Consider the following 72,089-nt stretch of genomic DNA (forward strand, 5'->3'; position numbering starts at 1 on the left):
AAGATACAGTTGTACAAATACTGGACGACTAAAACAACCGGAGTGGCATGAAAGATGCAGTTTTACAAATACTATACAACCAAAACAACCGGAGTGGCATGAAAGTTACAGTTTTGCAAATACTATACAACTAAAACAACCGGCGTGGGTGAAAGATACAGTTTTACAAATACTGGACGACTAACACAATCGGAGTGACATGAAAGATGCAGTTTTACAAATACTAGACAACTAAAACAACCAGACTGGCATGAAAGATACAGTTTTACAAATACTGGACGACTAAAACAACCGGAGTGGCATGAAAGATGCAGTTTTACAAATACTATACAACCAAAACAACTGGAGTGGCATGAAAGTTACAGTTTTACAAATACTATACAACTAAAACAACCGGCGTGGGTGAAAGATACAGTTTTACAAATACTGGACGACTAACACAATCGGAGTGACATGAAAGATGCAGTTTTACAAATACTAGACAACTAAAACAACCAGACTGGCATGAAAGATACAGTTTTACAAATACTGGACGACTAAAACAACCAGACTGGCATGAAAGATACAGTTTTACATACACTATACAACTAAAAGAACCGGAGTGGCATGGAAGATACAGTTCTACAAATACTATACAACTAAAACAACCGGAGTGGCATGAAAGATACAGTTTTACAAATACTATACAACTGAAACAACTGGAGTTGCATGAAAGATGCATTTTTACAAATAATAGACAACTAAAACAACCAGAGAGGCATGAAAGATGCAGTTTTACAAAATAGACGATTAAAACAACCGAAGTGGCTAAAACAACCAGAGGCATGAAAGATGCAGTTTTAGAAATACTGGACAACTTAAAACAACCGGGTGGCATGAAAGGCGGACAACTAAAATACAGTTTACAAAGACTATACAACTAAAAGAACCGGAGCGGCATGAAAGATACAGTTTTACAAATACTGGACGACTAAAACAACCGGAGTGGCATGAAAGATGCAGTTTTACAAACACTATACAACTAAAACAACCGGAGTTGCATGAAAGATGCAGTTTTACAAATACTATACAACTAAAATAACCAGAGTGGCATGAAAGATGCAGTTTTACAAATACTATACAACCAAAACAACCGGAGTGGCATGAAAGATGCAGTTTTAGAAATACTGGACAACTCAAACAACCGGAGTGGCGTGAAAGATACAGTTTTACAAATACTATACAACTAAAAGAACCGGAGCGGCATGAAAGATACAGTTTTACAAATACTGGACGACTAAAACAACCGGAGTGGCATGAAAGATGCAGTTTTACAAACACTATACAACTAAAACAACCGGAGTTGCATGAAAGATGCAGTTTTACAAATACTATACAACTAAAACAACCGGAGCGCCATGAAAGATACAGTTTTACAAATACTATACAACTAAAACAACCGGCGTGGGTGAAAGATACAGTTTTACAAATACTGGACGACTAACACAACCGGAGTGGCATGAAAGATCCAGTTTTACAAATACTAGACAACTAAAACAACCAGACTGGCATGAAAGATACAGTTTTACAAATACTGGACGACTAAAACAACCGGAGTGGCATGAAAGATGCAGTTTTACAAATACTATACAACTAAAACAACCGGAGCGGCATGAAAGATACAGTTTTACAAATACTATACAACTAAACCAACCGGAGCGGCATGAAAGATACAGTTTTACAAATACTGGACGACTAAAACAACCGGAGTTGTTCTCCCGTGCAGTTACAGCTTGAAAGATATGAGTGTTTGGATCTATTCAGAAAAAAAACTATCTGTGATGTTGACCGTAAGATACAAATATACAGTACACATTATTCCCAGCAATCTGTGAACAAATCAAGAAAGTATGTGAATTTAAAGTTGCGTTAGATAACAGAAGATTTAGATACTTTTGGAGCAAAGTCCCCTGTGATACGGAATAGTAATGTCTTTACCAAATCCGGACTTAAACTATTGGAAGCCATTTTGACAAGAATTTAGAGGACTTAAAGTAGTGCACGACACTCCAGTAGCAAAGTTATACTTGACATTTCACCACCACATTCACTTTAGATATTCGCTAACAAACAAGTCTCAGGTTGACTTGCTAAAGTACACACCTAAACCTTTGGTCACCATACATGAAGCTCGTTCACATTAATAGATATTTGCACGGAAAATAGATCTAACGAACGCAACCATCGGGGTACACTGTCCACACATATATTCATGGGTACGCGTGTTGCACGAGATTGTCAAAAGTCGTGATTTTGCACTCTTGCCCATGCAATCAACATGTAAGAGGGTATAAAAGACAGTGTTCCCAATACAAGACTCACTCCAGCACAACGAGAGAGAGGCACTGGAATGTCACAGATGGGGGCGTCCAACAGCCATATCGCCAGGACCTTCCGGGGCACAAGACCGTAAAAAGGCCTTAGGCCCAAGTACAATACAAAATAAACAAGTGTAATTATACGGTAGTTGACAATAATTTCTTATGTATAAAGAACGCAATGATAATGCTTCCTTTATGCCCACGGAGGCCATAGAAGTTGCTGAGTTTGATATCTGCTATTGTCACTTTTGGGTGTCTATTAATCGAGATTGAACTATTCATCTGTGATAATGAAATGTGTCATTTGGACCCCATGCATGTTTGACTGTACGTGACTGTAACAATACTCACGCTAAAAGTGACAGACAGGTTTTATTTAGTAGTTAAGGCCCAGTGGCCCAAAGTACAATTGAAGATGCACAATTTCAACTATTGGTCACGTGACATGAAATTATAGTTTTACATGCGATTTACGGATGGACATCAAATGTTTTATGAAAAAGGCAACAGATTTGATTATATCAGCATTATTAGAAGTACATTACATACTGAACAGCAAAAGTAACGCAAGTCTGGCTTTTTGTCAAGTTTTTTAATAGAAGACAACCGAAATCATGTCTAATCATTTATTCTATAGAAAACACTGTCAATTTAACAGTTGAAAGTTGCTGTTGATATTGAATTGCAATAAGTTCAAATTGATCACAGTCCGTCAAATGGAGAACGCGAAAAGTGACAGTCTCTTTAGTAGCGCGGATAGCCACCTTGAGCTTGCAGACAGGCCGTGCAACGTGGCCTCATTGAGTTCACTAGAGTCTGAAAGACTGCCTGGGGCAACTGGTTCCGCTCAAACACCAATCTGTATTCAAACTGAGCAAGTGTGAGTGGCTGTCTACCTGCCCCAATCCTTCGTCCAATTTCGTCCCAGAATGTTCAAAGGGAGCCATATCCGGGAAAGAGACGGCCATGGAAAAATGTTAACGTTGTTCTGAGCCAGATGATCCATAAACACCCCTGCTGTGTGAGGGCTGCTGGCGTTGTTGACGTGTCAAAACTGGCCCCACATATGGCCGTCGGCAGTGGATTCCAGCAGCCCGAAGACGACGCCTAATCGTATCGCTCGACACTGCTCCACTTGACCCAACTAAGGCTGCTGTTACTGTTTCTGCTTGAGTTCGGTTCTTTAGATGAGTGACCCGGATGAACCGATCTTGCGTATGAGTTGTCACTCGTTGCCGTCCGGTACGGGGACGATCAGCAGCAACCCCGGTTTGCTGATGACGTTGAGCAAGTCGTGTAATGTGGTAAGATGACAGCCCAATTGCCTAGCTACAGCGGTTGCAGAGCTATCTCCGTGCAACTTTCCAATGGCCACTCCCCTCTGCTCAGTCGTTAGTCTAGGCATCGTTTGTGTTGCGTGTACACCTCCTAGCGTCAATACTGAACTGTTTTATGACACAAACCTTTATAAAGAATACCTCAGAGTGAAATGCATGCTTTCCATCCAGAACCGTCAACGCACGTGCTAAAATTATGGTTTTGCTGCACTGTTGGTGTGTTTGTGCGAACGGTTCGTATGGACGTCAAATTGCATGACATCATCTCATCTGGGATCAGTCCGTCACTTTACCATGAATGTTCCATAAACATGAACGCTTACCTTCATGAAATTTCATTTTTTCGAAACTTGCGTTTCTTTTGCTGTTCAGTATATATCGTTTGTGGGGTATCATTAGAGCATTTTAAATACTTCTTTCGGCAGTCAGAGAAGGCATTACAGACTAATAATAAATGGTGTTCGTCTTCAGTTTTACCAGAAGAACATGATAAATCTTCCAATGAATTATTATCTTTTCTAAAACGTCGAATTTTTAAGGCATGTAGAGAGATTCTAAATTTACAAAAATTAAGGAACTTATCATTAAGAACACTGATATATTTTTCAGGTCCGAGCTTCGATTTACAAAACAACTACACTAGATTTTTCCATATGCAACCCTAATCCCCATGTGTCACCAAATGTTTGAAGAATATTCAGCTGTCTCTGCAAACCATTTACCATAAATGAAAACGTAACAATATCGTCTGCAAACAAAAGTAAAAGTAAATCCTTAATTTGGGGAGTAACAAATATTCCATTATTACATGATTTGTACATATTATCTACAAGTTCATTAATAAAAAAGATGAACAGTATGAGGCTTAGGACACAGCCTTGTCTCACACCAGCGGAAGTATTAAACGTTTCAGTGTTGCCAGAATTAGTTTTAACACAGCCTTGTCTCACACCAGCGGAAGTATTAAACGTTTCAGTGTTGCCAGAATTAGTTCTAACACAGGCTGCAGCAGAGTCATACATGCTTCTTAAAATATTTCACATTTTGCCGTGGCATCCTTTGGTATGTAACATAAATAACAATTTCTTACGCTCAACAAAATCAAAGGCTTTCTTAAAGTCGATGAAAGCGCAAAAGAATCTCCCTTTGGGCCTGCATAGGTATTTTGTACATAATGTTTGTAATATAAATAAGTTATCAGATGTCCTATAATCGGGTCTAAACCCAGCTTGAGCTTCGTCCAGCAGCTCGTTTAGATCAACCCAGGCACGTAAACGCATTTCTAAAATATTAGCAAATAGTTTTCCAGAAATATTTAAGAGAGATATTCCACGATAGTTGGATGGTTCAGATACACTCCCAGACTTGAACAGAGGTACAATCATACCTATATTCCATATAGATGGGAATTTACCATTATCAAGAACTACATTGAATACATCTTTCAGATATGACACTAGAGAAGTAAAAGTAGATTTGTAAAATGAAGGAGGGATGCCGTCATGCCCCGCTGCCTTATTCCATTTCAATTCATTTATAGATTTTATTACCTCTTCTTCAGTAATTGGGGTTGACAATATATTGTGAGAGAATGAGAAATCTTCACAATCGTCACAGTTATGAATTTAGACAAAATCATACACTGATTTATCAAAATCTGAAAGCAGTTTGTTATCTCTGGAGGAAAGGAGGTCTTTGAAGTAATGATACCATTGATACGGAGAAATATTATCATTAAGTGCTGTTTTCTTAAGATGACGTTTTAACGTGTTCCAGAATACCTTACAGTCTGGATTTCTTGCCGCTATTTTAATATCGTCTGCAGTTTTGACTAAATAATTATCCTTTTTTAATTGGCAGCATTTTTAAAAATTGTGTTTTGCATTCAAATAAGAATCAAGGTCAGAATCACATTTATACTTTCTGAAACGATTTAGAAGTCTGTATTTTTCGGACTTACGTTTGCCGCATTCTTGATCGAACCAGGGAGGTTGGCGAGATTGCCGGCGTTATGGTGAAGTGAATCTGACAGCTCATTCTCTAACGCCGGATAATGGAAGTAGGGACGTAAGTTTAGATATCGCAGCGTTAACATCAATATGTAGTAGATCTCTAACATCATCCAGGATACCATTCTCTATGTTATCTACAGGTATGTATGACAACTCTCTCTCTGCTCCCAGTTTATAACCTACGGACTTGAACATGGGTACTACAGTAACACTCCTTTCGCTAGACGCGGACGCCGTTACGTCACGGAGTACACAAACTATCGGGAGGTGATCCGACTCTGTGCGAGCCTTTACCTCAATCTATCAATAGTGTTGAGCATCTCAGATGAAACAACCGCATAATCAACAGTGCTGCAACCGGTACTTGAATGTAGCTTAAATTTCCAGGAATATCGGGCATACTTCTACCATCCACAATATGTATATTCATTGCTTTACACAGCTCGAGTAAGCACTTTCCATACATATTTGTGACGGTATCATATGAATTGCGGGATTTAGCAAAGTTATCCTGTGAATAGTCGTCACCAACAGGGATATAATCAGAACTGTCATTTACTATGAAGTCAGGCTCGTTAGCTGTTCGGGCATTGAAATCACCAAACAAAATACACTTACTGGCTTCTCCATAATCAAACAATATTTGTAAAAGTTTATTTTCTAATATGTCTATGCCGTTGTCTTCTGAGGCTGTATATTCCGGCGATCTCTCTGGGTGGATGTACACGAATCCAACAAATATGTCATGGCGTTCACAGTTATTTGTTAATTTGAAAAATAAACAGTTTTCCCAGTTCGTTTACACTCTCTGAAAAAGAGACGAAATATTCTTCCGGATAGAAACTGATATTCCACCTGAATATCTACCGACATTATGTCGTCTCACGACATTATCAAAATCATTGAATGTATCGTCCAACAGCTGCCGTGCATCAGGACTCATTGTCTCAAGCTGATTAAAACTATCACCTGACATTGTGCCTCAATACACATGTGAAATTATTTTCAAATTTTGTTATTTGTCTGCCATTAAGCGAATTTAGCCTGTGTACTTTCTTGTGAACGGGAGTTTATATTACGCCATTGTTTAATAAGTGGTCCCAGAACAAACAAGATAATCACAGAGGGATTACTCTGTTTCATATGTTAGGGTCAGTGTTTTCCTCGCGATGCCAGTTAATACGACAATACCATTTCGGTCAGAACTACATACACCCACCTGTAGCTGAAGTGTGGGCTGGTTTCCCATACTCCAGCGTTGACAACATAGGTGTATGATATCCATTAGTTTATCAAGGAAATTTTCATTGTATCTTTATATACAAATATACACCGTGTTGACAGGAGCACTTTTGTAGCTACTGAGAGCCATCAGTTACCTTTGTAGCTACTGAGAGTCATCAGTTACTTTTTGAGAGTCATCAGTTACTGAGTCATCAGTTACTTTTGTAGCTACTGCGAGCCATCAGTTACTTTAGTAGCTACTGCAAGCCATCAGTTACCTTTGTAGCTACTGAGAGTCATCAGTTACTTTTGTAGCTACTGAGTCATCAGTTACCTTTGTAGCTACTGAGAGTCATCAGTTACTTTTGTAGCTACTGAGAGTCATCAGTTACCTTTGTAGCTACTGAGAGTCATCAGTTACTTTTGTAGCTACTGAGTCATCAGTTACTTTTGTAGCTACTGAGAGTCATCAGTTACTTTTGTAGCTACTGAGAGTCATCAGTTACTTTTGTAGCTACTGAGTCATCAGTTACCTTTGTAGCTACTGGGAGTCACCAGTTACTTAGCACGGTGACAGTTCGATGTTCTGCAGATGTCATGGCAAAACTGCTTTTCCAGCCACTAGACACCTACATCCGCGCGTGTTACCTGGTGTGACCACCTTGTTCTTCTACCACTTGTCTCCACCTGGCCACAGACTGGATGTATCCACGGATTCTGGTCTATAGCTGCTCTTTCCAGTCTTCCTGCCAGTGTTGGCCAGTTGTGAGACTGTATGTGGCGTACCTACAGGTCTGTCTAGTCCATCCCACAGATGTTTTATAGGTAACCGATCCCTACACATCGAAGACCACGGCAAAACATTGACTCAATTATAAAGTAAACCAACAGTGTGATTATAGGTGCGCTTCTCGTCTGGAATATACCATTTAAAGGGTCATGACATCTGCCTTGTGTATTGTGATGGTTAGACACGTGTAAGATGTAAGCCTATCGTGATGTAATGGCTTTGATTAGGAAGCTGTGTAGATCCACCTTAAGGAACCCATGGGATGCACAAAACATGAACATGCTAGTTCTGCTGATAAATGGCCAACAGTTATAACCAACAGTAGAAAATCCTTCTTGGCTAAACAAACCAAACCAAAAGAAAACCAGAGGGAGAAACACCCCCACCCTACAAAAATACGGAAACAGACTCGGCTGAAAGAACACTTGACCCAGGGAAACGATTCTTAAAATAATACCTCTAAGGAATCAATAACACCTTCATTGACCGGTACCACGTGACACAAGGTGGTCAGTTCAGGGACACTAAGATCCGTGTTAACTGTCCGTATATTGAGGATTACAATATGACTGTTACTTTCTGTTGTTGGTTATGCACCTGTCACACAAAACGCACACATTTCTTCTATTTTATGGGGTTTTTTTCCATATATTTTTTGTTTGAAAACTTTATCATTAAAGCTGTTGATGTTTCATAAGCAAAATCTCAGCACTCCCAGCCGTCGGGTTGTGGCGACACACAGTTAGTCATGTAAGAGAAGCTGGCCATCTGATCCTCCTAGCAATATTCTGCGGCTCTCAAGAGACCAGATGGATTGTGTAGTCAGGTTCGATAACCTGATTAGATGTGGGTGATCGCAACCCGGCGGCTTGGGGCGTTCATCATAATGCCAGTCACTGGTCAGACTAACAACTAGTCTCTGAAATGAACATATTTTACTGAAAAAAGTTCATAGTAAAAAAAATATAAAATATAATGAAAAGGAGCCCTGAGACTTTCTTCATTTTCAGACCCTGAAGCTGAGGAAATCTAGACTTGTCACATTTTCTAGACATGTGTGGGCTTTCTTGGATATATTTGCTTCAGGGTCTGTACGACAGACTAGTCACTGGTGTGCATGGTCTGTGTTCAGTTGCTATATCAAAGATATTGGAATAAATACAAAATGTGTTTCTAATCCGTTCCCTTTGAAATGGGATTCAGGAATCCCAGAGAAAACCCCTAAAGAACAAAACCTTGTACTATGTAAAGTTCACACAGTGCTCCTTGCCAACCTGTTGAGACCGCATTATTACCAGCAAGAAAATAGGCCCCAAATAACCTATGCTTGTTCAGCTACTACATGGGTCTAGTCTAGTGGCTCGACTTGCTCACTGGATCCATGTCAGTCACTGGATTGTCTGGTCCAGTCTCGATATTCACAAACGGTGAGGGTACAAGATACAAATACCATCCGCCAGCATTAGAGTCAGTGTTATAAACATAAAATTAAATAAGAACTTGAGATAATGTATGTAAATTAGTGTAAATGAAGTTTTAGAAATGCAATTTCTTAAACATGGAAACCTGTATTTTTCGTAACAAACACTTTAGATAAGTGTCAGTAAATAAGTGACTTACACCCATGTAACATATGTTATATTTGGGATTACAATTTCTTAGTAAAATATAGATTTTAGTACTTTTGTTGGGTTGAGTCCCATCCGGGATTCGAACCCATACCGTCAGAGACAGGCACCTAATCGCCAGCATACAACCCATTCAGCCACAGCGGCTTCGGCTTCGGGCTTCGCGGCATGAATCTGTACGTAACTAAGAAAGTGTAATCCCAAATATAACATGTTACATTTGACCATTTTCCAAATGGTATTGTGAAGTCATGACTTACACCCATGTACACATAAGCAAATGTGTTCAATGTTTCTACAACACAGTTACTAGGGTTTGGACATCAAAGTATTTTTTCTTCCTATTTTCATGTAAGTTCTTTAATGGTTTTCTCTTAATTTGCTTGCATTGCCTTTTTGTCTTGTGCCAAGTATAAAGATAAAAACAGGAGAGCGGTGGTATGAAGCGGTGCATCGTACGTGTTTCAGCAAATCACCATTGACGTCCACCTGCCTTCACCATGTTGGAAGTATACAGTGCGAACAAGCATGTCACGCCATGATGAATACACATGCTTGTATAGACAGCCCAGTGTACACTCGGAGCACTGCTCTACATTGTCGGTACCTATCCCAACCTAATGCGAAAATACATGGTCAAGATTGTACAGTTACTGTCCAGCAGTATTGAGAATGGTGTAAGTTCAGAGGCATTTTGCAGCAATTGCAGAACACCTAATGACCACTCTGGTTCATGACATGTTATTCTCGAAGACAAACTGGTAAGCGTGATGCTTTCATAGCCTAGGTCCAAGCCCACAGACAAGACATTATCCCCAGTCTACAGATGGTATAACAACCTGGGTTTAACATAGACCTCCTGAAGTAACAGTGACATGTCTACCTGTTTCAAATTATCAACAGGCTTTTCCTTTCCCTGACACTGTGTCCTTGAAGAATTTATATGGAACAGTTTAACGTTTTCAAAATATTCACTTCTGAGATTGTTCACTGGCCAGGGCACACAACTGATCTTATGGATGCAATTCTAACTCAGGACCTACGTCAAAATCTTTATGCAAATGGGTTCAATACTGACTCCTGCTGGTTTCCACGGTTTCCAACAAGCCAGGATTTGAAGCCAGGCTGATAGGAGCCAGGAGCCAAGGTTTTTGTGACGAGATTTTACAGAACTGTACTCATTCTGTGCCTCGGGTTCCAAGCTACTTTGATCAGTATTCAAGTTATATCCCTGCCTGCCAACTGTGGCGTCTGTTGTGGTCTGCTGTGTCAAGTGAGTGTGTTATATCCCTGCCTGCCAACTGTGGCGTCTGTTGTGGTCTGCTGTGTCAAGTGAGTGTGTTATATCCCTGCCTGCCAACTGTGGCGTCTGTTGTGGTCTGATGTGTCAAGTGAGTGTGTTATATCCCTGCCTGCCAACTGTGGCGTCTGTTGTGGTCTGCTGTGTCAAGTGAGTGTGTTATATCCCTGCCTGCCAACTGTGGGGTCTGTTGTGGTCTGCTGTGTCAAGTGAGTGTGTTATATCCCTGCCTGCCAACTGTGGCGTCTGTTGTGGTCTGCTGTGTCAAGTGAGTGTGTTATATCCCTGCCTGCCAACTGTGGCGTCTGTTGTGGTCTGATGTGTCAAGTGAGTGTGTTATATCCCTGCCTGCCAACTGTGGCGTCTGTTGTGGTCTGATGTGTCAAGTGAGTGTGTTACATCCCTGCCTGCCAACTGTGGCGTCTGTTGTGGTCTGCTGTGTCAAGTGAGTGTGTTATATCCCTGCCTGCCAACTGTGGCGTCTGTTGTGGTCTGATGTGTCAAGTGAGTGTGTTACATCCCTGCCTGCCAACTGTGGGGTCTGTTGTGGTCTGATGTGTCAAGTGAGTGTGTTACATCCCTGCCTGCCAACTGTGGCGTCTGTTGTGGTCTGATGTGTCAAGTGAGTGTGTAATATCCCCCCCTGCCAACTGTGGGGTCTGTTGTGGTCTGCTGTGTCAAGTGAGTGTGTTATATCCCTGCCTGCCAACTGTGGCGTCTGTTGTGGTCTGATGTGTCAAGTGAGTGTGTTATATCCCTGCCTGCCAACTGTGGCGTCTGTTGTGGTCTGATGTGTCAAGTGAGTGTGTTACATCCCTGCCTGCCAACTGTGGCGTCTGTTGTGGTCTGATGTGTCAAGTGAGTGTGTAATATCCCTCCCTGCCAACTGTGGCGTCTGTTGTGGTCTGCTATGTCAAGTGAGTGTGTTATATCCCTGCCCGCCAACTGTGGCGTGTTGTGGTCTGCTGTGTCAAGTGAGTGTGTTATATCCCTGCCCGCCAACTGTGGGGTCTGTTGTGGTCTGCTGTGTCAAGTGAGTGTGTTATATCCATGCCTGCCAACTGTGGCGTCTGTTGTGGTCTGCTGTGTCAAGTGAGTGTGTTATATCCCTGCCTGCCAACTGTGGCGTCTGTTGTGGTCTGATGTGTCAAGTGAGTGTGTTATATCCCTGCCTGCCAACTGTGGCGTTATATCCCTGTTGTGGTCTGCTGTGTCTGCTGTGTCAAGTGAGTGTGTTACATCCCTGCCTGCCAACTGTGGCGTCTGTTGTGGTCTGCTGTGTCAAGTGAGTGTGTTACATCCCTGCCTGCCAACTGTGGGGTCTGTTGTGGTCTGATGTGTCAAGTGAGTGTGTTACATCCCTGCCTGCCAACTGTGGCGTCTGTTGTGGTCTGATGTGTCAAGTGAGTGTGTTATATCCCTCCCTGCCAACTGTGGGGTCTGTTGTGGTCTGCTGTGTCAAGTGAGTGTGTTATATCCCTGCCTGCCAACTGTGGCGTGTTGTGGTCTGCTGTGTCAAGTGAGTGTGTTATATCCCTGCCTGCCAACTGTGGGGTCTGTTGTGGTCTGCTGTGTCAAGTGAGTGTGTTATATCCCTGCCTGCCAACTGTGGCGTCTGTTGTGGTCTGCTGTGTCAAGTGAGTGTGTTATATCCCTGCCTGCCAACTGTGGCGTCTGTTGTGGTCTGATGTGTCAAGTGAGTGTGTTATATCCCTGCCTGCCAACTGTGGCGTCTGTTGTGGTCTGCTGTGTCAAGTGAGTGTGTTATATCCCTGCCTGCCAACTGTGGCGTCTGTTGTGGTCTGCTGTGTCAAGTGAGTGTGTTATATCCCTGCCTGCCAACTGTGGCGTCTGTTGTGGTCTGCTGTGTCAAGTGAGTGTGTTATATCCCTGCCTGCCAACTGTGGCGTCTGTTGTGGTCTGCTGTGTCAAGTGAGTGTGTTATATCCCTGCCTGCCAACTGTGGGGTCTGTTGTGGTCTGATGTGTCAAGTGAGTGTGTTACATCCCTCCCTGCCAACTGTGGGGTCTGTTGTGGTCTGCTGTGTCAAGTGAGTGTGTTATATCCCTGCCTGCCAACTGTGGCGTGTTGTGGTCTGCTGTGTCAAGTGAGTGTGTTATATCCCTGCCTGCCAACTGTGGCGTCTGTTGTGGTCTGCTGTGTCAAGTGAGTGTGTTATATCCCTGCCTGCCAACTGTGGGGTCTGTTGTGGTCTGCTGTGTCAAGTGAGTGTGTTATATCCCTGCCTGCCAACTGTGGCGTCTGTTGTGGTCTGATGTGTCAAGTGAGTGTGAACACATCTCATGAAATACAATTTCAGGATAGTGGGGAAAAAAACAAGTTAAAAACATGAAGAGTGATTGTTTATATCCCGTTTGTTTAGGCAACAGTTGCAACATTTCAACAAGGTTTGACTGACATCAGTTCCACGACCTGGAGCTGGATCCTGGAGCTGGAGCCAAGGAATATTTGGTGGATCTAACACAGGACTGTGCACAACTGTGTGATGCACGGTTAAATAGTGTACATGCTATTATACAGATTTACCTGGAGTCCTGTATTTGAGGGTCCCTGGGACTCATATTCTTAATTTCCATGGGTCCTGGTATTATTATTAATACTATGTTGCAATATTGTAATACAGTTACTGTTATTGTATTGTGTAGCATGATCATCACATTGTTACAGTAATTACATTGCAAATGATACCATGGCCCGGCTAGTAGCAGACTCCGTGATAACTTAATTGTATACTTGATCGAATTTATAACAAAAAGTATTTGGACTTTTTCTGCGTCTCTGTGGATGCGCTAATCAATTTCTTTGCATCCGTTGTCAATGGAGGCAGAGTGTATTTACTCTCTAAACCCATGTCATGTAGAGTTAATGCATTACCATGGAGGCAAAGTGTATTTACTATCTAAACCCATGTCATGTAGAGTTAATGCATTACCATGGAGGCAAAGTGTATTTACTCTCTAAACCCATGTCATGTAGAGTTGATGCACTACCATGGAGGCAAAGCTTATTTACTATCTAAACCCATGTCATGTAGAGTTAATATGTTTCCATGAAGGCAAAATGTATTTACTCTCTAAACCCATGTCATGTAGAGTCATTGTGTTTCCATGAAGGCAAAATGTATTTACTCTCTAAACTGATGTCATGTAGAGTCATTGTGTTTCCATGGAGGCAAAGTGTATTTACTCTCTAAACCAAGTATATGTGACGTCTTTTGTTTGTTTCTTTTGAAAGAAAGTGTATGTACTCTCTAAGCTGATGCCTTCTTCTTTCCTTTCTTTGCAAACCATTCATCGCTCTTGTCCTTGGAAACAGCCTGCAAACAACAGGTTTCATAATCAACATCTAGCAGGCTGGAGGCAGCTTTGTGTGTTGTCTTTATCTTTGTTTAAGGCCACACACAACAATGTTCCAGCTATATGACAGCAGTCTGGACCAGACAATCCAGTGACTGACATCATGAGCATCGATCTACACCACTCGGACATGATTACATGATCCTGTTAGTCGCCTCTTACGACAAGGATAGGTTGCTGCAGGTCAGTTCTAACCCAGATCTTCACGGGAGACAAGCATGGGTTGCTGAAGATCAATTCTAACCCAGATCTTCACGGGAGACAAGCATGGGTTGCTGAAGATCAATTCTAACCCAGATCTTCATGGGAGACAAGCATTGGTTGCTGAAGATCAATTCTAACCCAGATCTTCACGGGAGACAAGCATGGGTTGCTGAAGATCAATTCTAACCCAAGTCTTCATGGGAGACAAGCATGGGTTGCTGAAGATCAATTCTAACCCAGATCTTCATGGGAGACAAGCATTGGTTGCTGAAGATCAATTCTAACCCAGATCTTCATGGGAGACAAGCATTGTTTGCTGAAGATCAATTCTAACCCAGATCTTCACGGGAGACAAGCATTGGTTGCTGAAGATCAATTCTAACCCAGATCTTCACGGGAGACAAGCATGGGTTGCTGAAGATCAATTCTAACCCAGATCTTCACGGGAGACAAGCATGGGTTGCTGAAGATCAATTCTAACCCAGATCTTCATGGGAGACAAGCATTGGTTGCTGAAGATCAATTCTAACCCAGATCTTCACGGGGAGACAAGCATGGGTTGCTGAAGATCAATTCTAACCCAAGTCTTCATGGGAGACAAGCATGGGTTGCTGAAGATCAATTCTAACCCAGATCTTCATGGGAGACAAGCATGGGTTGCTGAAGATCAATTCTAACCCAGATCTTCACGGGAGACAAGCATGGGTTGCTGAAGATCAATTCTAACCCAGATCTTCATGGGAGACAAGCATTGGTTGCTGAAGATCAATTCTAACCCAGATCTTCACGGGAGACAAGCATGGGTTGTGAAGATCAATTCTAACCCAGATCTTCATGGGAGACAAGCATGGGTTGCTGAAGATCAATTCTAACCCAAGTCTTCATGGGAGACAAGCATGGGTTGCTGAAGATCAATTCTAACCCAGATCTTCATGGGAGACAAGCATTGGTTGCTGAAGATCAATTCTAACCCAGATCTTCACGGGAGACAAGCATGGGTTGCTGAAGATCAATTCTAACCCAGATCTTCATGGGAGACAAGCATTGGTTGCTGAAGATCAATTCTAACCCAGATCTTCACGGGAGACAAGCATGGGTTGCTGAAGATCAATTCTAACCCAGATCTTCACGGGAGACAAGCATGGGTTGCTGAAGATCAATTCTAACCCAGATCTTCATGGGAGACAAGCATGGGTTGCTGCAGGTCAGTTCTAACCCGGATCTTCACGGGAGACAAGCATGGGTTGCTGAAGATCAATTCTAACCCAGATCTTCATGGGAGACAAGCATGGGTTGCTGCAGGTCAGTTCTAACCCGGATCTTCACGGGAGACGAGCATGGGTTGCTTGAAGGTCAATTCTAATCAAGATCTTCCTCTTGGAAGCATGTCTGGTGCTGATCTAATGTCCAGTCCAACAAAATCCTACACATCAGTCTCACGTGCAACACATAAGTAAAATTGTTACATTCAAACAGTGCTTCAGTTATGCTGCAATACTGCTACATAACAGATTTACCTCTTACCTCTGTCAGAAGATCATCAGCTTTGGGGTCAACCTGTGACAGTTCAGTAAAGGCCTCATCTCCCACAAAACAGATCTCATGGCCATCCTGGAACATCAGCAAATAGTTTGAACTGGAAGACAATTTTTTCCTGGATGTCAAACATTGGTTGATTTGGTCTGCTAAGATGACCAATGCTACATACATATTTTGTGAGCATCCACCTGGTCAGGGGCCAGGACAATGTGGACTGAGAGGACGTACTGGGTCAGCTATAATGACAACCTCGATAGACAGGACCTACTGGGTCAGCTGCCATGACAACCTGGACTGAGAGGACCCACTAGGTCAGCTATGATGAGAACCTAGACTGAGAGGACCTACTAGGTCATCTGTGATGACAACCTGGACTGAGAGCACCTACTGGGTCAGCTATGAGGCATGGCATGGGGTTATAAAACTGCACAATCTGGTGGGACTGTGAATGTTATTATTATGTCATATGAAACAAACTATACAATTGTATGAATTTATGTATACTGTGGACTGAGAGGACCCACAGGGTCAGCTGCCATTACAACCTGGACTGAGAGGACCTACTGGGTCAGCTGCCATGACAACCTGGACTGAGAGGACCTACTGGGTCAGCTGTGATGACAACCTGGACTGAGAGGACCCACTAGGTCATCTGCCATGACAACCTGGACTGAGAGGACCTACTGGGTCAGCTGCCATGACAACCTGGACTGAGAGGACCTACTGGGTCAGCTGCCATGACAACCTGGACTGAGAGGACCTACTGGGTCAGCTGTGATGACAACCTGGACTGAGAGGACCTACTGGGTCAGCTGCCATGACAACCTGGACTGAGAGGACCTACTGGGTCAGCTGCCATGACAACCTGGACTGAGAGGACCTACTGGGTCAGCTGTGATGACAACCTGGACTGAGAGGACCTACTGGGTCAGCTGCCATGACAACCTGGACTGAGAGGACCTACTGGGTCAGCTGCCATGACAACCTGGACTGAGAGGACCTACTGGGTCAGCTGCCATGACAACCTGGACTGAGAGGACCTACTGGGTCAGCTATAAAGACAACCTGGACTGGGAGAACTCACTGTGTCAGCTACGATGACCACCTCTACTGTTGCCTTCCCTGGCGTGTCCAGACTGATGAGTGGTGTCAAGATTGTCTGGTTATTGTCCTTCATCAGCTTCTCAATACCTGGTAGCTGAAACACATTTCATTCTGTGAACAATTTGTGGAATTGTGACATGTACTGCAGGTGACATTCCCCTACTTCCCCTGGTGCTCCATATGACTGCTCAGGGATGTGCACAGAAAGACAAGACAAAATTCTTGATGATAAAGACTTGTTGTTTTACATAGTCTGTCCGCCCAAGACGGGCTAGAATTTTTACGAGTGGCCTTAATTGACAGCTAGCCAGCCTGATGGTCTGGTAAAAATTTTAGATAACATGTTCCATACATCTGAGTAAATTCATCATATCTTAAAATCTATTTTTCAAATTTAGCATTACATTTATACTTGACAATTACTGTTTGAATATGCCTATCGATGCACAGAGTTTTGTAAACATGATGCACAGCGCTTACGATTCAATGTCACTGAAATGTGGCATCTATCGATGCATGGAGCTGTATCTTAACAATAATAATAATAATAATGCTAATTTTTGCACCTAGAATCCAACGCAATGCTGTTCTCCGGCGTTACATTATTACCCTGAGAGAATTGTCCTTTCAAAGCAGCTACTAAGCGCTTCATGCGACCGTGTAGGTCTGTACATCCGCTTCTCACTACCCATTTTAAACAGCTGGGTGGACTGAGTGCAATGTGGACAAAGTGCCTTGCCCAGGGACACAACACAGTATTGAGACCAAGGTCACAAATTTTGGTGTCTCCACCGGGATTCGAACCCGGGCCTTTGACGTGAGAGGCCAGCATGCTAACCACTACATCACTCAGGGGCTTAGGAACGGTTTTCAGAGCAGGGGGGCTAATTTATGAAAAGTATTGAAAATAAAAATTAAATTGTAGTTATGGTAAGGTAAATATGGTTTCGTCTTGCCTCCCTGCAACAGTGGTAACTGAACTCAGGTTAATTAAATTAATCATTTTAACTAAAAATGTTGTTATTCTCTTTGGATTGTCTGGTCTGGTTAAATCCATTTAAGGGTGATAACATTTTGAGACTACCAGCCCTGATGTCTGGCTGGGTTTGGGGCTTATTTCAATCTCATACACTGGTTTTAGTAGAGGAATTTTCAGCACGTAAGCACTTCAACTCTTCTCTGGCTGGGTTTGGGGCTTATTTCATACACTGGTTTTAATAGGGGGATTTTCAGCACATAAGCACCTCACCTCTTCTCTGGGACATGAGAAAGCCACCCTCCCGAAGGCTGAGGCATGATCCACAGTGCCTCCAATGTCCACCAGTTCCAGCTTACACTGAAACAGGATTAACAATACAACTCAGAATATTACACAGAAGGAATCAATACTCAAGCATACTTGCCAGTCCAAGCATACTTGCCAGTCCAACACATATTGTAGGCATGTAGTGCATGGGTGGTTAAAGGCACAGTGTCACACATTTTCGACAATATTTTGGCCTATATTTTATACATTGGGGGCATATGCACTCAATTTAGCTTCCTATCGCTGCAATAAATGACTGATTATCCTTTACGACTTGCCTGAAAGTGATAACTGATATTTTGAGTCGACAGCTTCCAAACAGAGGGCACTTGCCATATATGGAATGTAAACAATTGCTCCGTACATCAAACTCTGTTGCACGCAGTGCTGTCAGTGTTTGTCGAACTGGTCTCAATCACAAGTTACATTATAGATAGGATATTCGCTCCAAGGGACTAACTCTATGGCGTTCACTTGAAATAATGTTCGGCTGGTGGATGGAACAAAAGTCGATTTAATGCAACATTAATTCCAGTCTAAGTAAACTTAGTCTCAGTACTATTCGTTACACTCCTCTACTGAGTATAGTAGGGTAACGAATAATACTGAGGCTAAGTTTACTTAGACTGCATTAATTCATTCAAACTTTTTAAATAATTTAATAGCGTAGTCTAAATACGTAATGTTTATCGGAATAAATTATATGGTAGCTTCCCTGAGGGCTGATAGTTAGAATTATTGAGAGAAATGCATTATGTATTCTAAGAGAAATGTGGTGTGACATTGTGCCTTTAAACAAACACAGTTATTGTTACGAGCACAGGAACCCAGCATTTCAGTCTCACCTGGTTGTCACCAAAGCCAAGAACAGCTGTTGTTTCTGTCTGGGAATAAACCTTCATCCCAGCCAACTTTGACCAGAAATCTGTAAACAATGGTAAACAGGAATTGTAACATAATTTTACCCTTCTTCATGATTTACAGTAAAGATCACCATCTTTACTTCAGAATCAAAACATTTTACTCCACTTCACCCAGTCTACCCAAAATCTCTGACTACCATGGTTACATACCTACTGATTTCTGCAGGTCTGAAGATGCCAAGGTGACTTTTGATACAGGGTCTGCACACACAACAAAGTTCAGCATAAACATACAAGCATGTACTGGAATCACTGGCGAACCTTGAAAGTCTTGAACATTCTAACATGAATATTTGTCTTCAAAGTTTTTAATCAATATTCAAACCATGTCATGAGCATGCACATTGAAAGTATTTCCCATAAAGGAAGTTAATCGTCGAGATTGATGTACAAGAAAGCCACAGCATGAAAAACACAGCAATAGATACAGTCAGGGCAGTTTTCATTTTCTAAACTAAAGTACTGTCGGAAATAGAAAAAAACTGTATTTTCTCATTTATCTCTACTATTTATGTAGTTGATAAGTGAAAGTGTGAAATATCTGTGAAACTAAGTTCGGCCTAACTACAGTTTCAGTGGTAGAGAGATAGGAAACGGAGAAAAAGGACTTTACTGAGGGGAAATTAGTGCAGAAATGAGCAATGCGGTTTTTTTCTAAGTCCAAAAAGGCTTATTTGGAACAGACCATGGCTTTATGCAAATTAGTGTGCGACAATATTGTATTACAAAGGACACTTTTTAAATGCCCAATTTGAAATTAGACGTAGATTCATTATAAATGAGAGCTGACGTAAAAAATAATAACTTTTATGCTGAAACTATTAAGCATGTAGCTACCATGCAGTCTCACTGTCACTATAAAAAGAAACAGATAGGAGGGGTCGTCTCAAAATCAAAACCTGGGGTCGGGCTTGGGGATAGAAATATCAGCTAAGATAAGATAATCCTTTAGGGCAATTATACTGGGGAGGTACACGGCACGTCATAACAATTTACAAATAATATCCAGTCCTGTCGATCTTCAGGTGGTCATGCCACCTATATACTACGATGCGTTTCTATGGTTTTCGGGTATCATACTCTCTTACATATCTCAACATAAACTTTATAAAAGAAAGACACGTAAGATGTTAATCAATAGAGGAGACATAGTCAACACACATGAAAAAGCACAAAATATCTTTGAGATGACCCCTTGTGCTCCGTCGTCATACCTGGCTGAGAGACCTAATTGCCATCTAAGTTTTGTCCGATTTTACAAGTAAACATGCTTTTCTGGATATCGTATTACGCATCCCACTGAACGCCCAGTTAGGCCGAAGTGGGTTATTTCGACATATGCTATTTGCAATTGTGTAAATTTTAGGGATACAGAGTAACAGCCTAAAAACAGTTTTCTTCTATTTCCGACAGTACTATAATATCAATCTCCACCAATACAATCTGCTCAGTGAGCAATGACAGACTCACGGATCTGCAGCAATATTTTACAGCTCACCCCCCTGCACATCTTCACTGATGATGTTGAACTTGTAGCCATCTGGAGCCAGAAGGAATATCTGCCCATCTTCAGTAGAGATCGGATAGTTGTTCTTCCGAGCACGATCCAGTATGGCTGCTGATGACACAGTCAAACCCTACAGGAGGAGACGAGCTGCTTTACTGGTGTGTGTGAGTGTACATGAGTGTTTCAGTGAATTACACATTGTGTGAGTGTTTGTTGTTCCACAATACATTCAGTAAAAATTAGAACAAGCCGATGGTTTATGTACAGAGTCTATCTAAATCGGCTTGTCTATTCAGGGCATTATCTAGACTTTGGTCATGCTTCTTTCAGAGCTTGTTCAAACATCAGCAATTGGAGTATTAGTAAAATTCCACCAATAAAACAGATTTGTTCAGTGTTACAGTACTCACCTCGAGGACCTAAATGAAAATGGGGGCTCCTCAAAAGTAATTATTTAAAAAAATCAATGATTCTTCTGTGAACTCAAGAACTGATTACCCTTAGGATGCTTATACAGTTTCTCATCTTTCAAACTTTGAAGTTTCTCAAATTCTTAAAATACTTTTGATGAGTTAGTTACCCTGAAGTCGTTCCCCACTTTGTACGATCCGACGCCATAGTTATAGGTGAGCTCCACAACAAAGTGGTTGTCTTCTGGGCCATACCCAACCATGGACTTGCTCCACTTGCCGTCATACGGTCTGACAGATAAACACATTGGGTTGGCTTCCTTCAAAACTCTTTTCACAAACAAGAACTGACAACAGACATTTATCACATGCCCGGTGCACATGAATCAGCCCTGGCTATACTGTTTACACACAAGAAGTATATATCACAGAAACTGATGTACACCTGACATGTATTGCCAACATTGAATTAAATATGCAGTTGACAAAAAGACATTCTTTGGAAAGCAAGAGATTATCTAGGATGACACAGGTGACATAGGATACATGCAGGATGATGCAAACAAACACCTAGATGTTGACAGAACCTACTCTATGTCTTATATCCAAATATTGCTGTATTAATTTACTTCTCAATGAATTCTACATGATGGCCAGTGCTAAAGGCACATACTATGTCAATATCCTCGGACTTGAATGTTTACTCAGGTCGGTGTATAAGCGACTGACAAACAATGCACCTGCTTGCACAGTTGTCGAGTACCTCTGTGTTGTACACAAGGAGTGGAGTACCGGTCCACATTCATGTTATTACACTACGTTTCATTCATACTCCCCCATTACAGGAAGTACACAAGGAGTGGAGAACCAGTCCACATTCATGTTATTACACTACGTTTCATTCATACTCCCCCATTACAGGAAGTACACAAGGAGTGGAGAACCAGTCCACATTCATGTTATTACACTACGTTTCATTCATACTCACCCATTACAGGAAGTACACAAGGAGTGGAGAACCAGTCCACATTCATGTTATTACACACCGTTTCATTCATACTCACCCATTACAGGAAGCCTTGCATCCCTCCTCGAATTCTTCGTGCCGTAAAAACTGGTGAAAATAGAGTTCAATTTTTACATATTCCATGTATCAAGTCACCCAACAGTTCTGATGTGATTCCGTAGAGAATACCAATGGCCTTCCCAAAAACTCCTATCAGAGGCATATCCCAATATCGGAAGCAGAAGGGTTCACACCTACGATGCCCAAATTGAACAAAATCCCAGACCATATTTTGAGGGATTGACCATACCACCCACCACCCCCACACTGACAACTTCCAACCATGTACCCCTTGCAGATAATCCCAAATATAAATCTGTTAAAACAGATTTCAGAGAACGAATATTTCAAACTTTTAACAACTTATCGACTTTTCTGAAATAAATCTTAGGTGTATTTAACAATAAATGCATCAGACAGCTTGTTATTTTCAGGTTCTAAGTAGAGCTCTATCTCCCACCAAGCACTTAAAACCTGTTGTGAGAGCAAGCCCTACTGTTGGTCTTGTGAATAACAACTAGGTTAAAGAGATAATAAAGAGTCAACGTAGTGAGTTTGCAATACATGGGACGTGTCTAGCTGCCCAAACACTGAGGATAGCAATACCACTTTAATTAATTTCATGAAAGATTACATAATACATGATACATATCTCTAAATAAAACTTATATTAAGTAGTAAAAGCTAAAAGATCTATCTAAAAGCAACATGAGAATGAATTAGCTATGCATTATATCAGTGTAAGGAAACCTCATGCCTAAGCACAAACCTGTTTACCCGATCGGAATTCTTTCCAAAGAAATCAGAGAAAAAGTACTAGACACTCACTTTCATTCCCAGAACATCTTTGTAGAACTTGGCTGTTTCAGTTCTGTTGCCAACTTTGAAGACAAAATGCAAAGCACGTCTGGTCGACATTGTAGAAGTTTCTCGGGTGAACCTGCCTGATCCGTGTATCTCAGCTACTGATAACAACAATGTCGTGACTTGCAGTAATAACCGGGCTCTGTATCTCCTTAAGATATACCGGTCACTAGTGTTTACTTTCTTGATGCGTTACATATACAGTCACATGACACTCACGTGGACTCCTGTCTGTCTCGCTGCAATGTTGAACCAGTTTAAGAATGGGTTTCTCTGATTGGTTGGTAGTGTTTCCGGTTCAAGATGTCAGCCTCCATGGCATCACGTTTTTGCCAGAGGTCCCTTCGAATGGTTACAGGCATAAGAGGAATACCATCAGAATTTCATGTGAGAGGTTATGCACGTGGTACACGAAGAGGAGCACAAGGTGTTTTCAATGTTGATGAAGAGCGGAATAAATGGAAAAATGAAATGACATTTGACAATCCTCGCAGTAACCCCTATGTCCCATTTGAAAGTCGGGACCCAGTTCAGAGAAGCTTTGTTGACAGACACTCCGATAAATCGAGACCAAAAGTAATTCGAAAACCAAGAACAGGAATATCACCAGCTAGCATTAAGGATAGTAATGAAATCCAAGAAACATCAACAAAAGGAAAACTGCCCAAATACGAAAAACTTAGTGAAGGAGACAGACGTTTTGGGTAAGACTGTGGAAATAGCCTAATAGGTTGGGTCTAATAACTGTAACATGGTTAAATAACCAACTACAGTGTTAATCCACATTCATATCCAAACTCATCATAATTTCTAATCAGCAACAAATAGGAGTCGTGTAAACACAGTACTGGCTAGTGAACAATTATCACGATATTTTAATGGTATTTACAAAATTACTCCGCCGTTCGTTAAATTAATGAAAAAGAATTAATTATGATACTTAATTAGCTATTCACCGATGTGTCCAGCCCGTTCACTGCCGCCGATCATGTTTCTATATAACTTTTATAAGTGAATCATGGAAGTATAAATAGATGTTTTCTCACAGTCACAACTAACTGTAACAGTTAGAGCCATTCAGAATTTCTCATGCCATTCGTGAAATAATATGTATTTATATCATACAGTAACTTCGAATAATTGATTGTGTGACTATTTGAGTGTTTCTTTTACAGTAGATTGATAGGGAATGAAACAATTAATGACTTGTGAACCTGAACTTGCTATATAGGTTGTGGGACATCCCCCCCAACTGAGTTAAAAACTTGGCCTACCTTTAGAATACTGCGCCACAAACTTTAAAAATACGTCATAATACCCTTTTACATAATGTAATGTGATTTTGTTCGAAAGCATGTTCTCAAAACAATGCCCTATGACGCCTGCATGGCAACACGGTTGTCTGGCTCAGCGAGTGCGTATAAGCTCCGCTCACTGGTGTTTCATCTCTACGAGCTATGTCATTGCATAAGCCCAACGATGTTGAGAGTTTTCAGTAGTTGTATACCGGCGGATGATCAATATTTTGCAAGCACCAGTCTGAAATATTTTTCTTTTTTCACTAATACGCTCATATTTATTTGTATTACGGGCTGCTGAGGTGTTATGTTTTGTGTATTTTGTATTTTGTAATTTTTCTAAATTTACATATATATTTTTGTCATTCAGTAATTTGCACCATTACATAGAAAAGTGTTTTATTAGTATTTTATTTTTCGAAGCGGTAATAATGCATTACACTAGACACGTCAGTCGTGTTTGTGCCGGTTCAGTCAATGCATTCTATTTATCAGGATTAATTCAAGGGATTAGGGCTAGGGCTAGGGTTTAGGGTTAGGGTTGGGGACCTAATGCAATATAGTAGGTACATGTCCGGTGGTTCGGTCAATGCATTCTATTTATTAGGATTATTTCAAGGGGTTAGGGTTTAGGGTTAGGGTTAGGGCCCTAATCCAATATAGTAGGTACATGTCCGGTGTAATACGTGAGTACCATTTGTTGCTTTCCCTTTTTGCATTTTAATACTTTTTTTTCACACAAAAACGGGAAACCAAAAACGTCGAAAGTACATTATGAAATGGGTTAATGTAGAAATTTTGGGCTAATGGAAATTGGCCTGGAAATTGCACTCAAGCCTCTTTCACACGCAACATAAATTTTGTAAAGTAATGATTCGAAGGCTAACTCACCCTCGTGCCGTCACTACACATGCTCATGTCTCCCTCGTTCCTTAGTGCGATCCACATTATCCTTACAGTGTTCCCTACATCACTTTTCTGTCACAAAATCACCAATTTATATAAAAGCGTCATTCATGCATGCACCGTGAAATCTACGTCTGGCGCCTGGCGTCAACAACCCTTTTCAGTTTGAGGCATATCGGCTCATTCCACGCCACATGTTAATTTGTAGATTACGGAATGGGACGAGTGTGCCAAATGGCATCGGATCCATTCGCCAGTTGTCCGTAGAATAAAATCACGAGACACCAAGTCTACTCGTAGCATTCGTAATTGTCCGTGACCTATTTGACTCTTTCCGTTCATTTCCGTGACGTCACAGGAATGACTCGATAAATTTGCACATTGTGCAACAGTGTGGACGTAGCTCAGTCGGTTAGCTGTTGTGCTAACAATCCGAAGGTCGCGGGTTCGCGTCCGACGGGTTCTCACAAACTGGTTGCTTGTCTTAATGACACGTGACTTACGGCAGAGATCGTCCTCACGAGAAGTTGTGGTGCTGTATTCTAAAGGTGCTCCAAAAACTTTTATAATAAGGTTTATAACTTTATCTGTAATTTTACTCTTATGTTACTTGCTGTGAAGAATTTTCTTTTGCTGTCCTGTATTGTTGTCAAATACCGTAGGAAAAAATACCGGAATTGTAAGTGACCGGAACTGAGCACGTGTGATACTGATGTATTGGCGATAACTGTTACGTGGCAATAACTGTTCGCTAGCAATTACAGAATAAAAATACAGACTGTGTTGTAGCACGGCATGTTCCTAGAAGGTAGGTTGGTGATTGAGAAGACCACCAGTCTTATACCTAGACAACCAGTACTAGCTAAACATCCGTAGTACGGCCAACAGTAGTTGAAAGTAACACTAACAGCTTCACTTATGTTCTGATTCTAAGTGTTGTCAATTTCAGCCAGGTAATCCTTGCTGCTAAATCAGGAAAAGAAAGGAGAAAAGAAGAAAGTAATACTCCTGGAGGGTTTCCGCCTCATAAGAGATGCCATCGATTCTGGGGCCAGTGCTAAGTGCATCTACTTCAGTCATACAGACTTCCTGGCCAGACTCGGCCCCCTCAGACTCGGCACTGTGCCCCTGTACAAGGTCCAGTATAAAGACATAAAGTCATGGTCTGATACACACACACCAGCAGGAATTATGGGTAGGATATTCTTTCAATGTTAATAAACAAAAATGAAATGAAAAGTCTTTCTTCATATTAGAAATGTGATCAAATCACATCTTAACATTTTTTTAAATCTACATCATCCATCACATGAAGCTACAAGCACTGTCACGGTGTTTCAAGAACGTAAGAGAAGTGGAAATAAGTCATGTTTCTGTTTCCATCGTCCTTATTATCCCTGCTGGACAAGCCACATTTTCCAGATTTGTAATCATGGAAGAGAACTCAAAACACATTGTAAAACAAAATGTGTCTTTATGAAACATGAAACCAACCTTGCATATTCTCTACCAGCTAAAACTATTTAAGGAATATGATAATCCAATTTAATTACTTGTTTGATAGATTTCTTGGCAAATAGAACTTGAAAATAGGTTGAAAACAACTGTTATTAAAATTCATTCCGTAAAACATTTTGCTTATCATAATTTCATCTGTATGAACCTGAGATTACTCACATTTTTTGTTCATTTGTTTGAGAAAGATGCAATCATATTCATGTGGAATAGTGTACCAGATTACTGAGATAATTAAACTCTGTCTTTCAGCGATATTTGAGAAGCCTAAGCAAGGTGAGTGTCCCCATCCACAGGGGAGACAACTCCCACTGACTCTGATCTGTGACAACATCCGAGACCCTGGCAACATGGGCACACTGATCCGTACAGCATCAGCTGTAGGTTGCCGTCGGATACTAACAACTAAAGGTGATTGTGTTAAAGATTAGATCTATCAAGCAGTGATCACTTCATTTCCAACTCAACATTTTTGTTACTATTCTGATCTGAAAGCACATACGGTTTGGCAACATGATTCAACCTATATTGCCTAGTGCTGGTTTTGTCATACAACTGGTGTATGAGGTATGATGTTTTGTCATACATCATGATACTAAAATTTTAGTCACGATGATATATTGCCGAAGTATTGTGCACTTTAGCTGCGATACGATACGAATCCCGATACAAGGGTGGCGATACGATATGTATCACGATACTAAAATCTTTAATTTTAACACCAACTATAAAACACCTTAAGATAAAAACAAAACTATTTTAAAGTGTTTTGTCAAATTCCGCCAGCGTTTTCAATGTTCATTCGGAAATCAGATAATTAAGTTTATAAGTTTATAAGGACTTTGTGAATATTATTAAAATGCGAGCGCTATGTTTGACACAGTTCCTGGCGCAAGAATTTCCACGAAATTTTTGAAGGGAAAATAAGTATGCATAAATTTTAATCATGAAACAATAATAAGTCTTTCTTGTCAGATATCGGCAAGTGATTCGGCAATATTCAAAGAAAAACATCGATGTATCCTGGCCCATTTGAAGTATCGTATCTGGATACAAGACAGTGTAAAACTTTGTATCGATTCACTGTATCGGCGACCCATGGATCGATGCATTGATGTGTATCGGTGAATCGTCACATCACTAATATAGCCATGAAAAATATGCAGAGTAAAACACCTATTCTACTGCATGTGTAAACCACGCGGTGAAGTAATTAGGTTGGATCTCTAAAATTATCTGCCCTGGTTTAAATTACAAGAGTGCGTTACTTCTCTTGACTTACAAAGAGTCAGTTACCTCCCTTGATGGAGTACATAGTCATGACAGAAGACCATTGAAGGTGATGACAGTAAGGGTTGTGTTTGGCGTCAGGGCCCTGTTCCACAAAACGACCGTAGCGCTAAGGTGATCGTAACTCCCATACTTTAACATAGACTTACGACTGTCGTAGCGCTACGATTGCTTTGAGGAAAAGGGCCCAGGTCAAGTTTTATTACGTGTGGTAGTCACGGTCCGTGTTTAATCTGCATGTTCAATCATACTTTGTTGTTATGTAAGGCATATATTACATGGCTGTCTGTACACAGGTTGTGTGGACGTCTGGGAACCCAAGGTGTTGCGAGCAGGGATGGGCAGCCACTTTCACATCCCCATCCTGGCCAGCGTCCCATGGGAGCTACTCGTCAACTACATGTGCGATGATGACAACGTTTTCATCGCTGAGACAGGAAAACAGGAGAAACTTGAGGCTAAACGGAGAGCTTTCACTCCGGATGATTTTGAGAAACTCTCGCACGAGGAGGAAGGTCATCACAACATCTCTGAATCCAAGATGGCTGATTACAGACAGAAGTATGGATCATTGATGGAGGATGGTGTGTTGGATATCCATGAAGAATATTTAGACAGAGACCATGTCCAGTACTTTGATCATGCTCCTATGAGTTTTGTGGATTATGACAAACTGACCTGCCCCAAAGATGGCGCCACTGTGATCATCGGAGGAGAAACCACAGGGGTCAGTGCTGCAGCAAAGAAATTTGCATATGACAGGTTTGGTCAGTGCGTGACGATTCCAATGTCGCCTGCTGTGGACAGTCTCAACTCAGCTATTGCTGGAAGTATTATTTTGTATAAAATTCAAAATCTTTTAGATTCTAGGTGAAAATAAACAATAGAAATTTCTGTTTGTCTTTTGTTTTCATTTATAAAATAACAAATATATGAAGTGTTTGTTCCTGTTAATGACAGAAAGATTGAGAATGATTTTGCACTTTTTCTAACACTTCTCAAGTGGCATCACACACAGCATGGAGGTGATGGTGAAGGGAGCAAGTTAGCAGCAGTCTGAGCAGACAACCATCTCACGGACACTGGGGCTGTGAACATCTGATGCCTACACTGGGTTTTATTGTTGAAAGCTAAACTTCTGACTTCTTCCAAAAATATTTTGATGGGAATTCTGTGATGGAGTATCTCTCTAATACTCAGGTGAAGACAACAGTGATGATGTGGTGGTCACACCTTGGATCCCAGCTGTTTGTTTGTCAAGAGACACGAGCATGTCCCATGCCACCTGGTTGTCTCTCCCAATTAATTGCTGTTGGTTCTGTGGTATGATTGGCAAGAAATTGTTTATAACCTTATTCCTCCATAAACCTTGGAAAGAAATTTTGATCCTTTTCTACATTTCAGTGTTAAGGACTGAAAAAAAAAGGTTTGGGAAGTTCATATTCTCAACTGTTTTTCTAGAATTGAGGACTTTTAAATCCTTTGAAAATGTATTTCAAATTTCTACAGTACAACCAGAAATTATTGAGAATTTAAGATTGTACTCTTTCTTTTTTCACTCATTAACTCACGTATTAAATGTGAATATGAGCAGAACATAACTCCAGATTCAAAGACAGGTGAACAGTTAGTATTTAGTCCTAGGCCAAATGTTAGAAAAGTCCCTATCTTTTAGGATCTCTCAGCAGCAGTAAAAGCGTTATCCAGTAATTGGTATGACAACTCCCACCCTCCAGAGATTCTTGTCAATGTGGAACTAGACACAGAATGTATCAGGTTGCTGAAAACAAACAAGGTTTACCCCGCTGTTGAAACAGTGTCCACATGTTCATAGACCAACTGCATGAGTATTAACCACATGGTTTAATGGACGGTGACAAGCACTGATGTTCAACATGATCAGGATATGCAGTATGGGTGATAAGGCCTGGTGTATCATATTACCTGATAATGATGTTATCTCTACATTTGGCCTAGGAGTATATTTTGTCAAGTCACCATGGGCAGCAATGCAGGCTTCAATGCGGCGGGGCATACTACTGACCAAAGAAGTTAGAAAGTCGTGGTCCATGCTGTCCCAATATCGGACCACCTCTTCTTTCATTTCAGCAATATTTGTCAGATTTTTCTTATTGACACTTTCGTTCATAAGTCCCCAAACATTTTCTATTGGATTTAGGTCAGGGCTATAGCTTGGCCAATCTAATAATGTCATATTTTGGGTCCGAAACCAGGCCTGTGAATGCTTTGAACAATGTTTTGGGTCGTTGTCCTGCTGGAAAATCCACAAACTTCCATAGAACACGTGAGCAGATGGAAGTAAATGTCCCTCGAGAATATCTGTGTACCGCTCACTGTTCATATTCCCTTCAAATACACAGAGGGGCGTTGCCCCTAACACAGATATGCCACCCCACACGTTAAATTTCGGACTGTGCTTTGGGCGCTGATACAAAGGTTTTTCAGTTTGTTTTGTCCAGAATTTCAGTGTATTAGGAAACAGCCACACAGAACTTTCATCTGAGAAAATCACATTGTCCCAGTTAAAATTTCTATGCTGTAAGCACCAGTTCAACCTTCGCTCCTTTTGTTCAGGTTTCATGATCGGTGATGGAATTCCTCGACTTCCTCGGTATTCCTGCCAACCCATTGCATGCAGCTCAGTTCTAATTGTCTCCTTACAGACAGCCACAGTTCCTCTATCAATCATATCCAGCCTTAAGTTTTCTAAACTCCTTCGTTTGTTTTCAGAAACAAGAATACCAAGCCGCCTCCTGTCACCGACAGTCAATTTTCTGGGCCTACCTGCGCCTCCCTGGTGCTCAATGCCATATCCATTGGCAATATTTTTCAAAACACGATAAACAGTGGACAAAGGGATGCCTGTTCTACTTGAAATCACTTTAGCTGATCTGATGTCCTTGTTATAATACTCTAAAATCAACTTCCTCTTCTCTAAATCATCCATACTGAGGATCACTGAAAATGTCGTCTGCTAGCAAGTAAACAAAGGGGGATAACTCTTCACAAACTAATGAAAAAGGATTAACGGAGTTGTCTCTCTTGAATGAAACCAAGCACTTGATAGCTGGTCAAGGTTGTTTATACTAGAAATCCAATTTAACATATTCCTAAAATACTCAATTTCTGGTCATACTATATGTATTCTTGTGCTACAGAATCATGGCAAGTTTTTTTCATGTTGCATTGTCTTCCTATTCGCCATTAACAATTATAAATATTGCTCATACAATTCCAATAAATGTGGCCACCATTATTTAGGTGAACCACAAAGCCTTGTTGCTCTGTTCTTGTGTAGGGTTATAAGCTATGGGTGGTCTTGTTTAATGTCTTTGTTCTCTACAATATTCCAGCTGTGTAACTGTGGTCTGTTCATGATTGGGTCTGTTCATGATTGAGTCTGGACTCAATGACTGACGTCATGAGCTCAACTGGGGCATGATAACATGCATCAACAAGTCGGTGAGTCTGACCACCCAATCCCGAGAGTCGTCTCTTACAACAAGCATGGCTTGCTCAAGACCAATTCTAATCCAGATGTTTGAAACACAAAGCAACACGCTATGAGCTATGTACAGATTTATTTACATCAACTTCCCCAATTCGTGGCTATACAACTCCCCAGACTTCCTCGAACCCCGAACAGACTTTGGCACAGGTGAGTGCAGCAGACAGGGGGTAGTTGCTGATGGAGTAGGTGTCCTCCACATAGTCCACGTCAACCTGAAACAGGGGATACACATCATGACAGCCTTCTAGGAAATGTCATCATCAGATTTGTATGTCCAAGTGTGATAATGAGGAATTTGTATTTGAGAAGAGTGAGTGATTTTAGTTTTATGTCCCTTTTAGCAATATTCCAGCAACATCAGGGCAGGGACATCAGCAGTGGGCTTCACACATTGTACCCATGTGGGGAATCAAACCTGGACTGACCACTAGGCTACCCCACCGCCCCACCCTGGTATTACTGACTGACTGACCACTAGGCTACCCCACCCTGATATTACTGACTGACTGACCACTAGGCTACCCCACCGCCCCACCCTGATATTACTGACTGACCACTAGGCTACCCCACCGCCCCACCCTGATATTACTGACTGACTGACCACTAGGCTACCCCACCGCCCCACCCTGATATTACTGACTGACTGACCACTAGGCTACCCCACCGCCCCACCCTGGTATTAATGTAGAAATACAGGAAAATGTAATGCAATACGTAGTGTTCTGTGTTGTTGTTGGGATGTTGTTTAACTCAGCAATATTCCAGCTGTATGACGCTGGTCTGTAAATAATCGAGTCTGGACCAGATAATCCTGTGATCAACAGCATGAGCATCTACCTAATGGGGATACGATGACATTTCTATGTTGTCATATGTAATGCAATGTGCAGTGTGTTAGGTTGTGATATGTTGATCAATATGCAGTGTTTATATTGATATATGTGATATGTTATACAACACTGTCTATTGCTGTGATATGTTATACAACACTGTGCTGTGCTGTATTGCTTACTTTGCCATGAGCCATTGCACCGATGACAAAGACGACGGGTTCATCTGACGGCACAAGGTCACGAACGTTGACGCAATCATCGGCACTGAAGGACATGATGATCTTCTTAGCGCCGACAGGAAGATGGTCGGTGATGGGGTTTCTGATGACCTACATCCCAGAAACATTCAACAATTACTAAGTATTGAAAGAAGATTGATGCAATGTATGGGAATGTCCACAGAAACTAGAGACATCAGCAGGTTTTCATTGGTTTCTCACAGCAGTCATGAGATATCACAACAGGGAGTGTTTCAAGTTATGTCTGCACTGACCCACCTTTAGGAGTTTCTGGGGGCCGTCGGAAGCGTGGATGCTAAGCTTGTGCAGGAGCTGGACTGAAACAGTAACCATGGTTTCTATTTCCACAATCAAAGAATACATAATGTACTGCAGTAAACAAGGCGAGGTGAAATGGGGTTAATGTCGCACTTAAGAATATTTCACTCATATATACATGCGGGTGTATGTGTATGTGTGGCTGCTTGTAATAGGTCAGACTTAAGATAGTTTTATAGTGCTGGCTCACTGAGATACCATGCCGCAATTATGCATGAATACCCCACTCAGACACATACTGACTCCGAACCGACCAGTGCTTGTTACACCCATTAATGCCGAGCGCCAGGCAGGGACCAACAAGTACGATATTTTAAAGTCTTTTGGTATGACACGGCTGGGGATCGAACCTGTGACCTTATGCTCTCCAGGTGGACGCTCTAACCACCATGGAGGCGGTCCTACAGTAAACAAAGGGCGATGTACAGCAAATACCAGCTGGTACATTACTTACCACTGTTGGCAAAAAAAATACATGCCACCAATGACAGACATACTTGTCAATAACGTTCATGAATAAACCAAGATATGTATTTGTTTTCACAATCTCCCTCAGTGTGTACAACCATTTCATTAGCAAGATTACACGGCAACACTAAGTACCTGGGAAACATGTCCAGGAAACATGAGCTGCTTACCCATGAGACCACAGAATCGTTCAAATGTTCGGGGGATTCGAGTCTGTGGGTTGATCTCGATGAGAACGTTTCGTTCTGTATGGACGTAGACCTGCAGCATCCCTGCTCGGTTCAGTGGGCTATCCATCAGCATCAGCAGGCACTAGCAATAACACAAAACATGTCTTACAGCAATCTGTCACAGAGGAGAATATCACTTGGATGACATTTACAACAGGCACTAGCATGATCAACAGAAGCTCCACCTTGTGTCCATTATTATCAAGTAACAAATACACTGGTTTAAAGGTTCTATCAATGTGTTGATATTTAATATTAAAATGTGAGATCTTAAACATGTTACTCTTTTCACATGCCTTAAAATCAACATTATGAAGGCGTTATCATATCAATTATTGATAACTTGAATCATGTCACCGTTCAGCTACCACGGTTACCTACCTGATGTGTGATGTCCGGCCTGTACTGACTGATGTCCTTCTTGAACTTCTTGCTGAGGTTTCTGTGCTTGTCACAGTTGAGGAGCTCAAACTGTTTCCCAACCTGCAACATTGAGTCAGGACTAACATACATATCATGTATTTTATCATCAGTTGTAGAGAGTGAGTACATATGTTGCTTTTAGCAATAATCCAGTGATTATCACTGGTGGGTACAGCAGAAATGGGAATTGAACTTTGGCATGATGAGTGATTGCTCTGACTACCGGGCCCCCCAATCACGCCATTCCAAATCAGAGTATATTTGTGATGCATCAGTGAATAATTACAGCCCAGCCAATCAATGGGTGCTCAATACAGGACATTTGGGCTGCAATGAATCCACTATGGGGCGTATATGATAACATTGGTAACGAATAAAATAACATGTTAGCAATTGTTGTATCATTTAATATATTCAGTCAAAACATAACAAAATATTTATTTGACATGTTTTGACCATATGACAGTGCTATTCATCACGACAATACCCAGTGACCACAATAATACAGTCAAATTAATTACAAATGTATAGAGAAGTGCTGGCTATTATCCTGCCTAGATTTTTCCATTTTGCATTTATCGTTTTGACAAATAACACACAATTTCAAGTAAGACCACCCCTTTTTAAAAATAATCATGAGTATTCAATTCTAGTGAAAGTGAAACATCCATTTTTACAGACAGTGGTTGTACGGGTTAAAAACAAATTTAGAACTGATATAGAGAAAATAGATTTTCTTGTGATGGCTTGTAACCGATAGTGGTTATATTTCGACTGACGTGTTACTCTCTGATCCCGAGAAAACAGCTACAAGTGCGCGCGAAAACAGAAGGTCTGTGTTAAAGAGGCGAAACGTCTGTGTGCCCATGTTCGTTTGTAAATTTATAAACCGTATTAAAGATTACCTTCACTGTTTCAAGAGATGCACTTTCTAGAATTACAATTAAACGCTTCTCCGTAGTAGACTTTGAAATATGTTTGATAATGTGTGGCTTTTCCACAGTTGCACGTTTTACTTTGGGGGCTGCCATCTTTGTTCTATAAAAAGAAAATGAAATAAAAACGAAACTAGAATGTCTTGGTAAACATGGTACGTGTGCAAATCAGTTCATATTTTGTAATCGCTAAAATAAAAACATATACAAGGGCTTTGTCCAATCAAATATGAACATATCACTCAATGTGAATTTTACACTTGAATGGGCAATATTCGGTTCTGTTGATGTACTACATTTTTTTACATACTGGTTTCACTCATGGTAAACGCAACGAGTTTAGCGCTTCTTCATATAACGGAAGACAGGAACCTAGTCATGTTTTTTCTATAATCTTCTCAAGCAATTAATTTCTTATTTTTGGGATTATTTTTCATTAGATTTTAAAACAAACAGATTGCAATAAGGACATTCGATTTTATTCAAAGTTGTTCCCTAAAATAGGTTTCTATGGCCGCCATCTTGTTGTCATATGCAACCATAACCTGGGTAAAACAGTAACGAAACGGGGGCGGGAATTATGTTTACAGTGTCGAGCCAATTTAGCTGATTGTTGATTAATGATGTACTGTTGATTTATTTACAGAGCCAATTTATCACTGGGATCCCAATAAAACACTTGAAAAAACGGCTCAATAAATATGATTTCACACAAGAATATTTGTTGAAGACGTGGAATGTAATGAAAGTTTCTGTTCGACGCCAAAATGTACAAGAGCACTCTAGACTTGCTAATACACTGTCGTAGAACTATGCCGAGGAAATAACGTTTGCTTCATGCTTGAGACTGAGTACAGAAAAGCAAATGAGTGGGACTTAATCAGTGACGTCACAGTTCTAACTACATATGCAGAGTTATAGAAAAGTTTGTTTATATGATAAACACAACTACAATGAACCGAAAACAGTCACGACCTGGGACAAGGAATTCTCAGGTTAGTTTGTTAGTTACTTAGTTAGCACTGTAGAACCAATTGGAAGCAACCTTTATTGTGGTAATATTTTGTTTGAGAGATGCACTTGTGTCTTTCAGCTGTATGTTGTGGGTAGGAACTCTAGTTTTACAATGATAACAGTCCTTGATTTATCCTCACATTACCTGGGTTGCATGGGTTTCTCAAAGTGACAATGCACACATCTGAGTGTGCAAATCCCCCTCTCTAGGAATAAAAAGCAGTTTGTCTTAAAAGGAAACGATGCATCCAACTTTGCAGGTTTGGAAATGTGGACCAGCTTTTTCGTAGAGAAATAAAAATTTGCTTATCATAGACTATATTTTCAAGTGGCTTGATTAATATACTGCACAAATTATCAGTGTTTCCATTCTCCGGTATATACCTGCAAATCGCTAGTAAAATTTGTTGGGGACCAGTAAATTGAAAGCCAGCCGGACACTGTCCGCTACATAATCATGTTTTAAAAAGAAAAAATCATGGGTAAGCGAAATAACCATCTTGGCTGTGCTTTCATGGTCACAAAAATTGTTATGTTTTGGAAATATGCAGACTGAAAATAACTTTAAAATGAGTACTTGCAGTATGGTGATAGGACATGACTGGCAAAGTTCATTCATGACCGGTAAAAGTTTAGGTCGCCAGACACAGTGTCTGATAAATAATGAGTCAGCGGAAACACTGAATTATGTACAGACACCAGTCGGAGAACTGATGAATGACTAGTTATCATTTCAAAAGATATATCATTGATTCTCAGCTAAACGCACTTTCCCGTATTCCGTTGTCCCTGTCGTCTTATAAAATATTTTGTCATTGAAATGTACTTTTCCAATTCCTTACACATGCTTTTAATAATCTGAACTTTTATAAGTGGTGCGTTTTCAATGATGTTCTGTATATTAATAAAGATTACAAATTATCATACAAATATGCAACATTTTACTGATGTGATAAGTAAATAACAATACACATACCGTCAGTCCTATTTCTTGGACCCTCCTCCACACTGCCTGGGTGTAGTGGAACAGACACCCACGGAGTCTCACATCTGTCATCACTGTTTTCAGGGCTCCCCATGTAGCAGCCTCAAAATCCATGACAATTGACTCCACAGATGGTGCTACTGGCAGCAGATCAAGCAGTTTATTGAAAACTTTGACGTAGTCAGATTTTGTTCGTGAGGACATTATTACAAAAACTAACGGCATCATTTCACATCCTGCTTTGACCGCACGAAGGAATGCACTGAGAGGAGTTGGTAAAACGGCTGTTTAACCACCTTGAAGGTTCCATCCAAGAACCATTGGCTGGACTTGCTCAGTTGGTAAAACGGCTGTTTAACCACCTTGAAGGTTCCATCCAAGAACCATTGGCTGGACTTGCTCAGTTGTAACAGCTGGCGGTCTGTGGCCAGGATAAGGTGCCTTTGTTCCTTGTTTGTCAGGTCTGCTTTCAAGAAGCCCACAGGGATGAATGTGGTGGAAATCTGAAAATATAATTTTACAAATATTCATATTCATTTATCTTCAGCATATAGGATATCATTTGAGTTGTATTTCAGTTAGGACAATATAGAACAAACTTTATTGAAGTTTTCAGTTAGGACGGTTAGATTACCTCAAAGTCCTAATCCTGTGGATCCTTGGGTCTATTCCTTTCCCGCGCTCTATTAGCAATCCTTGTCAGCTGATCATGTTCTTTCTAGCTCCACTTGGAGCATCTGGCTGCACTATTGTTGTAACCGCATCCTCCACAATAGTCGCAGCTGACTTGAATAACTTCTTTGTGGCGTCCTCTTTTATCTAATAAATTGAAATTTATCATTATGAAATATTTGTTTATATATTGATCAAATAACATAGCCTTTATAACAAGGTTAATAAAGGCGAACTGGATTGTGTTGAGACAGCCTCCTGGTCATTGGGATTAACGAGCAGTAGCTCTTGATGGTAATTGGATTAATTAATTAAATGAACAGTTAAGCTGTTTAGGCTTAAGGGGCTTACCTGGACCCTTACTTGTGATGCTTGTAACTTGCCAGGGTTAGCAGTATGGTTGTGAGGCTTGTCACTGGGTGTCAAGCTTGTTCCCTTCTGAGTGACAGTAGCAGGAGAGCTGTTCTTGTTGCGGACACTACATCTCCAGTGATGTTCTCTCTGTGTGTGTCCAACCTTCACAGTTGTCACACGAGATTGCCTCTTGGCCTTCACTTACTACCAAAAAACATTTCCTGCAGTTGGAAGAAGTGAATGACCTACCCTTAGTCAAAATCAATTTATACAATGCAGAGCCTCAACATTTCCTTTAACTAAACACAGCATTGTATGTCCATTAGTGAACATGTTTTGATAGCCTGTTTTTATCCACACTTTTTGACAAGCGTAATTAACAATAGCTGTAGATTGTTTTGATAAGTATTATACCATACTTGCTGACCAAACCTATGCATTTACGGCCTCACTTTTTGACAAGCGTAATTAACAATAGCTGTAGATTGTTTTGATAAGTATTATACCATACTTGCTGACCAAACCTATGCATTTACGGCCTCACTATTTGACAAGCGTAATTAACAATAGCTGTAGATTGTTTTGATAAGTATTATACCATACTTGTTGACAAAAACTATGCATTTACGGCCTCACTTTTTGACAAGCGTAATTAACAATAGCTGTAGATTGTTTTGATAAGTATTATACCATACTTGTTGACCAAACCTATGCATTTACGGCCTCACTTTTTGACAAGCGTAATTAACAATAGCTGTAGATTGTTTTGATAAGTATTATACCATACTTGCTGACCAAACCTATGCATTTACGGCCTCACTTTTTGACAAGCGTAATTAACAATAGCTGTAGATTGTTTTGATAAGTATTATACCATACTTGCTGACAAAAACTATGCATTTACGTCCAATAAACATTTTATACAAACCTTTCATTTTATTCTTGTACTTATTTACAAAAGCATTAATAACATGCAAATAATTGGTATCACAGTGTTGTCTATACATGAATATTACTTTTGCTCTTATCAGTTTACTAATAGAAACTTTATCAGAAATATTACTACATAATATTATGTGAAGAATATAATATGGAAGTCAACAAAAACTATGCATTTATGACGTATATTAAACCATTTTAAATAAATTGGGGCATTTTGACTAACCCCCTGGGGCGATTTGACCAATTTTCTGGGGCGTTTTCTCATTGGGGCGATTTGACTGGCACCCGTTTGTGTCAGTAAATTTTGTTATACACTGCATCATGATATAGACCTTTGTTACATATTTCCTTTGTCCCTCCTGCAAGTACCTGATAACAATTCCACGTATTGCAACCATTTGTGTAAATATGCTATCTCATTGGACTTGAAAATATATCTAAGTACTTGCAAAATCATAAAAAAATACTAGGTAGTCATAAGAAACTTTCTTTCCAAAAACATTGCATTATTTGTGTGTCTCCGATATTGCCGTCAGATACGTTAAACAGTTTAATCATAGACCAGTAATACATATTCAAAATCATACAACGAGTTGTACGAGTGCTTTCGTTTCCAGTTATCCCAGTCTGTAAAACAGTTATGTGCCTTTTCTTTCTAAAGTTAACTTGAAAAGATACATGTGGTCGTACCTGAAATAGAAGGTTTGTTACTTTCATATATCATCAGATACGTGAACTCGACATCTGTAACTGTAGGATTCTGTACAGCGTAGTAGTTGTAAACCAATTGTTTTTTTTTAAGCACCGATGACAGCAGTATCACAAATGTGTGTGAAAGTAAGCGAGATAAACTTCACTCCAACTGTAGGCCAAATTTTGCTTTTGTAGCATCAGATATGTTTTCATCAGATACGTGTAATAAAATATGGAAAATCACTGTTGTTGATTTTATATTTGCAATAGTTCTACTTATATTGTTATTGCCTTGTGTTGTATTAAATTCTTATGAATTATCTAGCATTCGCAAGATGCAACAGTTTTTCTTTCTGGCTGGTTTGAAATATCTTATCTACTTAACTTATCTGACGTTCAACAAAAACTCTTTTTCACCAGTCTTTTTATAACCATTCTTCATTTGTGTCCACCAATTACAGATTCTGATAGACCGTATCCTAGATTATCTCGACAAGCTTTAAATTATAAGAATTGTTTATTTCTTTTTCTATCACTAAATCTCAGAAAATGTGCACTTTGCGGAGAATGTGTGATATATGATGAGCAAACTGACTAACAATAACCAACTCAGTGCTATTGCTGAATATTTTCTGTGGAACATTTTGATCAGTAATTGTTGCATCCTCACACCCTATTGTGTTCTGTCTGCTTTAGTAAACCTGAACCATATATGAACAATTATTTTGACAAATCCACTGTGCAAGACAACAGTGATGAATCAGTTGAAGTGTATGATATCAGTTTCAACTGGGATAATTGCTGTTTGCAACTCAACCGACCATTCCTCTCTTGCTGCAACTCAACCGACCATTCCTCTCTTGCTGCAACTCAACCGACCATTCCTCTCTTGCTGCAACTCAACCGACCATTCCTCTCTTGCTGCAACTCAACCGACCATTCCTCTCTTGCTGCAACTCAACCGACCATTCCTCTCTTGCTGCAACTCAACCGACCGTTCCTCTCTTGCTGCAACTCAACCGACCGTTCCTCTCTTGCTGCAACTCAACCGACCGTTCCTCTCTTGCTGCAACTCAACCGACCATTCCTCTCTTGCTGCACTACCCTATGCAGATTACATAACATATACTTCCTTTGTCATATCCTACTTTATAAGCCATACATAGATTATATAGTGAACAGTAATAACACAGACTAAAGAAGTTCTAAATGCGAACCAATTGATTGCTTTATGTCCTTCAGAGCCTCAGAGGCAATGGTGAATGTTACTGAGTTATTTTGCATATTGTTGTGGTTCTTACACAAAATATATTTGTCATAAAATCATGAACTGTGCATGAATGATGACAAATACACAGGTGTATGGTTTATACCAGAAAACATGGATGGCAAGAAGGAGTAGTACGTGTTGGTCTATGTGCAATATCCCCGAAAACTAATGGTCTTTTACGTTTAAGAATTTCTTTCTTTCTAAAAAGAATATGTATGTATTTGCTGCATGCTGAGCTAGGTGATACATGCATTGACACATGCAGATGAATTTGCAACAAGAAAGGTTTAAGAAAGCATAATCCATTCAAGATGAGACCAGATGAGATTCTACCATGTGCCCTAGGTATACTGCTGCGCACCTGATGCCCTGTTAACCCATGTGCCCCAGGTATTTTGTAGCACACCCTTTCTCCTGTTAACCCATGTGTGCCAAGTATGCTGCAGTGCACCTGATGTCCTGTTGACTCATGTGCCCAAAGTATACTGCAGTGCACCTGATGTCCTGTTAACCCATGTTTTCCAGGTATACTGCAGTGCACCTGATGCCCTGTTAACCCATGTGTTCCAGGTATACTGCAGCACACCTGATGTCCTGTTAACCCATGTGTTCCAGGTATACTGCAGTGCACCTGATGTCCTGTTAACCCATGTGTTCCAGGTATACTGCAGTGCACCTGATGTCCTGTTAACCCATGTGTTCCAGGTATACTGCAGCACACCTGATGTCCTGTTAACCCATGTGTTCCAGGTATACTGCAGTGCACCTGATGTCCTGTTAACCCATGTGTTCCAGGTATACTGCAGCACACCTGATGTCCTGTTGACTCATGTGCCCAAAGTATACTGTAGTGCACCTGATGTCCTGTTAACCCATGTGTTCCAGGTATATTGCAGCACACCTGATGTCCTGTTTACCCATGTGTTCCAGGTATACTGCAGCACACCTGATGCCCTGTTAGCCCATGTGTTCCAGGTATACTGCAGCACACCTGATGCCCTGTTAGCCCATGTGTTCCAGGTATACTGCAGCACACCTGATGTCCTGTTAACCCATGTGTTCCAGGTATACTGCAGTGCACCTGATGTCCTGTTAACCCATATGTTCCAGGTATACTGCAGTGCACCTGATGTCCTGTTAACCCATGTGTTCCAGGTATACTGCAGCACACCTGATGTCCTGTTAACCCATGTGTTCCAGGTATACTGCAGTGCACCTGATGTCCTGTTAACCCATGTGTTCCAGGTATACTGCAGCACACCTGATGTCCTGTTAACCCATGTGTTCCAGGTATACTGCAGCAGCACCTGATGCCCTGTTAACCCATGTGTTCCAGGTATACTGCAGCACACCTGATGTCCTGTTAGCCCATGTGTTCCAGGTATACTGCAGCACACCTGATGTCCTGTTAATACTGCAGTGCACCATGTGTTCCATGTGTTCCAGGTATACTGCAGCACATGATGTCCTGCAGTGCACCTGATGTCCTGTTAACCCATGTGTTCCAGGTATACTGCAGCACACCTGATGTCCTGTTAACCCATGTGTTCCAGGTATACTGCAGTGCACCTGATGTCCTGTTAACCCATGTGTTCCAGGTATACTGCAGCACACCTGATGTCCTGTTAACCCATGTGTTCCAGGTATACTGCAGTGCACCTGATGTCCTGTTAACCCATGTGTTCCCTGCAGCACACCTGATGTCCTGTTAACCCATGTGTTCCAGGTATACTGCAGCACACCTGATGTCCTGTTAACCCATGTGTTCCAGGTATACTGCAGTGCACCTGATGCAGGTATACTGCAGCACACCTGATGTCCTGTTAACCCATGTGTTCCAGGTATACTGCAGCACACCTGATGTCCTGTTAACCCATGTGTTCCAGGTATACTGCAGTGCAGTGCACCTGATGTCCTGTTAACCCATGTGTTCCAGGTATACTTGCACCTGATGTCCTGTTAACCCATGTGTTCCAGGTATACTGCAGTGCACCTGATGTCCTGTTAACCCATGTGTTCCAGGTATACTGCAGTGCACACCTGATGTCCTGTTAACCCATGTGTTCCAGGTATACTGCAGCACACCTGATGTCCTGTTAACCCATGTGTTCCAGGTATACTGCAGTGCACCTGATGTCCTGTTAACCCATGTGTTCCAGGTATACTGCAGTGCACCTGATGTCCTGTTAACCCATGTGTTCCAGGTATACTGCAGTGCACCTGATGTCCTGTTAACCCATGTGTTCCAGGTATACTGCAGTGCACCTGATGTCCTGTTAACCCATGTGTTCCAGGTATACTGCATGTCCTGTTAACCCACCTGATGTCCTGTTGCCCCTGCACCTGATGCCCTTAACCCATGTTAACCCATGTGTGCCAAGTATCGCAACTGATGTCCTATGCAAAGAATGCAGTGCACCTGATGTCCTGTTAACCCATGTGTTCCAGGTATACTGCAGTGCACCTGATGTCCTGTTAACCCATGTGTTCCAGGTGCTGCAGCACACCTGATGTCCTTTTACCTGATGTCCAGGTATACTGCACACACCTGATGTCCTGTTAACCCATGTGTTCCAGGTATACTGCAGTACACCTGATGTCCTGTTAACCCATGTGTTCCAGGTATACTGCAGTGCACCTGATGTCCTGTTAACCCATGTGTTCCAGGTATACTGCAGCACACCTGATGTCCTGTTAACCCATGTGTTCCAGGTATACTGCAGTGCACCTGATGTCCTGTTGACTCATGTGCCCAAAGTATACTGCAGTGCACCTGATGTCCTGTTAACCCATGTGTTCCAGGTATACTGCAGCACACCTGATGTCCTGTTAACCCATGTGTTCCAGGTATACTGCAGTGCACCTGATGCCCTGTTAACCCATGTGTTCCAGGTATACTGCAGTGCACCTAATGCCCTGTTAACCCATGTGCCCCAGGTATTTTGCAGTGCACCTGATGCCCTGTTAACCCACATGTCGCTAGTATGCTGCAGTGCACCTGATGCCCTGTTAACCCATATGTCGCTAGTATGCTGCAGTGCACCTGATGCTCTGTTAACCCATATGTGGCTAGTATGCTGCAGTGCACCTGATGCCCTGTTAACCCATATGTCTCTAGTATGCTGCAGTGCACCTGTTGCCCTGTTAACACATGTCGCTAGTATGCTGCAGTGCACCTGATGCCCTGTTAACACATGTGTCCCAGGTATTCTTTACTTAGCTTCTGATGTAGATATTTGTAGTATGTAAACTTTAAGAATAGGGTGTTCAGAAACAAATGGTGTTGATGCAGCATGATGTTTTCAGTAACAACAGTTTTATAGTTTTACTTGATGTCTGTTTTCAGAAAGCCAACTACAAGTCGGGAGGCAACTCCAGGGTGTCGTCTCGGCGCCCGAGTCTTGTTCCACGGCGCCAGTCTACACAGGGATCCATTCTTCCTGCATCGGATGCTGATGGGGAGGTCTTGGCTGAGGGCGTGGAGGTAGGGGGCTTTCACTGTCTAAACTGTCCTTGAGCACAGAGATTGGGTCATTCATTGTGTGACCTGTGATGGCATAGAGGTAGAGAACATGCTTTGTCTGACCTGTGATGGCATAGAGGTAAAGAACATGCTTTGTCTGACCTGTGAGGGCATAGAGGTAGGGGCATGCTTTGTCTGATTTGTGATGGCATAGAGGTAAAGAATGAATACCCCACTCAGACACATTATACTGACTCCGAGCCAACCAGTCCTTGATGTACCCATTAATGCCGAGAGCCAGGCATGGACCAACAAGTACCATATTTTAAAGTCTTTCGGTATCGGGGTATCGAACCCACGACCTTCCCCTCTCCGGGTGGATGGTTGAACCACTACACCACGGAGGTGGTCTGTGATGGCATAGAGGTATGGAGCATGCTTTGTCTGACCTGTGAGGGCATAGAGGAAGGGGGCATGCTTTGTCTGACGTGTGAGGGCATAGAGGTAGGAGGCATTCATTGTCTGACCTGTGAGGGCATAGAGGAAGGGGGCATTCACTGTCTTACCTGTGAGGGCATAGAGGTGGGGGCATTCAATATCTGACCTGTGATGGCATAGAGGTAGGAGGCATGCTTTGTCTGACCTGTGATGGCATAGAGGTAAAGAATGAATACCCCACTCAGACACATTATACTGACTCCGAGCCGACCAGTCCTTGATGTACCCATTAATGCCGAGAGCCAGGCATGGACCAACAAGTACCGTATTTTAACGTCTTTCGGTATCGGGGTATCGAACCCACGACCTTCCGCTCTCCGGGTGGACGGTCGAACCACTACACCACGGAGGTGGTCTGTGATGGCATAGAGGTATGGAGCATGCTTTGTCTGACCTGTGAGGGCATAGAGGAAGGGGGCATGCTTTGTCTGACCTGTGAGGGCATAGAGGAAGGGGGCATTCACTGTCTTACCTGTGATGGCATAGAGGTGGGGGCATTCAATATCTGACCTGTGATGGCATAGAGGTAGGAGGCATGCTTTGTCTGACCAGTGGGGGCATAGAGGTATGGAGCATGCTTTGTCTGACCTGTGAGTTAATAGATGTAGGGAACATGCTTTGTCTGACCTGTGAGGGCACAGATGTAGGAAACATGCTTTGTCTGATCTGTGAGGGCATAGATGTAGAGAGCATGCTTTGTCTGACCTGTGAGGGCATAGAGGTAGAGAGCATGCTTTGTCTGACCTGTGAGGGCATAGAGGTAGGAGGCATTCATTGTCTGACCTGTGAAAGCATAGAGGTAGAGAGCATGCTTTGTCTGACCTGTGAGGGCATAGAGGTATGGAGCATGCTTTGTCTTACCTGTGAGGGCATAGAGGTAGAGAGCATGCTTTGTCTGACCTGTGAGAGCATAAAGGTAGAGAGCATGCTTTGTCTGACTTGTGAGGGCATAGATGTAGAGAGCCTATTTTGTCTGACCTGTGAGAGCATAGAGGTAGAGAGCATGTTTTGTCTGACCTGTGAGGGCATAGAGGTGGGAGGCATGCTTTGTCTGACCTATGAGGGCATAGAGGAAGGGGGCATTCACTGTCTTACCTGTGAGGGCATGGAGGTGGGATCATTCAATATCTGACTTGTGAGGGCATAGAGGAAGGGGGGCATGCTTTGTCTGACCTGTGAGGGCATAGAGGTAGAGAGCATGCTTTGTCTGACCTGTGAGAGCATAAAGGTAGAGAGCATGCTTTGTCTGACTTGTGAGGGCATAGAGGTAGAGAGCCTACTTTGTCTGACCTGTGAGAGCATAGAGGTAGAGAGCATGCTTTGTCTGACCTGTGAGGGCATAGAGGTAGGAGGCATTCATTGTCTGACCTGTGAGGGCATAGAGGTAGGAGGCATTCATTGTCTGACCTGTGAGGGCACAGAGGTACTAGAGAGCATGTAGGGATCATGCTTTGTCTGACCTGTAAGAGCATAGATGTAGGGATCATGCTTTGTCTGACCTGTGATAGCATAGAGGTAGGAGGCATGCTTTGTCTGACCTGTGATGGCATAGAGGTGGAGACCATGCTTTGTCTGACCTGTGATGGCATAGAGGTAGGAGGCATGCTTTGTCTGACCTATGATGGCATAGAGGTAGAGACCATGCTTTGTCTGGCTTGTGAGGGCATAGAGGTACTAGAGAGCATGTAGGGATCATGCTTTGTCTGACCTGTGAGGGCATAGAGATAGGAGGCATGCTTTGTTTGACCTGTGAGGGCATAGATGTAGGGAACATGCTTTGTCTGACCTGTGAGAGTATAGAGGTAGAGAGCATGCTTTGTCTGACCTGTGAGGGCATAGAGGTACTAGAGAGCATGTTTTGTCTGAACTGTGAGGGCATAGAGGTAGAGAGCCTGCTTTGTCTGACCTGTGAGGGCATAGAGGTAGAGAGCATGCTTTGTCTGACCTGTGAGGGCATAGAGGTATGGATCATGCTTTGTCTGACCTGTGAGGGCATAGAGGTATGGAGCATGCTTTGTCTGACCTGTGAGGGCATAGAGGTATGGAGCATGCTTTGTCTGACCTGTGAGGGCATAGAGGTAGAGAGCATGCTTTGTCTGACCTGTGAGGGCATAGAGGTATGGAGCATGCTTTGTCTGACCTGTGAGGGCATAGAGGTATGGAGCATGCTTTGTCTGACCTGTGAGGGCATAGAGGTAGAGAGCATGCTTTGTCTGACCTGTGAGGGCATAGAGGTATGGAGCATGCTTTGTCTGACCTGTGAGGGCATAGAGGTATGGAGCATGCTTTGTCTGACCTGTGAGGACATAAAGGTAGAGAGCATGCTTTGTCTGACCTGTGAGGGCATAGAGGTAGAAGGCATTCATTGTCTGACCTGTGAGGGCATAGAGATAGGAGGCATTCATTGTCTGACCTGTGAGGGCATAGAGATAGGAGGCACTCATTGTCTGACCTGTGAGGGCATAAAGGTAGAGAGCATGCTTTGTCTGACCTGTGAGGGCATAGAGGTATGGAGCATGCTTTGTCTGACCTGTGAGGGCATAAAGGTAGAGAGCATGCTTTGTCTGACCTGTGATGACATAGAGATAGGATGCATGCTTTGTCTGACCTGTGAGGGCATAGAGGTAGGAGGCATTCATTGTCTGACCTTTGAGGGCATAGAGATAGGAGGCATTCATTGTCTGACCTGTGAGGACATAGAGATAGGAGGCATTCATTGTCTGACCTGTGAGGGCATAGAGGTAGAGCATGCTTTGTCTTACCTTAGGAGGGGGCATAGAGGGGTATGGTAGAGAGCATGCTTTGTCTTACCTTTGGGGGCGGTGGGGTAGCCTAGTGGTTAAAGCGTTGGCTCGTCACGCCAAGGATCCGGGTTCGATTCCCCACATGGGCACAATGTGTTAAGCCCATTTCTGGTGTCCCCGGCCGTGATTTTGCTGGAATATAGCTAAAAGCGGCGTAAAACTAAACTCAGTCAGTCAGTCAGTCTTACCTGTGAGGGCATAGATGTAGAGAGCATGTTTTGTCTGACCTGTGAGGGAATAGATGTAGGGAACATGCTTTTGTCTGCCTAATACAAAGTTGTGAAGCTATCCTTGCTGTGGGTGAGGTACACATTGATGCTTGAAACTCACTAGAGTCAGAACTTTTACACATTTATTTTGGAACAGCCAGTCCATTTATTTCTGAAAGGTTTGAAGACATGGATTGGCTTGTGCTTGATTTGACCTTAGCATTGTCATCAACATCTTGTATGAGATAGTGTAGGACATACTGTCATGTTGCAGCCATATCTTACATCAGATGTAGAAACTGCCTTCTTTTGATGTCTTTCGTTCATTACACATCAGAGTTTGCGTTCATGTAGTCCTCTTTTGTGATCATATGCTGCCATTGGCCATCGCCACAGACATACAACTTGCTTGTATATGATGCAGCCGCTGTCTGAGACTTCACCGCGGGCGCTGTACCGGGCCCCGCCGGGGTACGAGGTACAGTCCCTGCACTACATCAGACAGTATATGGAGGACACAAGGATGGAGGAGAACCTCAGGCAGCTCCTCCGTATGTTAATGGAGCGCAAGAAGCTGCCGTATAATCCCTACCCTGGCCCTCGCATCTCGACTCCGTCCATATGTAGAGAAGTGAGTTATTCACTATATTTGAATTCAGTCTTAATAATACTTAAAACTACCATTCTTATGGCCTTAATGGCCACTTACTGATGGTAATTATAGGTGAACTGAAGGCAAGCGACTTGAAAGTCTTGAGTGGAACAACCTTTGACACTGTTATGTTTGGTTATCATGGTCTACTTTGGCTCAAATGACGTGATGCTCAATCATTGATGGCATAGTTATCTTAGCGCAACATTTGGTCTTTCGTATCAAAATCAATTTTTGAATGTACATTTTACATGTTTCAGATTTTACAGAGATTCACACAGCCCCGAAAAAATTGAATATGTGTTGGGTAAGTGAATTATAATCACAATAGAAGTCACAATAGATAGGGAACAGTGATCAATCTCATCAGAATCTTGGACTGATCGGAACTGATGAACTGATAATGAATGGTGATATCCAACCTGCCACTGTCACTGCTACCGTGGGTGAGAAACACACACCACTACACACGCCATGCACTGTTTATTTCCCAGGGACGCCCCTACAGGAAACACCTGTGCTGAATCTGTACACCCCGAAGGACAACGAGATTGTGTGGGGTCTGTCCAGTGTCCTGCGGACGGTCAACCCGACAGCCCTACAGAGATACAAGTGGCTCATGGAAAATATCACACCCAACCCTGACGATCTGTACCAGTCAGATGAATACTCGGTATGTTGGATACAGAGGAATCACAACTACTCCCGGGAAAGTTAATGGTAAAGTTATTGGTAAAGTTAATGGTAAGACAATGGTAAAGTTAATGGTAAAGTTATTGGTAAAGTTATTGGTAAAGTTAATGGTAAAGTTAATGGTAAGACAATGGTAAAGTTAATGGTAAAGTTAATGGTAAAGATAATGGTAAAGTTAATGGTAAAGACAATGGTAAAGTTAATGGTAAAGATAATGGTAAAGTTAATGGTAAAGGTATTGGTAAAGTTAATGGTAAAGTTAATGGTAAGACAATGGTAAAGTTAATGGTAAAGTTAAGGGTAAGACAATGGTAAAGTTAATGGTAAAGTTAATGGTAAGACAATGGTAAAGTTAATGGTAAAGATAATGGTAAAAACAATGGTAAAGTTATTGGTAAAATTAATGGTAAAGACAATGGTAAAGTCATTGGTGAAGTTAATGGTAAAGTCATTGGTGAAGTTAATGGTAAAGTTATTGGTAAAGACAATGGTAAAGTTAATGGTAAAGATAATGGTAAAGTTAATGATAAAGTTAATGGTAAAGATAATGGTAAAGATATTGTTAAAGTTAATGTGAAAGATAATAGTAAACTTAATGGTAAAGATAATGGTAAAGTAAATGGCAAAGATACTGATAAAGATAATGGTAAAGATAATGGTCAAGTTAGTGGTAAAGATAATGGTAAAAATAATGGTAAAGTTAGTGGTAAAGATAATGGTAAAGACAATGGTCAAGTTATTGGTAATGTTAATGGTAAAGATACTGACAAAGATAATGGTAAAGTTAATGCTAGAGTTAATGGTAAAGTTAATGGTAAAGATAATGGTAAAGTTAGTGGTAAAGATAATGGTTAAGTTAGTGGTAAAGATAATGGTTAAGTTAGTGGTAAAGATAATGGTTAAGTTAGTGGTAAAGATAATGGTCAAGTTAATGGTCAAGTTAGTGGTAAAGTTAATGGTAAAGATAATGATAAAGATAATGGTAAAGTTAATGTAAAGTTAAAAAGATAATTGTAGAGTTAGTTGTAAAGTAATGGTAAAATTATTGGTATAGTTAATGGTAAAGACAATGGTAAAGTTAATGGTAAAGTTAATGATAAAGATAATGGTAAAGTTATTGGTAAAGTTAATGGTAAACATAATAGTAAAGTTATTGGTAAAGTAATGGTAAATTTAATGGTTAAGTTCTTGGTAAAGTTATTGGTAAAGTTAATGGCAAGACAATGGTTAAGATAATGTTAAAGTTATTGGTAAAGTTATTGGTAAAGACAATGGTTAAGTTATTGGTAAAGTTAATGGTAAAGTTAGGGGTTAAGTTAATGTTAAAGTTAATGGTTAAGACAATGGTAAAGTTAATGGTAAAATTAATGGTAAAGACAATGTTAATTTTTTTTGGTAAAGACAATGGTAAAGTTATTGGTAAAGTTAATGTTAAATTTAATGTTAAAGTTATTGGTAAAGTTAATGGTAAAGTTAATGGTATGGATAATTGTAAAGTTAATGGTAAAGATACTGACAAAGATAATCGTAAAGTTAATTGTAAATATAATGATAAAGTTAATGGTAAAGATAATGGTAAAGTTTGTGGTAAAGGTAATGGTAAAGTTAATATGAAAGATAATGGTAAAGTTAATGGTAAAGATACTGATAAAGTTATTGGTAAAGTTAATGATAAAGATAATGGTAAAGATCTTGATAATGTTAATGGTAAAGATAATGGGAAAAATAATGGTAAAGGTAATGGTAAAGATACTGATAAAGTTATTGGTAAAGTTAATGGTAAAGATATTGGTAAAGTTAATATGAAACATAATGGGAAAGATAATGGTAAAGTTAATGGTAAAGATAATGGTAAAGTTAATGATTGAGATAATGGTAAAGATCATGATAAAGTTAATGGTAAAGATAATGGGAAAAATAATGGTAAAGGTAATGGTAGAGATAATGGTAAAGATATTGGTAAAGTTATTGGTAAAGTTAATGATAAAGATAATGGGAAAGATAATGGTAAAGATAATGCTACTTGACCCCAGTGCAACAGTCAGCCTTTCCCCAGATGTTACTCAACATAAACATCTGAGATGATCTTCACAAAATAACTCTAATTACCTTCAAAAACAAAACTAAAGCAAAACACTGTTTGTTGATGGGAACAGTTATTTGTAAATGGACCAAGTAAAACCCGGGGAAAAAGAAGGACACTTGAAGTCGCTGTATGTATACTGAAAGGCAAAAGAAACGTCGTAATATTAGAAATGACATTTGAGTATCAATGGAGTATTTGAACCTATTTTTTTAAATATACACCAGAAGTCAAGTTTGAGGAAATATGAAGCGTGGTCGTATAGCCTGCATTGCCCAATAAAGTATTGTTTGAGATTGAAGTTAGAAATGTTTTTGTTTTTTGGAGAGGGAAAAGTTCCCACAAAAACAACATTGAAATCGAGATGCACGTGCATCATAAATGCATTCAGGCATAAATTGCCCGGCTTGAATGGCAATTGTTGTTTGTGCTGGGACATGTCAAGGGGTGTGATGTGGAGTGGTTGTTGTATCTGTACCAACACTTGATGTTTGTGCTGGGACATGTCAAGGGTGTGATGTGGAGTGTATGTTGTACCTGTACCAACACTTGATGTTTGTGCTGGGACATGTCAAGGGTGTGATGTGGAGTGTATGTTGTATCTGTACCAACACTTGATGTTTGTGCTGGGACATGTCAAGGGGTGTGATGTGGAGTGTATGTTGTATCTGTCCCAACACTTGATGTTTGTGCTGGGACATGTCAAGGGGTGTGATGTGGAGTGGTTGTTGTACCTGTACCAACACTTGATGTTTGTGCTGGGACATGTCAAGGGGTGTGATGTGAAGTGGTTGTTGTATCTGTACCAACACTTGATGTTTGTGCTGGGACATGTCAAGGGTGTGATGTGGAGTGGTTGTTGTATCTGTACCAACACTTGATGTTTGTGCTGGGACATGTCAAGGGGTGTGATGTGAAGTGGTTGTTGTATCTGTACCAACACTTGATGTTTGTGCTGGGACATGTCAAGGGGTGTGATGTGGAGTGGTTGTTGTATCTGTACCAACACTTGATGTTTGTGCTGGAACATGTCAAGGGTGTGATGTGGAATGTATGTTGTACCTGTACCAACACTTGATGTTTGTGCTGGGACATGTCAAGGGGTGTGATGTGGAGTGGTTGTTCTATCTGTACCAACACTTGATGTTTGTGCTGGGACATGTCAAGGGGTGTGATGTGGAGTGTATGGTGTACCTGTACCAACACTTGATGTTTGTGCTGGGACATGTCAAGGGGTGTGATGTGGAGCGTATGTTGTATCTGTACCAACACTTGATGTTTGTGCTGGGACATGTCAAGGGTGTGATGTGGAGTGTATGTTGTACCTGTACCAACACTTGATGTTTGTGCTGGGACATGTCAAAGGGGTGTGATGTGGAGTGTATGTTGTACCTGTACCAACACTTGATGTTTGTGCTGGGACATGTCAAGGAATGTGATGTGGAGTGGTTGTTGTATCTGTACCAACACTTGATGTTTGTGCTGGGACATGTCAAGGGGGTGTGATGTGGAGAGGTTGTTGTATCTGTACCAACACTTGATGTTTGTGCTGGGACATGTCAAGGGGTGTGATGTGGAGTGGTTGTTGTATCTGTACCAACACTTGATGTTTGTGCTGGGACATGTCAAGGGGTGTGATGTGGAGTGTATGTTGTACCTGTACCAACACTTGATGTTTGTGCTGGGACATGTCAAGGGGTGTGATGTGGAGTGGTTGTTGTACCTGTACCAACACTTGATGTTTGTGCTGGGACATGTCAAGGGGTGTGATGTGAAGTGGTTGTTGTACCTGTACCAACACTTGAAGTTTGTGCTGGGACATGTCAAGGGGTGTGATGTGGAGTGGTTGTTGTACCTGTACCAACACTTGATGTTTGTGCTGGGACATGTCAAGGTGTGATGTGGAGTGTATGTTGTACCTGTACCAACACTTGATGTTTGTGCTGGGACATGTCAAGAGGTGTGATGTGGAGTGGTTGTTGTATCTGTACCAACACTTGATGTTTGTGCTGGGACATGTCAAGGGTGTGATGTGGAGTGGTTGTTGTACCTGTACCAACACTTGATGTTTGTGCTGGGACATGTCTCAAAGGGTGTGATGTGGAGTGGTTGTTGTATCTGTACCAACACTTGATGTTTGTGCTGGGACATGTCAAGGGAATTGTGATGTGGAGTGGTTGTTGTATCTGTACCAACACTTGATGTTTGTGCTGGGACATGTCAAGGGTGTGATGTGGAGTGGTTGTTGTATCTGTACCAACACTTGATGTTTGTGCTGGGACATGTCAAAGGGTGTGATCAATGGGTATGTATGTTGTACCTGTACCAACACTTGATGTTTGTGCTGGGACATGTCAAGAGGGTGTGATGTGGAGTGGTTGTTGTATCTGTACCAACACTTGATGTTTGTGCTGGGACATGTCAAGGGGTGTGATGTGGAGTGGTTGTTGTACCTGTACCAACACTTGATGTTTGTGCTGGGACATGTCAAGGGGTGTGATGTGGAGTGGTTGTTGTACCTGTACCAACACTTGATGTTTGTGCTGGGACATGTCAAGAGAGGTGTGATGTGGAGTGTATGTTGTACCTGTACCAACACTTGATGTTTGTGCTGGGACATGTCAAGGGGTGTGATGTGGAGTGTATGTTGTATCTGTACCAACACTTGATGTTTGTGCTGGGACATGTCAAAGGGTGTGATGTGGAGGTATGTTGTATCTGTACCAACACTTGATGTTTGTGCTGGGACATGTCAAGAGGTGTGATGTGGAGTGGTTGTTGTATCTGTACCAACACTTGATGTTTGTGCTGGGACATGTCAAGGGGTGTGATGTGGAGAAGGTTGTTGTATCTGTACCAACACTTGATGTTTGTGCTGGGACATGTCAAAGGGGTGTGATGTGGGCGGTTGTTGTATCTGTACCAACACTTGATGTTTGTGCTGGGACATGTCAAGGGGTGTGATGTGGAGTGTATGTTGTACCTGTACCAACACTTGATGTTTGTGCTGGGACATGTCAAGAAGGGAGTGTGATGTGGAGTGTATGTTGTACCTGTACACCAACACTTGATGTTTGTGCTGGGACATGTCAAGAGGTGTGATGTGGAGAGGTTGTTGTATCTGTACCAACACTTGATGTTTGTGCTGGGACATGTCAAGGGGTGTGATGTGGAGTGGTTGTTGTATCTGTACCAACACTTGATGTTTGTGCTGGGACATGTCAAAGGGGTGTGATGTGGAGTGTATGTTGTACCTGTACCAACACTTGATGTTTGTGCTGGGACATGTCAAGAGGGTGTGATGTGGAGGTGTATGTTGTACCTGTACCAACACTTGATGTTTGTGCTGGGACATGTCAAAGGGAGTGTGATGTGAAGTGGTTGTTGTACCTGTACCAACACTTGATGTTTGTGCTGGGACATGTCAAGGGGTGTGATGTGGAGTGGTTGTTGTACCTGTACCAACACTTGATGTTTGTGCTGGGACATGTCAAGGGGTGTGATGTGGAGTGTATGTTGTACCTGTACCAACACTTGATGTTTGTGCTGGGACATGTCAAGGGGTGTGATGTGAAGTGGTTGTTGTATCTGTACCAACACTTGATGTTTGTGCTGGGACATGTCAAGGGGTGTGATGTGGAGTGGTTGTTGTATCTGTACCAACACTTGATGTTTGTGCTGGGACATGTCAAAGGGGTGTGATGTGGAGTGTATGGTGTACCTGTACCAACACTTGATGTTTGTGCTGGGACATGTCAAGGAGGTGTGATGTGGAGTGGTTGTTGTATCTGTACCAACACTTGATGTTTGTGCTGGGACATGTCAAAAGGGTGTGATGTGGAGTGGTTGTTGTATCTGTACCAACACTTGATGTTTGTGCTGGGACATGTCAAGGGTGTGATGTGGAGTGGTTGTTGTACCTGTACCAACACTTGATGTTTGTGCTGGGACATGTCAAGGGGTGTGATGTGGAGTGGTTGTTGTACCTGTACCAACACTTGATGTTTGTGCTGGGACATGTCAAGGGTGTGATGTGGAGTGTATGTTGTACCTGTACCAACACTTGATGTTTGTGCTGGGACATGTCAAGGGGTGTGATGTGGAGTGTATGTTGTATCTGTACCAACACTTGATGTTTGTGCTGGGACATGTCAAGGGTGTGATGTGGAGCGTATGTTGTATCTGTACCAACACTTGATGTTTGTGCTGGGACATGTCAAGAGGTGTGATGTGGAGTGGTTGTTGTATCTGTACCAACACTTGATGTTTGTGCTGGGACATGTCAAGGGGTGTGATGTGGAGAGGTTGTTGTATCTGTACCAACACTTGATGTTTGTGCTGGGACATGTCAAGGGGTGTGATGTGGAGTGGTTGTTGTATCTGTACCAACACTTGATGTTTGTGCTGGGACATGTCAAGGGGTGTGATGTGGAGTGTATGTTGTACCTGTACCAACACTTGATGTTTGTGCTGGGACATGTCAAGGAGGTGTGATGTGGAGTGTATGTTGTACCTGTACCAACACTTGATGTTTGTGCTGGGACATGTCAAGGGAGGTGTGATGTGGAGAGGTTGTTGTATCTGTACCAACACTTGATGTTTGTGCTGGGACATGTCAAGGGGTGTGATGTGGAGTGGTTGTTGTATCTGTACCAACACTTGATGTTTGTGCTGGGACATGTCAAGGGGTGTGATGTGGAGTGTATGTTGTACCTGTACCAACACTTGATGTTTGTGCTGGGACATGTCAAGGGGTGTGATGTGGAGTGTATGTTGTACCTGTACCAACACTTGATGTTTGTGCTGGGACATGTCAAGGGGTGTGATGTGAAGTGGTTGTTGTACCTGTACCAACACTTGATGTTTGTGCTGGGACATGTCAAGGGGTGTGATGTGGAGTGGTTGTTGTACCTGTACCAACACTTGATGTTTGTGCTGGGACATGTCAAGGGGTGTGATGTGGAGTGTATGTTGTACCTGTACCAACACTTGATGTTTGTGCTGGGACATGTCAGAGGGTGTGATGTGAAGTGGTTGTTGTATCTGTACCAACACTTGATGTTTGTGCTGGGACATGTCAAGGGGTGTGATGTGGAGTGGTTGTTGTATCTGTACCAACACTTGATGTTTGTGCTGGGACATGTCAAGGGTGTGATGTGGAGTGTATGGTGTACCTGTACCAACACTTGATGTTTGTGCTGGGACATGTCAAGGGGTGTGATGTGGAGTGGTTGTTGTATCTGTACCAACACTTGATGTTTGTGCTGGGACATGTCAAGGGGTGTGATGTGGAGTGGTTGTTGTATCTGTACCAACACTTGATGTTTGTGCTGGGACATGTCAAGGGTGTGATGTGGAGTGGTTGTTGTATCTGTACCAACACTTGATGTTTGTGCTGGGACATGTCAAGGGTGTGATGTGGGCGTATGTTGTACCTGTACCAACACTTGATGTTTGTGCTGGGACATGTCAAGGGAGGTGTGATGTGGAGTGGTTGTTGTATCTGTACCAACACTTGATGTTTGTGCTGGGACATGTCAAGGGGTGTGATGTGGAGTGGTTGTTGTACCTGTACCAACACTTGATGTTTGTGCTGGGACATGTCAAGGGGTGTGATGTGGAGTGGTTGTTGTACCTGTACCAACACTTGATGTTTGTGCTGGGACATGTCAAGGGGTGTGATGTGGAGTGTATGTTGTACCTGTACCAACACTTGATGTTTGTGCTGGGACATGTCAAAGGGTGTGATGTGGAGTGTATGTTGTATCTGTACCAACACTTGATGTTTGTGCTGGGACATGTCAAGGGTGTGATGTGGGCGTATGTTGTATCTGTACCAACACTTGATGTTTGTGCTGGGACATGTCAAGAGGAATTGTGATGTGGAGTGGTTGTTGTATCTGTACCAACACTTGATGTTTGTGCTGGGACATGTCAAGGGGTGTGATGTGGAGAGGTTGTTGTATCTGTACCAACACTTGATGTTTGTGCTGGGACATGTCAAGGGGTGTGATGTGGAGTGGTTGTTGTATCTGTACCAACACTTGATGTTTGTGCTGGGACATGTCAAGGGGTGTGATGTGGAGTGTATGTTGTACCTGTACCAACACTTGATGTTTGTGCTGGGACATGTCAAGGGGTGTGATGTGGAGTGTATGTTGTACCTGTACCAACACTTGATGTTTGTGCTGGGACATGTCAAGGGGTGTGATGTGGAGAGGTTGTTGTATCTGTACCAACACTTGATGTTTGTGCTGGGACATGTCAAGGGGTGTGATGTGGAGTGGCTGTTGTATCTGTACCAACACTTGATGTTTGTGCTGGGACATGTCAAGGGGTGTGATGTGGAGTGTATGTTGTACCTGTACCAACACTTGATGTTTGTGCTGGGACATGTCAAGAAGGTGTGATGTGGAGTGTATGTTGTACCTGTACCAACACTTGATGTTTGTGCTGGGACATGTCAAGGGTGTGATGTGAAGTGGTTGTTGTACCTGTACCAACACTTGATGTTTGTGCTGGGACATGTCAAGGGGTGTGATGTGGAGTGGTTGTTGTACCTGTACCAACACTTGATGTTTGTGCTGGGACATGTCAAGGGAGGTGTGATGTGGAGTGTATGTTGTACCTGTACCAACACTTGATGTTTGTGCTGGGACATGTCAAGGGGTGTGATGTGAAGTGGTTGTTGTATCTGTACCAACACTTGATGTTTGTGCTGGGACATGTCAAAGGGGTGTGATGTGGAGTGGTTGTTGTATCTGTACCAACACTTGATGTTTGTGCTGGGACATGTCAAGGGTGTGATGTGGAGTGTATGGTGTACCTGTACCAACACTTGATGTTTGTGCTGGGACATGTCAAGGGGTGTGATGTGGAGTGGTTGTTGTATCTGTACCAACACTTGATGTTTGTGCTGGGACATGTCAAGGGGGTGTGATGTGGAGTGGTTGTTGTATCTGTACCAACACTTGATGTTTGTGCTGGGACATGTCAAAGGGGTGTGATGTGGAGTGGTTGTTGTATCTGTACCAACACTTGATGTTTGTGCTGGGACATGTCAAAAGGGTGTGATGTGGGTATGTTGTACCTGTACCAACACTTGATGTTTGTGCTGGGACATGTCAAGGGGTGTGATGTGGAGTGGTTGTTGTATCTGTACCAACACTTGATGTTTGTGCTGGGACATGTCAAGGGTGTGATGTGGAGTGGTTGTTGTACCTGTACCAACACTTGATGTTTGTGCTGGGACATGTCAAGGAGGTGTGATGTGGAGTGTATGTTGTACCTGTACCAACACTTGATGTTTGTGCTGGGACATGTCAAGGGGTGTGATGTGGAGTGTATGTTGTATCTGTACCAACACTTGATGTTTGTGCTGGGACATGTCAAGGGTGTGATGTGGAGCGTATGTTGTATCTGTACCAACACTTGATGTTTGTGCTGGGACATGTCAAGAGGTGTGATGTTGAGTGGTTGTTGTATCTGTACCAACACTTGATGTTTGTGCTGGGACATGTCAAGGGGTGTGATGTGGAGAGGTTGTTGTATCTGTACCAACACTTGATGTTTGTGCTGGGACATGTCAAGGGGTGTGATGTGGAGTGGTTGTTGTATCTGTACCAACACTTGATGTTTGTGCTGGGACATGTCAAAAGGGTGTGATGTGGAGTGTATGTTGTACCTGTACCAACACTTGATGTTTGTGCTGGGACATGTCAAGGGGTGTGATGTGGAGTGTATGTTGTACCTGTACCAACACTTGATGTTTGTGCTGGGACATGTCAAGGGGTGTGATGTGAAGTGGTTGTTGTATCTGTACCAACACTTGATGTTTGTGCTGGGACATGTCAAGGGGTGTGATGTGGAGTGGTTGTTGTATCTGTACCAACACTTGATGTTTGTGCTGGGACATGTCAAGGGGTGTGATGTGGAGTTGTTGTTGTATCTGTACCAACACTTGATGTTTGTGCTGGGACATGTCAAGGGGTGTGATGTGGAGCATATGTTGTACCTGTACCAACACTTGATGTTTGTGCTGGGACATGTCAAAGGGGTGTGATGTGGAGTGTATGTTGTATCTGTACCAACACTTGATGTTTGTGCTGGGACATGTCAAGGGTGTGATGTGGAGTGTATGTTGTACCTGTACCAACACTTGATGTTTGTGCTGGGACATGTCAAGGAGTGTGATGTGGAGTGGTTGTTGTATCTGTACCAACACTTGATGTTTGTGCTGGGACATGTCAAGGGGTGTGATGTGGAGTGTATGTTGTACCTGTACCAACACTTGATGTTTGTGCTGGGACATGTCAAGGGAGGTGTGATGTGGAGTGTATGTTGTACCTGTACCAACACTTGATGTTTGTGCTGGGACATGTCAAGGGGTGTGATGTGGAGTGTATGTTGTACCTGTACCAACACTTGATGTTTGTGCTGGGACATGTCAAGGGGTGTGATGTGAAGTGGTTGTTGTATCTGTACCAACACTTGATGTTTGTGCTGGGACATGTCAAGGGGTGTGATGTGGAGTGGTTGTTGTATCTGTACCAACACTTGATGTTTGTGCTGGGACATGTCAAGGGGTGTGATGTGGAGTTGTTGTTGTATCTGTACCAACACTTGATGTTTGTGCTGGGACATGTCAAGGGTGTGATGTGGAGCATATGTTGTACCTGTACCAACACTTGATGTTTGTGCTGGGACATGTCAAGGGGTGTGATGTGGAGTGTATGTTGTATCTGTACCAACACTTGATGTTTGTGCTGGGACATGTCAAGGGGTGTGATGTGGAGTGTATGTTGTACCTGTACCAACACTTGATGTTTGTGCTGGGACATGTCAAGGGGTGTGATGTGGAGTGTATGTTGTATCTGTACCAACACTTGATGTTTGTGCTGGGACATGTCAAGGGGTGTGATGTGGAGTGTATGTTGTACCTGTACCAACACTTGATGTTTGTGCTGGGACATGTCAAGGGGTGTGATGTGGAGTGTATGTTGTACCTGTACCAACACTTGATGTTTGTGCTGGGACATGTCAAGGGGTGTGATGTGAAGTGGTTGTTGTACCTGTACCAACACTTGATGTTTGTGCTGGGACATGTCAAGGGGTGTGATGTGGAGTGGTTGTTGTACCTGTACCAACACTTGATGTTTGTGCTGGGACATGTCAAAAGGAGGTGTGATGTGGAGTGTATGTTGTACCTGTACCAACACTTGATGTTTGTGCTGGGACATGTCAAGGGGTGTGATGTGAAGTGGTTGTTGTATCTGTACCAACACTTGATGTTTGTGCTGGGACATGTCAAGGGGTGTGATGTGGAGTGGTTGTTGTATCTGTACCAACACTTGATGTTTGTGCTGGGACATGTCAAGGGTGTGATGTGGAGTGTATGTTGTACCTGTACCAACACTTGATGTTTGTGCTGGGACATGTCAAGGGGTGTGATGTGGAGTGGTTGTTGTATCTGTACCAACACTTGATGTTTGTGCTGGGACATGTCAAGGGGTGTGATGTGGAGTGGTTGTTGTATCTGTACCAACACTTGATGTTTGTGCTGGGACATGTCAAGGGGGTGTGATGTGGAGTGGTTGTTGTATCTGTACCAACACTTGATGTTTGTGCTGGGACATGTCAAGGGTGTGATGTGGAGCGTATGTTGTACCTGTACCAACACTTGATGTTTGTGCTGGGACATGTCAAGGGGTGTGATGTGGAGTGGTTGTTGTATCTGTACCAACACTTGATGTTTGTGCTGGGACATGTCAAGGGTGTGATGTGGAGTAGTAGTAGACAGGATAGGGGTACGGGATCAGGGTAATCTAAAGCTTCATTTAATAGATGAAGCCTTAGTCGGACCCTTCCCATTACCATCTACTATAAAGCTTTATTTCATAAAATAAGACTTTAGTCGGGGACGCTACTATAGCGGACGTTGGTATCTTACCTCTATGTCGTGTTGGTAGGAGGTAGCATTGTGCCATACGGTACAATCAATAATTCTTCTCTCACAAACCCCCTCCCTGGCCCATCCCTCAAGTAGTACAAGTTAGGTTCGTCGACTTTGATGTCAACTTTATCTATGTTGTAAGTTTTGACCGACCATATTGGGTCAGTAGCCCGTTTCCGAGTGTCATCCTCGTGTTCCCCTGGTTGGTAAAGATACCTAACTAGGGCCCTGTCTGGTATCTGTTTCTCCTTACCAACCCGTGATGGAGCAGCCGGTTCGGCTATCACTGATCTTAGTTTTATAGCATCTGCCGGCTTCTTACCAGTGAGGCGGGTGATTTCATGGTTTATGGCAGACACCACCTTAGGGAGCCGTTTAACCCATTCCGTCGATCGTTTTCTCGGGTTGACCATCTCTCTAGCGTACTGATGACCGAATAAACGTTCAGCCAAAGTCCTATTAAATCTTTCAACTATGGCTTGACTGCGATGAGCCCCGACAGCACCACGCCTGACCTTTGTATCGTGTTTATCCATCAGGTGTGACACGGCACCCATGAATTCCCTCCCTGGGTCAACTTGGAGCTCTGATGGCCATGTCAACGGACTGCGTTTGTATATGCGTTCGAATCCTCTAACTACCTGGGCAGAATCTTTTGCGGTTAATGGTTCGGCTTCCTTGTAGCGACTGGCTACGTCCACTACGGTTAATGCATACTTGTACCTCTTATCGTGGGGTAGGAACAGTAGGTCTGCCTGGTGAACGCTATTAGGTATGTTAATACCAAACTTCCTTCTAGGCACGTAGCGTGGTGGTGGTAAATATATCTGCCAAAGTGCTTGTTTTTCAAGCCACGCTTTGGTCTCCTCCGGGGATACTCGAGTTATTTTAGCTAGCTTATCTACAGCTAGCTCCTTTCCAATACCCGCAGCGGACTATAGTAAATAGCCTCAAATTTTTTCTGGTTCCGTGACATGTCACTATTTATTTATACCTATGTTCTTGGTTCAATTTTCTCATGCCCGTGCGGCGCATGCGTGTTTATCCATCAATGGCTATCCAACGTTTAGTGTCCATAGGTGATAATGATGTTTTATTTATAGTCAACCCCGTATATCCTATGCCCATCACTTCTAAGTGTGTTCATTTTATGTTTAAAGGTGCGGGTCTTGAACAGGGCTTCCTTGAATCTGGCGTGTTTGATGTGTGTTGTTTCCACGTACTTCTTAACACCCTTAGCTTTCGGATCTCACCATTGTCGGCCTTCAGTATGGAGTACATCTTAGGCCTCAACCCTATGTACTTTTCGGCTATGGGAGTGCCAGCACACTTTCGTCCTTCATCTTACCTAGGACCTTTTTATTCACCGTGCTGTGTATGGCATGGTCCTTGGGGTAAGTCGCTGGTGTCATTACAAATCGAGGTGTTTTTCATGTCCTCATTACGCGTCCTCGGTTCGAATCTCCATCAGCAGGGAATCTGTGTCAGTGTACAGCACTTCACACCTGTCGCCGTACTGTTTCTTAAGCTCGTTGTAGTAAAAGTCGCGTACATCAAGTGTTTGGATAAATCGAGGATGCTCATCCCAAGCGTAAACAGGCCGGTTTAATATTATGTGACTTTTCTTCATGTGTATGGCAGCCAGGTGGTTATCGAATATCTTACTACGGTTGAATGCAGGGTTAGCGATCAGCTTCCTGAGTTTTTCCTCCTCATTCGACCGAACCAGCTTCCGTCCAGCGTTTCCTCAGGTTCTCCATCGTCTTACCGAATACCGAGTTGTTCATGAGCTTATACAAGTTTTTCTCAAAGTCACTGGTGGCCAGCTTTCGCGGAGTCCGTGTTCATTCTGATGTAAGGCTCCATCCAGGGGCTCTGGTTGAACACGAGAGCACCTGTGTATTTTAGTCAGTTTCATACCCAGCGACAGGTACAGCTGCAGGTTTGCGATAGTGTCACGATGTATTTGGTCTTATTCATTAAGTTAGGCCGCGAGTTTTTCACGCCCGTCACCCGCCTATCTAACAAGTTATGTTGGTATTCAGACATCCAGTCTGGGTTAACCCTCATCGTTAGGGAGCTAGTGGATAGCTGTTGTGTGATTCGTGTAATGCTTTGGGATACTCCAAGTCAACCTCGAGGATATAACCTTTGTTGAATCGGGCGCGATGCTCATAATATCAATCGGATGATACCCATTTGAATCCCCTGTTGGTAGATACTGGCTCATGGCCCATCCATTACAGGTTGTTGGCGTCGAGATAGAGAATGTGATTGGTTGGTTTGCTAGGGTCGTAGCCATTCATTATTGATTATTTGCTTTTAGCGTATCGTTTGGTTACCATGGAGATCCACCTCGCAAACCTTTCTCAATGAACAGGTGCATGTCATAATCAGTAAGCAATTCCAACTTAACTCGGTCTTTTTTAAGCAAGGCATCCCACGACAGGCCTGGGCTGGTGTAATACCATGCTGGATCTAGTTTATACTGCTTGATACATGTCCTCCTAAATGTCTCAAACACGCGTCGGCTAATAGTAGTACATCCATCTTCAAGTACAGATCGTGATAGTCACCCAGGTTTTACAACCAAGTTTATTCCATACATTAATAGCGTCATTTAGTGTCGTCTTCGGATATTTCGAGTCTGTCAGATTGCTGTAAAATTCTCTGATGGGAGGTAGTCTGGTCTCGGCGAACTTAGTCCAACTATCCATGTACTCATAGGGATACACCCTTCCTCATAAGCAGAGATCTAGTCACGGGCGTCTGTGTATCGATCGGTGATAGGGAAGGTATCGTTGGCTTTGATCAGGCTGGCTAATGGCGACAATAGAAATTGACACGAGTCAATGAACCTAAGTCCGTCTAAGCTGAAGAGAGATATTTCTCCATGTTATTTGGGGATGCGTTATATTACCATCGATTTTTAGCGATGGCCTGCATGATTAAGTGAGAGTCAGTACCCTCTCAAGTTGTGAAAGACAAGCGGAATGTTTATTGTCTTAGGGTTGATTCTAAGCGAGGTTACACTCGTTATGGCGGCCTCTATACTTACGGTTATGTGACAGTGATCTCTCACCGAATCACCGTTCAGTGGTGAGTCACCTGCGTGACAGTTAATGCTAGGGAGTGAGGCTAGCCAATAGAAGCTTGGGTTATCACGCATGGGGCGATTCTATGCAACTTTTTCCTAATAATTTCTTCTTCCTCCTTCAAACACTTTAGAAACCTTTCAACGTCAGGACCCCTGTACACCACGGGAGATTTCGTTTCGCACGTCTATGAGGGCGACTATGTATCCAAACCACATGCTTCATGCTCTTGTGTTTTGAGTGTGGTTGGGTACCCCAACAACCCCGCCTGTGGGAGCCGTGAATTGGTTTGACCAATGCTTCAAAGTCATTATATAATATAAGGAACAGACATTTGGTGCTTGTGGTTGTAGAATTTTAGGATATTGTCACCTTCCTCGGGCATGTCGATCGTATAGCCATCTGTCCCACACCTTGACAATACTCCTGGTGGGATTCTAATAAATCAGCTCGGCTGAAACCGTGCACGAACATCGCATACAAAAGTGTTTTTTCCCTTGTATTTCGACTGATCGTGCAACAACCGACTGAAATGTTTTATCCGCGTGTAGTGATACTTTTCACCTCGTTGGATCATAAATATATTGATAACACGTTTCCCCACCAGCGAGCTGAGCCTGTGTATTATTGTTGTGTCGTCTTAGGTGTCCAAAGACATTTATAGCTAGATTATTCTGTTTTTTCTACTTTAGTGATCTGAGATATGGTGGTTGGTTCATCTATACCATCCCAGTTGAGTCCATCGTCTTGGGGATAACTAGAAGGCCTGTTGAATTAGTGCTAGCTGGAAACAAAGCTGATCTGATAGCTAATCTCAAGCAATCGTTTCCTCTATTCTTAGCGTTTACTATGGCCTGTTTTTCTTATAGTAGGGAGGCAAGTCTAGGTATGACCGCCTTTGAGCGACACGTAGTTAGCTATGTCTAGATAGACAATATCGATTTTATCTACAGCCCACCGGATCCCAAGTGTGTGTAGCGTTCTAGGTGTTCCTGTATCTGCTGAAAACTAGTATCGATCGATGTGTTTATAGTCTCTATCTGGGTCCGCGACCTCTTGTACACCTCCGAAGTAAGGCTGAGCGTGCTCGGTAACATCCCCCGTTCTTTTCGAGTGTCATTTTAATTGTGATTTGAAATTTGATACTTCCAAGACTGGCTAGTTCCTGTTTTATTTTATCATCTATCAGGGCTTAATATCTGAGACATCTATATTCCTATCAACGCGCTGTCGCCAGCCTCTTAAATACTTACCTACAGCTGGCTCAGTGCGTCACGAACTGTATAGTATTCATAATTGCGTACACACCTAAGGAATTAATGTCCTAATTGGGCGCCCGTAAATGTAAAAATTATATATCCTCTCCGTCACCCCAATGAACTATTTTTAGATGGGCTGTTTCGATCCAGTACTCACATTGTTGGATAAAGTGTTCCTTGAAGTTTAGCAGGTATTCCGATATACTTGTAAAACAATCTATCTGATATTGAGTCGTGATGTTCCCCACACATACGAAGGGACGAGTATACTTAACACCATCTTTAATCCATACCATTTTCAATATTACCTGAAATCTGAAGTTTAGTTTATCTTTGAGTATGTTTTTTACCCGAGATTCGATGTCTTCACTGGGATCAAGTTCCACAAACATATCTATACGTAAGTGTGTAATAATCTCTAATTGGGGTCTATCTTGAGAAATCGCCCTACGTTCTTTTATGTAGGCCTTTTATTCTCGTAGATGAGGTGATGTCTGACTTCGTTAGCCCGTGAGCTTTACATAAACAATAGTGTCCTTTGACTCTATACCACACACAGAACGAGGAGTAGTTGGGACTTCCCATGTGGGAATAACAGTACCCATGAGTACCGCATACCCTACCACAGGTCTCGGTCTTCCCCATAAGTATGTATTCACATCTATACATGTTAACATATTTATATGTGTATTAGTCTAATTGCTTCACAACCAAAGCGATCGCCGCTATACCCAGCTATGAAGGTCAGTTCACGGTCCATTTGTCCCTTGGATGGTGTGTAGTACTGGCAGTGTTGGCTTCTGTAGTGGCTCAATCGTTTACCAGTTAATAAAGTAGTATTGTCTGCATGGCTGCGTCGCCGACATCGTGGAATGTTTGAGCGGCATGGTTTTCCGCGCCTGAGTTGTTCGTTAATGTAATCCCGATCCGCTGGAGGCGTTGTTTAGCGTGCTTCGGCCTGTGCTATTTGTAAGTTCTCAATAGCGAGGGTCGTGCAGCTTCCTCTCCGCCTGTATTTCAGCGGCGTGTGACTCTCGTAGTTTAGAAGAGGAAATTACTCTCGAGGAAAATGCCAGGGCATTCACTACGCATTTCCACCGACCATCATAGCAATCGTAGCCATCCTTATATTTATTTCATAATATCTTCAGGTATTATTCCTTGTTTTACTAGGATGTCTTTTGTGGCCATCGCCATACCAAGGTTCATTATTAGCATACCCATATCCTGAAGGTTGAAATCTGAAAGCTTGATAGTTGGTTGTTTAAGCACCATTTTGGTCAACCCGGTATCCTACGGCTAGACTGGCGACCCGCGATTGGCGTGGTATGCGTCGTTGGATGAACGTTTTCCCCTCAGACATTATGTATATGATATAAATATATTAAATTATAACATGATATCGCGGGTTGACCTCTAATTGTGGGGGTTCCTCCCTGGGATCCTATTAATGTAGTAATATATAACCCGCGAGATAGCCACTGACAGCAGTTAGCATACAACCAACAAAATTAAGCTCGGGTGAGTCACCCTGATAATTTTATGTTGGTTACACCACCGTTTTTACCGGCAGCTACTCTCTTAGGATTCTTCTGCCTGGTGACTGTGGGAGGGTTCACAGTCACCTGTGAGGGGTCTCCTCCAGTTGGGGTGGGGTCTCCTCTGAAGGGGTCTCCTCCTTGGGGTCTCCTGTGCAGCATCCATCTATACTATTATTATTATTTTTCCTCTCAAATTGACAATGCTTTGCCGTGATAATCGCCGCCCGTCACCGGGGCTAACAACATACCGTATTTGTGGTACAGCTTCGCAGCTAATAGAGCTCAAAGTGTTCGATAAAAGGGTCTTTCTCTAAGTCTTCCACAGGTAAAGTCGGCTCGGGGATGGGAAGGAAGTATGGCCTTAATACCAGTGTATATCTGGGTCATAGCGATCCTATTGTCTTTGTCATCTCTGCACCTAGTCTAGTCTCATTATTTGGCATTACAGTTTATCGATTTCTTCGGCTGACATTTTGTGAATTTTATCCGAGTGTACTTTCCCCAAAGTAATGTTTGGCTTTGCCACCAACAGCCAACGCCACCAGTTTCTCTAAACATCATCATCCACCTGTATTTGGGGTACCAACAGTTGCTCTAGCAACTCCTCACCTCCATCCTATAATATGATAAGTAAGTTTTAGTTTTAACTATATAATATCACGGTATAAAGCGAAACACAGAGAAATAAAGGTTAAGTTGCACCACAGCGAACACTTCAAATACCATAACTATAACTAAATGCTAAGTATTTATACTAAGCATTGCTAAAGCTTTGCTAAGCATTTACTAAGCATTGCTAAGCATTGCTAAGCTAAAACACACTATAGGCTACTGGTTGGTCTGTCTTGAGCCGCGAGCTTGGCGTGTTTAGTTTCAGCTAGCTGTTTCTTCACCCGTTCGTTCTAATTTGTTTCATCACATCGTTCTCTCTCAAACACTCTTGAGCGAATCCCTGTCCTTTGCAGTGAAATAAGGCAACCCATCGGCGTCTGCTCCCTGAGGTCTTTCAACACCGAGTTGAACTTCTGCGTTAGCACGCAGGCGCGTTGTGTTTGGCGTTATTCGCCTGAAAATGCCAGAGTGCGATGGCATATCTCTCTTTTTGTTATCTCGCGATTGGATTATCTACGGTCGTCAGTATGAACAAGCGTCGACTCCCTTTAAAATTTCATATGGTAAGCTTTCAACCAGTCCTGTAGGCGTGACCCGGATCGACTCTGTATGCGTCAGGGTCGTCATCACCCAAGGTCTTTCGCGTAATGCGTTTTATTCATACTCAGAGTAGGACGTACATGATAGCGATGTGATCGAACACATCCTGTAGTACCCTCCAACATATCCAACTTACGAACAGCGCGGTCTTCCCACAGCCAGTCTGCCCGCTACACCATGGCGCAGTAATGGGTCAGCCGGGGCAAATCAGTAGATGGCTTGCCGCCAGGCAAATCAGTAAATGGCTTGCCGCGAATCTCCATTGTCTATATTAAGTTGCGCATCCATAATAGCGATACAGATATAATTTCAACTTGCCAGCGGGTTGAGCCTTCTTGGTAATCTGGATAGTAATTCGCCGCTACCATTGTCTATTCTCGGACGCTACCGTGTAGTTTATAGTCATCCGTGGATCATGTCCAACCACAGCTGGCGTACTTGTTAGTTAAGTATTAGCCGATTTGCGGAGGATAGGTCAGGTCTTTGGCTATATATGGATGTTTGCTTTCGGCAGCTTTTTATCTCATCCACTGCTGAGTGCCTTACGCATACCATGACTAAACAGCTGGTTGGGCTGCGCCCTCGATGGTCACTTCCACCTTTTCGATCTACGGGGTTGAAAAACTTCGCTATCCTCCGGAGCGGCTCGTAATCCTCCACTGGGAATGACCAGGATACCTTTCATCGATCGGCGCAGGCTTGCGTTCAGGTTGATATTCCACACAGTGTGGCTCTTATCCCGCGCGATAGATCTATGTCTCAGTATCACGATCGTACAGGATGGCTACGATACCCTGAAAGTACTGGTTTGAACCTGCCTGGCCAGCTCGGGTTAGTGACCATGTCGAACTCCAGAGATGTTGTCTATGGTAACTGGCCTCATCACCGTTCGATGCAGCACTACTTTACTGTAGTCATTAAGCGTGAGCTGTATTCAAAGCCTATCACCCAGCGGCTTAGTAAAAAGCGGCGTGTTCCGTGAAGCAACTTCGAAGTCGGCGGCGCGCCAGAACTTTCCGGTTCGATCTTGCGGCGATGGCCTTTTCACCGTCCGATAGCTTGTCTAACTGGTCTGCCGTGAAGCGCATACCCATCTCGCTGCGACCTAATTCGATTTACTGATACCTTGGTACCGTCATTGTAGCGTTCTTCCTCGCTTTTCAGAGGTCCTTGTAGCAGTGAAAGGCGTTAAGCTATCGTCGATACTCAGCACCTCGTTGCGGTAATCTTGATGGTCGTTTTCTTGATAATGGCTGGAGCCTAAGTTCCGCACTAGCTTCAGCGTTTGTCGTTGTCGGAGGTCAACGTGATGTTGAAGCATGGTCGAACAGTGCCTGGTACAATGAGGTCATTCGGGCCAAGGTTTGGAAATCTAACCAGCAGCGTTTGATTCTGGTCTATCTTGCTGGGATTGTTGGTGATGGTCACCCGACTGGCCTTACCGCTTTGACACCTAGTGGCTCTCTCGATCTCCTGAAAGGATCTAGTTTTCTACCGTGCATTGTTATATAAATGAAATATATAAGTTTTAATACTAAATAATGGCTGAAGGCGGTCATGAAGAAATACCTATGGATGATATGTGGGATGATAGTGCGTGGATGATGAAACCTCATTCTGCATGAGCCAGCGAACTTCGTGAAGCAGGCGTCAGCGGGTTTTCATGATGGTTTAAAAGAGGATAGAAATTATTAGAGAGCATTAGGCGAGAATATTCCAAGTTTTTTGTCGATGGCAGAGGCGCTCGCGATTGAGGGCTCACGCAGAGATCGATCTTATGAATAAAGCGCTAGAAGGGCAGCTTGCTTTATCAACTTTCGGCGGTCGCCATGGAGGTGACTTTATTAGCTTGATGAACTAGGCTTCATAGATTCGGGTATGCTTCCCTAAAGCCCTTCCCTTCAAGATCTGCAAGACATCAGAGCCACATCGGATCAAGAACATGACTGATAACATTGAAAGCTGTTGGCCACCTACCATGACAAACCCTTACCGGATTGAATTTGCAGCGCTCGGGAACTGCGGGGGCTGGACAAGGCCATGCAAACCATTAGCGGCCATCTTCGTGAACAACCACGGCCAAACTGGACGAGCGATAGGCGACCACATAAGCCCATGAAAAGGTCAAACTTCGGTGAAGCGGAGGGCGAGTCTCTGAAAGCCACCATCGAGCGAATCGTGGTTTGGAAGATGAAAAAGACCGGCTGGAAGCGGCATCCTCCTTCGAGACCAGCGATCCCAGGTCAGCCGTGTCGCGGGGAAACCATCGATCGAGTCCTCCACCAAAGACACCACGCTAGCTGATAGGATCGAATCCTGTTCGGGAGCAAGGGATCACCATCGCCAGCATTTTGACTGCATTGGGTTTCATCATATCTACCCTGGTGGTGTCACTGAGTGGGGTACCCCCACCCCAAGTGGCGGCACACCACCACCAAGTGATGGGAACTGGATTAAAAAACTAGGGAAACTCTAGCTAAACTGGCTGGTAAGGCCGCTGACCCTACCGGCATCCTGGCAGTAGCATCGTCGTGGTTGCTGCGGCTCTGGCTAAAACTGCCGTGGCTTAGATCAAAACCTGTGGGCAGCTATGGAAATTAAGCCGTGGCGAGGTCTGGTGTCGTGCCCGGCGGCTGAAGGAATTTTAACCAAATGAGCCCCAAAGCTACCCCACCAACCACCATGGCTGTTTTATTATCGATGTGCTGCTGATTGGATTGTGGGGCCACCCCCACAGGTGGTGTGTGTTGAACCCTAGGCTCGAGGGTGGCTACTATACCCGTTTTCACGATTAGGTGGGTGGTGGGGCGTGGGGGCGTATTGACATCGAGGTTGGCGTAACTTTTGACCATACGTGGCTACAATTATTTCGTTGTTGTAGCCCACCACTTTTACTCTCAGTTGCATATCGGCTCGGGCCATGTACAGTCCCACGTCGAACCGAAATTAGACTTTCGACCTGGCGATATTCAACAACCGTCTTGGTAGCGTTTGATGGCGCTTTCGGAGATCAACTGGAGCATTGATAGCATCCTCAACATTGACGAACTGTTTCTGGCGTCGTAAGCAGTCCCTTACCTAGTATATTGGAGCGTTTGCGTCTCGCGCTTAATAGTGCCCACCGCGTGCGTTCGAATCGAGTCATTCAAAGCGTTCGGTGCCCGGCCGCAGTATACTACTTCGATTCCAACATGAATTTTTCCAATCACCACCCTGCTCGAACCTCCAAACTCGGTAATCCTTACTTGCAATCGTCGAATGCCATGTAGCGGTCATCCCCTTTCGTTTGTTGTGGCGTAAGCATTAGCATCACGTTCACCACCCCAATCTTTGCAACTTCTCGCTGGCTTCCACGAGAGGCATGTAATGAGCGATAGGAATACCCAATCCGTGGATTCCGGTCCGGTAAGCGCCAATCCGTTTTAGTGTCGATTCGAATTAGTTGCAAATACGTTAAGTAGGCCGTCTATCATTATTGGTTGTTTACTGCATTCCACGCTTTTCTTGTGTGAGCCGGGCGCTGATCTCTTTGAGGATACGCCTGACCTGGTAGTACCGTGAAAGCGTGAACACAGACTGACTCAGCGGTCAGCCAGTGTCGGATACACCACACCCGTTGTGGCGCACCACGGTGAAGTTGAGTTGATTCTGCCAGAACTGCATCGGGTTGTTGAACCAAAGCGTGCACTGTCTTGCGTTAGTCACGAAAACTTATACTTATCGAACACATCTATGAACTGCGTTGAAATACAATCCATCA

The 72,089-nt window shown here is 42.7% G+C and overlaps 4 protein-coding genes across 4 annotated transcripts; 2 read left to right on the forward strand and 2 right to left on the reverse strand.

Annotated features, from left to right (window-relative positions):
• Positions 1-13,001: 13,001 nt before the first annotated feature.
• On the reverse strand, positions 13,002-23,174 carry LOC124259252 (glyoxalase domain-containing protein 4-like). Its single transcript, XM_046693360.1, has 10 exons — positions 22,916-23,174; positions 22,086-22,135; positions 21,192-21,312; positions 20,603-20,741; positions 19,255-19,305; positions 19,027-19,106; positions 18,125-18,211; positions 16,856-16,969; positions 15,757-15,843; positions 13,002-13,988 (listed from the first exon to the last, which is right to left on the reverse strand). Exons 1-10 carry the CDS (start codon positions 23,003-23,005, stop codon positions 13,923-13,925), a joined length of 885 nt encoding a protein of 294 aa, XP_046549316.1. The 5' UTR covers positions 23,006-23,174; the 3' UTR covers positions 13,002-13,922.
• Positions 23,175-23,213: 39 nt separating this feature from the next.
• LOC124259253 (rRNA methyltransferase 3, mitochondrial-like) lies at positions 23,214-28,854 on the forward strand. The gene is made up of 4 exons (XM_046693361.1): positions 23,214-23,655; positions 26,105-26,350; positions 26,923-27,081; positions 28,257-28,854. Exons 2-4 carry the CDS (start codon positions 26,347-26,349, stop codon positions 28,832-28,834), a joined length of 741 nt encoding a protein of 246 aa, XP_046549317.1. The 5' UTR covers positions 23,214-23,655; positions 26,105-26,346; the 3' UTR covers positions 28,835-28,854.
• A 2,691-nt stretch (positions 28,855-31,545) lies between these two features.
• On the reverse strand, positions 31,546-35,049 carry LOC124259247 (ribosomal RNA small subunit methyltransferase NEP1-like). The gene is made up of 6 exons (XM_046693357.1): positions 34,909-35,049; positions 33,962-34,063; positions 33,521-33,662; positions 32,823-32,881; positions 32,505-32,654; positions 31,546-31,704 (listed from the first exon to the last, which is right to left on the reverse strand). Exons 1-6 carry the CDS (start codon positions 35,032-35,034, stop codon positions 31,591-31,593), a joined length of 693 nt encoding a protein of 230 aa, XP_046549313.1. The 5' UTR covers positions 35,035-35,049; the 3' UTR covers positions 31,546-31,590.
• Positions 35,050-35,240: 191 nt separating this feature from the next.
• LOC124259254 lies at positions 35,241-49,161 on the forward strand. Its single transcript, XM_046693362.1, has 5 exons — positions 35,241-35,933; positions 44,215-44,352; positions 48,267-48,473; positions 48,755-48,801; positions 48,989-49,161. Exons 1-4 carry the CDS (start codon positions 35,874-35,876, stop codon positions 48,788-48,790), a joined length of 441 nt encoding a protein of 146 aa, XP_046549318.1. The 5' UTR covers positions 35,241-35,873; the 3' UTR covers positions 48,791-48,801; positions 48,989-49,161.
• The last annotated feature ends 22,928 nt before the right edge of the window (positions 49,162-72,089 follow it).

The sequence above is a fragment of the Haliotis rubra genome, unplaced genomic scaffold, assembly GCF_003918875.1.
Source record: "Haliotis rubra isolate DU_JTF1 unplaced genomic scaffold, ASM391887v1 Scf715, whole genome shotgun sequence".
Classification (NCBI taxonomy): domain Eukaryota; kingdom Metazoa; phylum Mollusca; class Gastropoda; order Lepetellida; family Haliotidae; genus Haliotis; species Haliotis rubra.

What these genes read in the sequence shown, in the direction of transcription:
- LOC124259253 (XM_046693361.1), top strand. An exon ending in TCGGATACTAACAACTAAAG is followed by an intron (nt 27,082 to 28,256) that starts GTGATTGTGTTA and finishes GTCTGTACACAG; the next exon opens with GTTGTGTGGACGTCTGGGAA.
- LOC124259254 (XM_046693362.1), top strand. Translation starts at nt 35,874, where the DNA reads ATGATAAACACAACTACAATGAACCGAAAACAGTCACGACCTGGGACA. An exon ending in CTGGGACAAGGAATTCTCAG is followed by an intron (nt 35,934 to 44,214) that starts GTTAGTTTGTTA and finishes GTCTGTTTTCAG; the next exon opens with AAAGCCAACTACAAGTCGGG. An exon ending in CTCCGTCCATATGTAGAGAA is followed by an intron (nt 48,474 to 48,754) that starts GTGAGTTATTCA and finishes TACATGTTTCAG; the next exon opens with ATTTTACAGAGATTCACACA.
- LOC124259252 (XM_046693360.1), bottom strand. Translation starts at nt 23,005, where the DNA reads ATGTCGACCAGACGTGCTTTGCATTTTGTCTTCAAAGTTGGCAACAGA. An exon ending in AAGATGTTCTGGGAATGAAA is followed by an intron (nt 22,136 to 22,915) that starts GTGAGTGTCTAG and finishes TATTTTCACCAG; the next exon opens with TTTTTACGGCACGAAGAATT. An exon ending in TGCAAGGCTTCCTGTAATGG is followed by an intron (nt 21,313 to 22,085) that starts GTGAGTATGAAT and finishes TTTATCTGTCAG; the next exon opens with ACCGTATGACGGCAAGTGGA.
- LOC124259247 (XM_046693357.1), bottom strand. Translation starts at nt 35,034, where the DNA reads ATGGCAGCCCCCAAAGTAAAACGTGCAACTGTGGAAAAGCCACACATT. An exon ending in GGCCGGACATCACACATCAG is followed by an intron (nt 33,663 to 33,961) that starts GTAGGTAACCGT and finishes TGTTATTGCTAG; the next exon opens with TGCCTGCTGATGCTGATGGA. An exon ending in ACGATTCTGTGGTCTCATGG is followed by an intron (nt 32,882 to 33,520) that starts GTAAGCAGCTCA and finishes TTACTGTTTCAG; the next exon opens with TCCAGCTCCTGCACAAGCTT.